At 36.6% G+C, this 72,089-nt stretch overlaps 3 protein-coding genes and 1 non-coding gene across 4 annotated transcripts; 3 read left to right on the top strand and 1 right to left on the bottom strand.

Moving 5' to 3' along the window:
• Nucleotides 1–18,735: 18,735 nt before the first annotated feature.
• Nucleotides 18,736–18,842, bottom strand: LOC118490860. Its single transcript, XR_004890085.1, has one exon. It is a non-coding gene; the product is annotated as a small nucleolar RNA R71 (small nucleolar RNA).
• Nucleotides 18,843–35,729: 16,887 nt separating this feature from the next.
• LOC110930878 (pathogen-associated molecular patterns-induced protein A70) lies at nucleotides 35,730–36,725 on the top strand. Its single transcript, XM_022174268.2, has one exon. The coding sequence runs from the start codon at nucleotides 35,823–35,825 to the stop codon at nucleotides 36,393–36,395; it is 573 nt and encodes a 190-aa protein (XP_022029960.1). The 5' UTR covers nucleotides 35,730–35,822; the 3' UTR covers nucleotides 36,396–36,725.
• Nucleotides 36,726–38,939: 2,214 nt separating this feature from the next.
• LOC110928357 (agamous-like MADS-box protein AGL104) lies at nucleotides 38,940–43,568 on the top strand. Its single transcript, XM_022171395.2, has 10 exons — nucleotides 38,940–39,162; nucleotides 39,262–39,315; nucleotides 39,434–39,452; nucleotides 40,135–40,196; nucleotides 40,792–40,819; nucleotides 40,919–40,980; nucleotides 41,306–41,405; nucleotides 41,545–41,595; nucleotides 41,993–42,129; nucleotides 43,376–43,568. Exons 1-10 carry the CDS (start codon nucleotides 38,978–38,980, stop codon nucleotides 43,566–43,568), a joined length of 891 nt encoding a protein of 296 aa, XP_022027087.2. The 5' UTR covers nucleotides 38,940–38,977.
• Nucleotides 43,569–58,228: 14,660 nt separating this feature from the next.
• LOC110930881 (putative E3 ubiquitin-protein ligase XBAT35) lies at nucleotides 58,229–66,189 on the top strand. The gene is made up of 10 exons (XM_022174272.2): nucleotides 58,229–58,513; nucleotides 59,407–59,521; nucleotides 59,620–59,700; nucleotides 59,798–59,886; nucleotides 59,997–60,088; nucleotides 60,966–61,047; nucleotides 61,422–61,521; nucleotides 62,431–62,516; nucleotides 63,347–64,007; nucleotides 65,921–66,189. The coding sequence occupies exons 1-9, from the start codon at nucleotides 58,412–58,414 to the stop codon at nucleotides 63,974–63,976; spliced, it is 1,377 nt and encodes a 458-aa protein (XP_022029964.1). The 5' UTR covers nucleotides 58,229–58,411; the 3' UTR covers nucleotides 63,977–64,007; nucleotides 65,921–66,189.
• Nucleotides 66,190–72,089: the final 5,900 nt, after the last annotated feature.

Raw genomic sequence — 72,089 nt, 5'->3', positions numbered from 1 at the left:
CACCGTGAAATGTTAAGATCTTTGAAAGATTTTAGGTTATTTATGTGGAAATCGGTTAGATCTAAGCTATTCATGGTGGAATGATGTCAAAACTTAGTGTTCTTGAAGAACACTTGATGACATCACTCAAGAACACCTAGATCTTGGTGATTTCATGGATGAAATCCAAGTTTTGAAAGATAGAAAGATGTAGAATCGATTAATGAACAAAAACGTACAAGGATTAGAGCAAAATACTTACCGGTTTGAGAGAAATCTGAGATTTAGTGAGAAGAAGAGGCTGGTCGGTCAGAGCTTTTCCAAAAGTGGAAAGTTTGACAAGGACAGCCCTATTTATAGGCTTCCAAAAGAGGAAAGGTTCAGCTGATCGAACAGCATCCCTGATCGAGCAGCTGTCCGATCGAACAGCCTGTTCGATCGGCTAGCCTGTTCGATCAGGTTGCCTTGTTCGATCGGCTAGCCTGTTCGATCAGGTTGCCCTGTTCGATCGGCTTGCCTGGTTTGAGTGTTTCGCGACGATTTTTGATATTTCGAGTTCGATGAACGATGATTTGAGAATGATAGAATTCCTAATCAAATTACTTTTAGTCTCAACTACTATATCTAACATACAAGCATCCTTACAACCATTTCGGGTTCGATTTCCATTGAGTTTGATTCACCTTTGAGTCTTGATTGATTTGATTGATTCACCACACATTTTAACATAAAAGTAAACATGCACAAGTAACACATAAGGCACACACACACGTATAAAAAGTACTAAAATCCCCACACTTGAGTTTGATGATTGATTTGGTTAGCTTGATTATTGATTGACTAGCTTTATTGCATTGTTACTTCCTATCATTCACAGTCGGTCGTTGATTCACAGTTCGATTATCGGCCGATTTGTTTGATTATACAACACTTACTCCAAATAATATGAAAATCAAAATGAAACCAAAATGAAATTAATCTTTATTAATCTTTAATTCCAATAACAGTCAACACTTGACTTTGACTTTGACTTTTGGAAAACACGGGGTGTTACAGTCTCCCCTCCTTTAGGGAATTTCGTCCCGAAATTAGGCTGAGAACCGTACATCGCCGTGTGATTTTACCAATTTGATGCTTCAGATCTATCTGAACAACTGCGGGTACTTGGCCTTCATGTCACTTTCGAGTTCCCAAGTGAACTCCGCGCCTCGTTTGCCTTCCCATCGTACTTTTACAATAGGAATGCGAGAGCGTCTGAGTTGCTTGGTCTGTCGGTCCATGATTTCGACAGGCTTTTCCACGAAGTGTAGCGTCTCATTGACCTGAAGATCGTTGAGTGGTATTATTGCGTCGTGGTCGGCTACGCATTTTCGAAGGTTTGAAATATGGAAAGTCGGGTGGACATTGCTGAGTTCCTCCGGTAATTCGAGTTTGTAGGCAACTTTACCGATCCTTTCCAGAATCTTAAAAGGTCCAACAAATCGAGGCGCAAGTTTCCCTCTTTTGCCGAATCGGACTACTCCCTTCCAAGGTGATACCTTTAGGAGCACGTAGTCGCCAACTGCAAATTCGCGGGGCCTGCGTCGTTTATCGGCGTACATCTTTTGTCTGTCCCGGGCCTTCACCAAATTTTCCCTTATCTGGTGGATCTTGTCAGTCGTTTCTTGCAGGATCTCGGGCCCAGTCAATTGGGAATGACCGACCTCGTGCCATACAATAGGCGAGCGACATCTCCTACCATACAGGGCTTCGAAAGGTGCCATTTCGATGCTGGAGTGATAGCTATTATTATACGAAAATTCGACCAACGGTAGGTGTTTGCTCCAACTACCACCAAAATCGATAACACACGCACGGAGCATGTCTTCAATAGTACGAATCGTTCTTTCCGTCTGCCCGTCGGTTTGCGGGTGGAATGCGGTACTCAAATTCAGCGTCGTACCAAGAGCTGCTTGAAAAGTTTCCCACAATCTCGATGTAAACCGAGCGTCGCGATCAGAAATGATGTCTCGAGGCGTACCATGATTCTTAATGATCTCGTCGGTGTAGATTTGGGCTAGCTTGGCCACCTTATAGTCTTCTCGTATTGGCAGAAAGTGGGCTGATTTGGTTAGACGGTCGACTATAACCCAAATACTGTCGTGACCTGATGGCGTGGTCGGAAGCTTAGTTATGAAATCCATAGCTATGCTTTCCCACTTCCATACGGGTATCGGCGGTTGTTCGAGTAAGCCTGAAGGTCTTTGGTGTTCAGCCTTGACTCTTGCACAAGTTAAACAGCTACCAACATATAGAGCAATATCCCTTTTCATCCCAGGCCACCAGTACTTGTAGCGAAGGTCCTGGTACATTTTGTCCGCACCGGGATGAATGGAATATCGGGATTTGTGGGCTTCGTTCATGATGATCTTTCGCAAATCTGTCCTCCTCGGAACCCAGATTCGGTCCAGATAATAGAATATCCCGTTGGCTTTGCTCACGAGCTGAGTACCATCGTGATAGATTCGTTCTTTCTTCAACGTACGCTCGTTAAAGCAAGCGTGTTGCGCTTCGCGGATGAGAGCTTCGAGGTTATACTGAGCCTGGATGTTTCGAACACCTATCACGTAATTCTTTCTGCTGAGGGCGTCTGCAACTACATTCGCCTTGCCTGGGTGATAACGGATCTCACAGTCGTAATCGTTGAGAAGTTCTACCCATCGGCGTTGACGCATATTGAGTTCTCTCTGGTTAAAGATATGTTGTAGGCTCTTGTGATCAGTGAAGATCGTACACTTTGTACCATACAGGTAGTATCGCCAAATCTTTAAGGCAAAGACAACTGCGCCTAGCTCGAGGTCATGGGTTGTATAGTTCTTCTCGTGGATTTTGAGCTGTCGAGATGCGTAAGCTATAACCTTGTCTCGTTGCATGAGAACACAGCCAAGTCCAAGGTTTGAAGCATCACAATAGACAACGAAGTCATCGCTTCCGTCCGGCAGTGTAAGAACTGGTGCATGGCACAGCATGTGTTTGAGGGTTTGGAAAGCAGTCTCCTGCGCGGTTCCCCATACAAAAGGCTTGTCTTTATGAGTAAGGGAGGTAAGCGGTACAGCAATCTTTGAGAATCCTTCGATGAACCGCCGGTAGTAACCAGCTAATCCGAGAAAAGAGCGAACTTCTGACGGATTCTTTGGCGTAACCCATCCCTTGACTGCCTCAATCTTTGCAGGATCAACGTGTATACCCCGACTATTCACAATGTGACCCAGAAATTGAACCTCCTCCAACCAGAATTCACACTTGGAGAATTTGGCGTAGAGTTGGTTTCCCTGAAGCAACTCGAGAACCAATCGCAAATGTTGCGCATGTTCGGCCCTCGATCTGGAATAAATCAGGACATCGTCGATAAATACAATGACGAAACGGTCTAAGAACGGTTTACACACACGATTCATCAGATCCATAAAGACCGCGGGTGCGTTGGTCAAACCAAAAGGCATGACAACAAATTCGTAGTGGCCGTATCGGGTTCGAAAAGCGGTTTTGGGTATGTCTTCCTCTTGAATCCGCAACTGATGGTAGCCTGAACGTAGATCAATCTTGGAGAAACACTGAGCACCTTGTAGTTGGTCAAACAGATCATCGATTCTTGGTAAGGGGTATCGGTTCTTGATGGTCAGTTTGTTCAATTCCCGGTAATCGATGCACATTCGGAACGACCCGTCCTTCTTTTTGACGAAAAGGACTGGTGCGCCCCATGGAGAAGTGCTCGGGCGAATGAAGCCTTTTTCAAGTAACTCTTGGAGTTGGTTTGAGAGTTCTCGCATCTCAGATGGAGCGAGTCGATACGGAGCTTTGGCCACTGGATTGGCTCCTGGAATAAGGTCGATTCGAAAGTCGATATCACGACTTGGAGGTAATCCAGGAAGATCATCAGGGAACACCTGAGGAAATTCTCGGACAACGGGAACATCCTTGACTTCAACTTTCCTTTTCTTGTCCGTCTCAGCTACAACAATGTTGGCCAAGAAGGCTCGATATTCCTTGCGGAGATATTTACGAGCTTGAAGACATGACATGAGCTTGAGATCTTTTGCAGTAGTTTCACCATAAACACATAGAATATCACCACTAGCTAGCACAAAACGAATCATCTTATCGGAACACACAACTTCAGCACGGTTTTCACGAAGAAAGTCCATGCCTACTATGACATCGAAACTTCCGAGCTGCATTGGAATGAGACTAATCGGGAATATATGATTGTTGAGCTCGAGAGTACAATCACGGAGCACAGAATTGACAGCAATGGTTCTTCCGGTAGCGACTTCTACTTCGAAGGGTGACGAAAGATAAGAGCGCTTACGTCTAAGAAGTTTCTCAAACTCAAATGACACAAAGCAGTTATCGGCTCCAGTATCAAACAAACATGATGCATATATACCATTCACAAGGAACGTACCATTGACCACGTTGTTATCAGCTTGAGCCTGGCGTGCGTTGATGTTGAAAGTTCTGGCGTGAGCGGCTTGTTGTTGAGGCTGCTGTTGTTGTTGCTGGGGTTGTTGGGCTTCTTGTTTCACCACCCTGTTCGGGCACCGGTTTGCGAAGTGGTTAGGGTCACCACATGCAAAGCAGGTCCGAACATTGTTTGCCGGGGCCTGTGCAGCTTGAGGAGCTTGAGGAGCAGGTAGCAGGGCTTGGTTAACAGCGGCTTGAGCTTGCGTTTGACGAGGACCATAGCGGCAATTCGCAGTGAAATGCCCGTAAACGTTGCAGTGGGCGCAGTAACGGCAGGCCACACCCACCGGGTTGATGATAAGAACATGTAGCACAGAGTGGGTGGGGGCCGGTGTACGCACGCTTTGCCGGCGGCGCATCGATCACTGGCGCAGTGCGTTGTGGTTGTTGCTGTTGTGGCGGTACTGACTGAAGAGGAGCAGCATTGGTTGCGGCGGCGCAATTCTTGTTCTTCTTTCTTCTTCTCGAGGACTTGGAGGCTTGAGCAGTAGGGTTGTCGGTTGATGCGGTAGTAACTTGATGCAACGACTTGGATGGCTTATCCCAGACACCAGCCTTAACTCGCTTGTCATTAATCTCGGCAGCGAGTAGGTAGGTTTCCTCGATCGTTGCGGGTTTGGCGGCGTGAACAAAATCTGCGACACAATCCGGAAGAGCACGGATGTATTTCTTGATGGTCATGTCAGAAGTCTTGACCTGGTCGGGACATATGATACTCAATTGCTTGAAACGGGCGGTGAGACCCGCATTGTCTCCCTCCTTTTGCTTGATACTCCAGAACTCATCCTCCAACTTTTGGCGTTCGTGGGGAGGACAGAACTCGTCCATCATGATCGCTTTCAATTCTTTCCACGTCAGTTCGTATGCAGCGTCGTTCCCGCGCTTGTTCCTTTCTGCGGTCCACCAGTCCAAAGCTCGCGACTGGAAGACACCGGTAGCATTGAGAGTACGGAGGTGATCTGGGCATCCGCTTTGACGAAGGGTGACTTCTACCGAGTCAAACCAATGAAACAGAGCCGTAGGGCCATCTTCACCGGTAAACTCTTTTGGCCCACATGCCTTGAATTGTTTGAAGCTAAAAGTAGCTTTGTTGGAGTCTTTGGGCGTGAGGGTTCGGGATTCCTCAGATGACTTGCTTGCGTTCTCGAACACATCACTGACGGCTTTTGCCACAGACCTTGAGATGATCGCGGCGAGACGTCGATCTCTCTTTTCCTGACGGGTAAGAGGTTGGCGAGGCCTTGATGATGACGACATGGTCTGCAATAGACATCGCCATAGGCTCAACACAACGAATTCGAATCTCGCACGTCTTAGTTTACTAAAGCTTAGAATCACGTCGCATCTCACGTCACGTAACACATATAAACACATAAGCACATAATCATAGAGGCACATAAGTACAGAAGCAATTAGAGCACATAAGCAATTAAGCAAATAGAGCACTTAATTTCCTAAACACGTACGCACTTTTATCACAGAGGCGGTCAGAAAACAGAAACCTACAGCCACAAGTCGAGTGTCGTTCGTTTTGCATATCGGATAGCATCACATCGTATCGTCTAACTTAGTCGTATAGCGTAGCATAGCACACTGGTTTCGTTTAGATCACATCAACAAGGATTTGAATCGAGATAGGATAGCAACAAAGCCACGCGGATTGATAACAAATGGAGCAATCAACGAATCTTAAAACACGTAAACAGGTAAATCATATAAAATCAACAAAGCAACACTCAAAATCGGAAAATGGATTGTCTGCGGCTACTAGACTTTGACTAACCATGGCAATTTAACTATTCACAGTTGACTTGTCGTCACTTTCGACTCTAGGGGACATGTTTCTGCCTCGATTCTTGGGCATTATGCATGCGCATTCTAGGCCATACTCGTGAGTTCAGGTCGTTGGAGTCCGTCAATTGCCTTGGCGAGATAAAATAAAGTCGGAATAACTGCCAAGGTTAGGGTTTCACCCCTAGCTCAGCAATTTCTTCCTTGTTTTAAGAAAAATTCAGAGGAAAGTTTTCATCAAATTTCGGGTTTCAGCCCTGATTTGGTATAATTCTCCTCCGTTTTGTTGATAGAAAATCGCACAAAATAATTGGCAAAATTTGTAATTTAGGCAGGAATTTGCGGGTTTCACTCCTAATCCCGTCCAAATTACAAAATTTGGCTCGGAGTTCGGATGTAATGATAGAATAGAAGGAAACAACATAAAGTAAGCACACAAAATTGGTCTCTTGGTTCCTAACTATAGTCTAGGTCTCTAAGACAGCGATCCGGACTAGATCGTGTCTAACCTAATTCCCTATAGTTATGGCTCTGATACCAATCTGTCACACCCCAACCGATGGCGGAATCATCGGGGCGCGGCACTGAGCGAAACAGATTGTTCAGAAGTTTCCACAACAACTATCATACAATTCGGTTATATAACACGTCCCATACCGTGTCCCAAATAATAACAAGTTATCATAGAAATCAACTAAACAATATGGGAACTGTTCCGACAACTCAAATTCTTAATTATTACAAACCGAATTTAAATATTGTTTTAAGACTTCTAGACGGCTAACTGTAAATCTTACTGACTACAGGTGCCAGTACAAGATCTACAGATAATTATGGCCCTGGAGCAGTTACGTGGACACCGTCCTAAGGTCACTGGCCCCTAGAAGCTTATTATTGCCTCGCTTCCCTAGCACGCTAGTAGCTTAAACACCTGTCACATACGTTAAAATAAAAGTCAATACATATAATGTAAAGGTGAGTACACAAGTTTGATATAGCATATATAGTTCGAAAAGTTTACGCATAACCAAGCACGTACACAAGGGCAAACGATGCATGTAAATTATCAACATGGGACCATCGATACCAACGACTTCGAGTTGACTGTCCGAGACAGTTCGCAATACATGATTACCACTGTAATCCATGCAGGTAATTGTCCTTAGCAACCCCCGTGTGAACGGGTGCTGAGTCCAAACTATAGTACTACGTTGCTAAAGCAGGCAGATAACACTCCACGTGTAAACATAATAAACAGCAATCATTTAGACATGTAATACATGCAAGTAGGTTAGCGTTCAAATAGTTTGTGTTGCTTGTGAATTTGATAGATTACGTATGTAACACCCAAAAGTGCTGAAAGCAAAAAGGGATCGAGTATACTCACAGTGGTTGATTGTGGATTGAAGGGAGCACAGAGAATAGGTTAGCCTGAATAGTTCGATAACACAACGATGAGCAACGCGGAAAAAGTAAACAGTGGAAACTGGATCGGATAGACCAATCGATCGGACAGCTGTTCGATCGAGTGGGCTGTTCGATTGGTTTGAAAGTCCGTTCGAACATCCATTCGATCGGCCGGCTGGTTCGATCGGCTGGTTCTTTCAAGTGGATTGTTTCTTCCTTTGATGTGAAGGATGTGTTTGTGTATGATGGTTTGTACTACCTTTCAAGTTGGTCGATTGAACAGCTGTTCGATCGGTTAGCCCAACCGATCGGCTAGCACCCCATTGTTTTCAAATATGTCACTCGATCGGTTGGCATGTTTGATCGGGTGACATTCCAATGTTTCGAAAAGTCTAAGTGTTGAAGTGTAGTATCTCATGATTCGAGTAGTAATGATTACAATCGAGTAGCGTAGTCGATCGAACAGTACCTCGTCAATACTACACTTCATGAGTTTGTGGGACTAAGTGCTAGTCGATCGGTTAGCCTAGTCGATCGGCTGGCATAGTCGTTCGGTTGGGCTGTTCGATCGAACAGCCTAGCCGTTCGGCCAGCTTCTCGATTCGGTTAACCTTTCACTTAACACTTGGTTATTCCCGTTAATTGTTGATGTTTTAGAGATATTTTGACTACGAGTTGAACCACAAAACTGAAGTCCCCATTTAGCCTACTGACTCGAGCAGGAATCACCCAAGCTCGGTCAGAGACGGTTTGGAACCCAAGTTTAACGTTTAACCCGAGATCGGTATATCTCTCGGTAGAACCCGAATCTTGAACCATGTGTTTGTTTAGATTGATTTGTAAATCGGTTCAAGTCTCGTTTTCACCTTTTTGAGTGTAAAAGAGTTGAAAGATAGATGAAAACCCATCTTCCAATCCTTTTCCACCGTGAAATGTTAAGATCTTTGAAAGATTTTAGGTTATTTATGTGGAAATCGGTTAGATCTAAGCTATTCATGGTGGAATGATGTCAAAACTTAGTGTTCTTGAAGAACACTTGATGACATCACTCAAGAACACCTAGATCTTGGTGATTTCATGGATGAAATCCAATTTTTGAAAGATAGAAAGATGTAGAATCGATTAATGAACAAAAACGTACAAGGATTAGAGCAAAATACTTACCGGTTTGAGAGAAATCTGAGATTTAGTGAGAAGAAGAGGCTGGTCGGTCAGAGCTTTTCCAAAAGTGGAAAGTTTGACAAGGACAGCCCTATTTATAGGCTTCCAAAAGAGGAAAGGTTCAGCTGATCGAACAGCATCCCTGATCGAGCAGCTGTCCGATCGAACAGCCTGTTCGATCGGCTAGCCTGTTCGATCAGGTTGCCTTGTTCGATCGGCTAGCCTGTTCGATCAGGTTGCCCTGTTCGATCGGCTTGCCTGGTTTGAGTGTTTCGCGACGATTTTTGATATTTCGAGTTCGATGAACGATGATTTGAGAATGATAGAATTCCTAATCAAATTACTTTTAGTCTCAACTACTATATCTAACATACAAGCATCCTTACAACCATTTCGGGTTCGATTTCCATTGAGTTTGATTCACCTTTGAGTCTTGATTGATTTGATTGATTCACCACACATTTTAACATAAAAGTAAACATGCACAAGTAACACATAAGGCACACACACACGTATAAAAAGTACTAAAATCCCCACACTTGAGTTTGATGATTGATTTGGTTAGCTTGATTATTGATTGACTAGCTTTATTGCATTGTTACTTCCTATCATTCACAGTCGGTCGTTGATTCACAGTTCGATTATCGGCCGATTTGTTTGATTATACAACACTTACTCCAAATAATATGAAAATCAAAATGAAACCAAAATGAAATTAATCTTTATTAATCTTTAATTCCAATAACAGTCAACACTTGACTTTGACTTTGACTTTTGGAAAACACGGGGTGTTACATGAAATGAGCTCAAATTCACAAAAGAAGCAAAAAGACAGCTAATTCTAACATAAATACAAGAAAAGGAATAAAAGTAGACTGCCCGAACCCTCAACGGCATCTTCCCAAGCAAAGAAGAGAAAACAGAAGCCTGAACACGCCCTGTGCTCAGCCAGCACGGGGCCGTGCCCAAGAAGCAGCAGAAAAGACAAACCTGTAGAAGCTTCTATTGCCCACCACGGGGCCCTGTCCAGTGAGCACGGGGGCATGGCGAAAGTACAGCAGGCTTATATACTATGCCTCTATGCACGCAATCTTATTTTTTAGAATTTATTTATACCTTAATTCATACGCAACTAGTACAAGTTATGTGGATCATGTGACGATCAACGTAATCGCGGGTGCACACGGGATTATAGTGATAGTCGTATGAGAACCATAGAGTGTACTATTGTGTATGGTAAGACACGGAACGTAACATGACACCGGATACGAAACGGACGTCACATGGTCAAAAGATGGTGGATACGCCGCTGGTACTTCCTATATATAAGTGTTTTCACCATGTTACCAAAATTTCGTAAAACGTGCTATGAGAAATTCAGTGTTTTACAGACCATTTAGACATGTTATAACCTTAGACAACTCACAAACGCATTATATCCGATTATCCATGACGAGACCTCATCTTTTCCCTACGTCTTCCTAAATTTCGGGACGAAATTTTCTAAAGGAGGGGAGACTGTAACGCCCTGCTCTTTGGTGCTTTCCATTTATAGAAAGTTTTGTTCGTATTTCTATTTTTGGAAACTTTGTGTTCTTGTAATCGATCCTTTCTTTGTAATCATTATCAAACCGAGACTTGGATCATTAATGAAGCTTGTATTTTGTTACGTTTATGTTATACGATTTGGTGAATCAATCAATGTCTAATCGTTATTCTTGGAAACTATGTGCGAGACTTGTAATTAATCTAAACTTATGCTTTGAACATCTTTTGAACGAGAACGATACTTGGTTATGACATTTATACGCTTAAACATACTTTGGTTTTGATTATTATGCTTAACTACACCTTATACTATGCTTTTATATCAAAACAAGTCCCTAAACTCTCAACTTTGCACCTAAAGGAACCAAATATAAACTTCAGGGGCCAACGTGTAAAAAAAATAAAAGTTTCGGAGACAAGGCCGCCGCGTGACGCGAGGGTCCTAGACGTCACGCGAGGGTCCCTTTTCGGCAGACTTGTGTTTTCTTTCAAATTTTGCACGAAATCCCAATAATCCAACCCACCCAATCACCTTTAATCCACCTCTAATCACCTCCAATCACCTTCTAACTCATTCATTATAAATACCCACCTTCTCCAACCCATTTGACACTTTCACAACTCTCTGATCTTCACAAATTCACTCTCAATGTGCAGTAAATCTGAGTTTTGGACAGATTCTTGTAACTTCACTAAAGTGAGTGTAACTTGCTTATTTCTTAGCCAAATCACTTGGTTCTTCTTCCTATTGCTTTGTGATGTCCTTGGGTATGAATCCTTGGTTTTTCCTTGGAAGAATCATGCTTGGATTTGCCCAAAAATGGACTAAAACTTTCTGTTTTGTTTATCATTAATCAACAACATGTTATTTCTTATCCAACTTGTGTTTAACACATCTCACACCAATGTCCTAATGCTTACAACCTCTCTTATGGTTGGTTAAGCTTAAAAACATGGTTGAGACACTTAAATCAGAGGTTAAAACCTCACAAACTTTCTGTTTTTAATTAGGGTTTTACCCACAAGTAGTGTTCAAGTGTGAAACTTGATGTATGTGTGATGGTTGGTTTAGCCTAGGCTATCCTTCATAAGAATCCACTCATTACTTGATGTTTTTCTATAGATTAGTTGTTGTTACTACCTTAATACTTGTATGTTCATGACCCTCCTTGTTGTTTATAACAACAAGTGTAGTGGTGAACAATAGAGGTGCCTAAATGGAAGCTTGTTCTTCCTACCTCATGTATGTATTCTATGACACAAAGAGGTACCTAAATGGAGACATTAATCTCCTACCTCATGCTTGAATCATAAGACTTGTAAACTATATAATATCTAAGTTATTCTATATGTATACATCTAAGTAACTAAGACTTAATGATGACTTAATAGTTATTTGTTAAGTGGACGTTACATCATCTATGACCATGCCCTTGTTACGACTCTAATGGATCTTAGAATCCATGAAATCATACCAACTCTTTTGAGTTTCAATAGTGTCAAGAACAAGAGTTATGTGTACAAGATGATTATTTTCACCTATGTTACTTTCTATATATTTTAAAAACTCCGAATCTATAATCTTCCGTTGTACGCCAAACTCACATACCTACGTTTCCTTGTGTAGAAGGACAAGGTGCTCCGAACTAATTCATCTACAAAACTTGCTCTCGGAATTTCAAGTCACCACTTGTAAACCGTGAGTATACTCGTACTTTTCCTCTTTTTACTTTTACCACTTTTGGGGTGTAACATGTTTACCTATTGAAACTTACACACGAACTTTTGTCTAAGCACATGAACATTCCTATAACATGCTTGTATATGTGATGGCTTGATACTTTAAATTTGGGTGATTCTTATGTGTTGAACTTATCATTAACTTCGTACGAGCCAAACCTTGACATATGTAGCGCTATAGGATTAACGACCCGCCTCTACTGAAACTTTGGTTATGTCATGAGCAAGTTGCGTTTTCTTGGTTTGATATGTTAGACACATGCCATATTTAATGTTTATCTTGAATCGCATGCTTGCTATGAGGGATTGTTCACACTTTTATCTTATGCTATGTATGTACCGAACTTGTATACTCGCCTTTGCTTTTGCATTGAATTGTATTTTAAACATGTTACAGGTTGATGATGATGAAATGAAAGAGGTAGCACGATGCCTAGATACACACTTTAGACGTTAGGTTTAATATGTTGTATCGAATTTTGGTTATGTTGATTTGTTATTTTGATTAAACTTGTTGTTATTTGGATCTTGTATTGATGATTACTTGAAGTTTGGAAATGAAATTTGGATTATTAAATTATTGTCACAAATAGCGTTATGATGTCTCGAGCAATCTTCACACTTCGTCTCATCCTGATGTTTCCGCCATTGGTTGGGGTGTGACAGATTGGTATCAGAGCCATAACTATAGGGAATTAGGAAAAATTGCCATGCTTTTGCCCTAGTCTATAGTTTTAGGAACTTTGTCTCTTATTTGTTGTTTAAAACATTTGTACTCTACCTTACATGCTTCCTAGCTACACTTCTTGTTATTAAACTTATGCGCCTTTCCTAAGGCTAACACGAATACACTTATGCTATTTTATACTCTTGTAACATCAACGAGACAACTTTACCAAAATAGGCGTGAAACCCACAATTTGGTAAACGACTCTCACTCTACCTTTTATCTATTTTTTTGCACGAAATTTCACCATTAAGCTAGGAGTGACATCCACAACTTAATGGTAATTTCCATTTCAACTCTAGTGGACCCTTGTCAAAGTGTCAAAATTTTATTTTGGCCGACCAGTACCAACCACATTTAGGGTACGAAATCGTCAAGTTAGGGGTGAAACCCGCATCTTGTCGATTAAGTCCCATTCCTTGATTTTTATTCTCGCCAAAGTCCCGAATGTTCCAATCATTTAGAGATGTGTAGTAACCGGAAGGGTAAGATACCGTTAATCGCTTCTCGACGAGAGTATCTTACTTATAGGCCAAAGCACAATATCTCTAAATCGAAAGGGCTTTCGACCCACTTTGGAATTGTCGACGTTTCTCTACCCGAAACAATCCTATGTTTTATTGAGCCTCTCTTTTATGTATCTCAATTTATATGTGATTTTATACTTGAACGTTCGTTCATTTCAAAATGTCGTTTTAATCATTTCGCACGTTATCGCAATCACAAACAATAATAATCCCTTGTGAACAAACTAAATTTACAATGCTTTCATTTACTCATGTTATGTTATGTGGAATTCATGATTATGCTATATGAGACGTTTAAACTTTTATACTATGCAAATCAACTTGAATCTTTACGCTATGTGACCCTTTATGCTATGTGATCAATTTCATTTTCTTAAACAAACATTATGACCAAGTCTCATCTACTCCCTTTTTTTTCGAATTCGAATTATTTTTTTTTATTTCATTTTCTACGCATATATCGTATAAATACTTTATCGTACATTTATATATTATTTACATGCGTGATTTCACATAATCTTATTTATACCCCTTGTAACAATAAATGGAGACATATCATCAAGGTGGGAATGATTTTCTTACCTTGACGACTAACTCCGTTTTTTTTTTCTCATCTTACAACGGCCTCGCCAACGTATTAGGGGTGATTCCCTTACTTAGGTGATCGTTACCAATATTTTCCTTAATAGACTATATTACGTAAACATGATCACGTTTATAACTAAATCGTTTATCATTAGGCAAATCTCTATTTATTTCAGCATGCATTGTTTATATGAACGAATTCCTTATCCTACAATATATATATATTTTTTTATATATAGCTCACACACACGAAATTCTTAACCTTTACCATAAACGCTTATTTCTCGATTTTCAAAATTTACAACCTAGTTGGTTTAATAAATCCATTGCCCACAAAATTTTGTATTCAACGTAACTATTGAAAAAGGCTCATCTTATATCCTTAAACTAGAGATCTTCTATTTTCAATTAGGAATCAAATCAATTTTTCCCGCACACCTATAAAATACTACCAATGTTATTCAATCATTTACTAAAATTTCTTTCAAAATCAGTAAAATGTTTTATTAAAAACGCTTTTTTCAACAATCACTAAAATCGTATACCAAAATCCTTTTCTTACGAATCAACGTTGTCACAAAAATGTCTAAAATTCGAATTTCTTCTTTAATGCAAGATCATTTAAAACGATGCAAACTTATTTACTTCTAGAACCTTTTCAACCATTAATCAATACGTCAATTTAAAATGTGTGGGCAAGGAAACTTCATAAGAACCAACCATCTTCAACGAATGTAAATCCCTTTTAAAACAAGAGTAGCAATCCCTTTCTTTCACAAAGTATAACACGCATAACTAATAAATATTTTATGCTCTCTTTACATTTATGAACTAGATTCTATATGTCATGTCAACTCAATCTATTTTGATTTTAATTAAACGTCACGCTTTGCTCAAAACAACTATATATGTATATCATTTTATGTGCTTAGGTTTATATCTCGTGACAATTACACTTATATTTTTACCTTCATACTCAAAACTTCTTGGCCTTTCTTTTCATGTTTAAATTCGTATATTACGATTCATATCATAAACATTACGTATTACACTCATATCCGTATTCGTATTTCTACATCTTATGTCTACACCTATATTTATATTTACACATTTATGTTAATTTTCATAATCATATCTATATTCATACGTTTTATATTATACTCGTATTCCCAAATTATACATTTACATTATACTTATGTCCAAGTTTATATTCATATTAATACGATTATACTTACACTCGCATTTATACAATTACGTCTACACTAATATTCATATTCGTGTTTATACTCATATATCCTACTTGTACCTGTACCTATACAACTATGCTTAAACTTATGTTCACATCCATATATTTTCCTCATACCAATACAATTATTCATAGTTATACTCGCATTTATACAATTTATGATAGACTCACACTTATACATATACTCTCATTTATACGATTTACGTTTATGCTCACGCTCATTCGTTTATGCTCAAAATTGTACTCACATATGTATACTCATATTTTTACTCATACTCCTGGCATGCGTTTTGTGTTTATGCTCTCATGCGTGTTCGTATTTAAACTTATCCTAGACTCATGCTTTTCACACAAAATTTATACTTTCGCACTATACGCGGGCGAAACCCGAGAGATTCGCTTACGTTGTTATACTATTTGGAACACAAGCATGCTTATATACTATGCCTCTATGCACGCAATCTTATTTTTTAGAATTTATTTATACCTTAATTCATACGCAACTAGTACAAGTTATGTGGATCATGTGACGATCAACGTAATCGCGGATGCACACGGGATTATAGTGATAGTCGTATGAGAACCATAGAGTGTACTATTGTGTATGGTAAGACACGGAACGTAACATGACACCGGATACGAAACGGACGTCACATGGTCAAAAGATGGTGGATACGCCGCTGGTACTTCTTATATATAAGTGTTTTCAGCATGTTACCAAAATTTCGTAAAACGTGCTATGAGAAATTCAGTGTTTTACAGACCATTTAGACATGTTATAACCTTAGACAACTCACAAACGCATTATATCCGATTATCCATGACGAGACCTCATCTTTTCCCTACGTCTTCCTAAATTTCGGGACGAAATTTTCTAAAGGAGGGGAGACTGTAACGCCCTGCTCTTTGGTGCTTTCCATTTATAGAAAGTTTTGTTCGTATTTCTATTTTTGGAAACTTTGTGTTCTTGTAATCGATCCTTTCTTTGTAATCATTATCAAACCGAGACTTGGATCATTAATGAAGCTTGTATTTTGTTACGTTTATGTTATACGATTTGGTGAATCAATCAATGTCTAATCGTTATTCTTGGAAACTATGTGCGAGACTTGTAATTAATCTAAACTTATGCATTGAACATCTTTTGAACGAGAACGATACTTGGTTATGACATTTATACGCTTAAACATACTTTGGTTTTGATTATTATGCTTAACTACACCTTATACTATGCTTTTATATCAAAACAAGTCCCTAAACTCTCAACTTTGCACCTAAAGGAACCAAATATAAACTTCAGGGGCCAACGTGTAAAAAAAATAAAAGTTTCGGAGACAAGGCCGCCGCGTGACGCGAGGGTCCTAGACGTCACGCGAGGGTCCCTTTTCGGCAGACTTGTGTTTTCTTTCAAATTTTGCACGAAATCCCAATAATCCAACCCACCCAATCACCTTTAATCCACATCTAATCACCTCCAATCACCTTCTAACTCATCATTATAAATACCCACCTTCTCCAACCCATTTGACACTTTCACAACTCTCTGATCTTCACAAATTCACTCTCAATGTGCAGTAAATCTGAGTTTTGGACAGATTCTTGTAACTTCACTAAAGTGAGTGTAACTTGCTTATTTCTTAGCCAAATCACTTGGTTCTTCTTCCTATTGCTTTGTGATGTCCTTGGGTTTGAATCCTTGGTTTTTCCTTGGAAGAATCATGCTTGGATTTGCCCAAAAATGGACTAAAACTTTCTGTTTTGTTTATCATTAATCAACAACATGTTATTTCTTATCCAACTTGTGTTTAACACATCTCACACCAATGTCCTAATGCTTACAACCTCTCTTATGGTTGGTTAAGCTTAAAAACATGGTTGAGACACTTAAATCAGAGGTTAAAACCTCACAAACTTTCTGTTTTTAATTAGGGTTTTACCCACAAGTAGTGTTCAAGTGTGAAACTTGATGTATGTGTGATGGTTGGTTTAGCCTAGGCTATCCTTCATAAGAATCCACTCATTACTTGATGTTTTTCTATAGATTAGTTGTTGTTACTACCTTAATACTTGTATGTTCATGACCCTCCTTGTTGTTTATAACAACAAGTGTAGTGGTGAACAATAGAGGTGCCTAAATGGAAGCTTGTTCTTCCTACCTCATGTATGTATTCTATGACACAAAGAGGTACCTAAATGGAGACATTAATCTCCTACCTCATGCTTGAATCATAAGACTTGTAAACTATATAATATCTAAGTTATTCTATATGTATACATCTAAGTAACTAAGACTTAATGATGACTTAATAGTTATTTGTTAAGTGGACGTTACATCATCTATGACCATGCCCTTGTTACGACTCTAATGGATCTTAGAATCCATGAAATCATACCAACTCTTTTGAGTTTCAATAGTGTCAAGAACAAGAGTTATGTGTACAAGATGATTATTTTCACCTATGTTACTTTCTATATATTTTAAAAACTCCGAATCTATAATCTTCCGTTGTACGCCAAACTCACATACCTACGTTTCCTTGTGTAGAAGGACAAGGTGCTCCGAACTAATTCATCTACAAAACTTGCTCTCGGAATTTCAAGTCACCACTTGTAAACCGTGAGTATACTCGTACTTTTCCTCTTTTTACTTTTACCACTTTTGGGGTGTAACATGTTTACCTATTGAAACTTACACACGAACTTTTGTCTAAGCACATGAACATTCCTATAACATGCTTGTATATGTGATGGCTTGATACTTTAAATTTGGGTGATTCTTATGTGTTGAACTTATCATTAACTTCGTACGAGCCAAACCTTGACATATGTAGCGCTATAGGATTAACGACCCGCCTCTACTGAAACTTTGGTTATGTCATGAGCAAGTTGCGTTTTCTTGGTTTGATATGTTAGACACATGCCATATTTAATGTTTATCTTGAATCGCATGCTTGCTATGAGGGATTGTTCACACTTTTATCTTATGCTATGTATGTACCGAACTTGTATACTCGCCTTTGCTTTTGCATTGAATTGTATTTTAAACATGTTACAGGTTGATGATGATGAAATGAAAGAGGTAGCACGATGCCTAGATACACACTTTAGACGTTAGGTTTAATATGTTGTATCGAATTTTGGTTATGTTGATTTGTTATTTTGATTAAACTTGTTGTTATTTGGATCTTGTATTGATGATTACTTGAAGTTTGGAAATGAAATTTGGATTATTAAATTATTGTCACAAATAGCGTTATGATGTCTCGAGCAATCTTCACACTTCGTCTCATCCCGATGTTTCCGCCATTGGTTGGGGTGTGACAACTAATTTCTTAGAAATATGTGATACCTTTCGGATCAACGGAGCATCAAATGACGCCATCCGCCTCCGAATGTTTCCTTTCTCACTAAAAGACCGAGCGAAATCTTGGCTCAACGCCCTCCCAGCTGGATCGGTAAACACCTGGGATGAACTAGCCCAAAAATTTCTATATAAGTATTTCCCTCCCACTAAAACGGCTAAATTAATGACTGAAATTAATACATATTCACAAGAGGACGGGGAATCCTTATATGAAACTTGGGAAAGGTTCAAGGAGTTATTACGCAAGTGTCCACATCACGGCCTTGCGATATGGCAACAAGTATCCACTTTCTATAATGGATTGTTGCCACATACAAGGCAGACACTTGATTCTAGCTCCGGGGGACTTTTAGGTAATCGACGCCCGCATGAAATATATAACCAAATTGAGGAAATTGCTCAAACCAATTTTCAATGGCACACCCCCCGAGGCAATAAATCTATTGCCCCGGGCACCCATAAGGTCGATGAAAGCACTTCTTTACAAGCCCAAATCGAGGCACTTTCTTCAAAAATAAAAAAAATTGGAAATGACAAAAACAGTCTCGGTTATGGCTTGTGAAGGGTGTGGTGGGTCACATGAAAATTGGAGTTGTATGAAAGAAACGGACGATCAACAAGAATTGGTAAACTACATTGATAATAGACCTAGGCCGTCGGGTCCTCCAACGGGAACTTACAACCAAGGATGGCGAAACCACCCAAACCTTGGTTGGAGAGAACCCGGCAATAGTAGTAACCAACAAACCCAACGAACAAACTTTCAACAACCAAGAAATGAGTCACAAAATTTCACTCAACAACAAAGTGGACGAGAAAGGCTTGAAGATACTGTATCTCGCCTCATCTCCGACACTAAAAAGAAAAACTCAGAAAGATTTCTACAATTAGAATCAAATTTTAGAAATCAACAAGCTAGTATTCAAAACATAGAAAAACAATTAAATCAAATAGCTCAAAATTTTGCCGAGAGACCAAAAGGCGCATTACCTAGCAATACCGAAACAAACCCAAAAGCACAAGTTCACCTCATCACGCTACGAAACCGCACCGTAGGACCTGCAGAAGCGCCGCCGCCAACAGAAGTAACGGCACCCACACCTCTGCAGGAAAAGAACTCCCCTCCGTTACCAGAGCCTACCAAAGCTCCTCGAGTTCCGTACCCCGGTAGGTTAATTCGTCAAAAGACCAATGAGCAATTCGCAAAGTTCGAAAGTCTATTAAAGCAATTGCATGTCAATATTCCTTTTATTGAGGTCCTAACCCAAATGCCCAAATACTCTAAGTTCATGAGGGACTTCCTCACTCATAAAAAGAAAATTGAAAATTTGCAATTAGTCAATTTAGGCGAAGAATGCTCCGCCCTCGTACTCAATAAACTTCCCCAAAAGAAAATCGATCCCGGAAGCTTCACGATTCCCTGCTCAATAGGGGAGTCCCCCGTTCGTAATGCCCTAGCCGACCTTGGGGCTAGCATTAACCTCATGCCCTCATCAATGTTTAAAAGACTCGGCCTGGGAACCACGAGTCCTACAAAAATGAGCATATAACTCGCTGATCGATCCGTCAAATTCCCACAAGGTGTCATTGAAAATGTCTTGGTAAAGGTAAGCAGATTCGTCTATCCAGCCGACTTTGTCATACTCGATATGGAGGAAGACACCGAGGTCCCCCTCATACTAGGGAGACCATTTCTTGCCACCGCACAAGCGGTGGTAGATATGAATGACGGAACACTCACCTTGAGGTATGGGGATGATGAAGTAAAATTCGGAGTTGGGAAGAGAATAGAGGAAGACGACCCGGTCAACTACATGAAGGTTATTGATTCAAGCTTGGATGCTGCTCTCCGACGGTGTAACATGGGACGCCAAGCATCCCACTCAGAAAATATATAACCTCACATTGGGTCTAGCCAAGGACCCTTATAAACGTGGCGCACCACGGAGGCATTCCGCGGAACTATCCTTAGTTTAGTTTAATTTTATTAGTTTTAATTTGCAGGAATAAAACACACTCGTGGTGGTAATGGATGAAAAAGGGAACGAGAAAAATGGCCCCATGCACAAAGAACGAAGCAACCCGACACAAATCTCCATTACAGAAGGCTCAACACGGGCCGTGCTCAACCAACACGGCCCCGTGCTGAGCCACTTGCAGAAAAACGCCCAGTTCAGGTAACTGGACACGGGCCGTGTTCACCAGACACGCCCCCGTGTCCAGGCTTCTGTCTCATTTCTTTAATTTCTGTTACTGGCACCTGAACACGGGGCCGTGTCCGGTCCCCACGGGGCCGTGTCCAGACTGCCAGTAACATAAATCTTTGCTTTTTAACACCACATTACACATCCAATCAACCTAAAAATTTATTTTTGGGACACATTGAGGACAATGTGTAATTTAAGTGTGGGGGGGGAGCTAACACTTTGAAATTTTGCAAGTCCTAACAACAAGCCTTACACAAAACTCTATTGGAACCGCTAAACACCCCAATTTTTTTTCAAATTTTTTTTTCTTTTTACTTGTCTGAAGTTTAAGTTAGGAATCCCAAGATTAATAAGGTTATATTTTTATAAAATTTACAATCGAGAGCATCGTGATAACAAGAACCAACATAAGAAAATTATGAAACGGCATAACAAGTCTAGTTAAAATTTGATTATATATACTTGATCACATTAAAAAACCCATTCCCACAAAAGTGAGTTTTGAGCCTTTATAGAGCATACAAATTTACATCTTTAGACTAAATGCTCATTTTTCGTTTCTTGTGTGAATAGCCGCTTGGTTCTTACAACTCTAGAACTTGCCACGACGATTCATTCCCGGTCCTTACCAACTTAAACCCAAGTAAGTAAATGATGGAGGCATTAGGACTAACCATTTTTTCTTTCTACACCATTATTTTTTATTTTTTTTACCACCTACCCAAAATCCCCCTAGTTAACCCCTTTGAGCCTAAACCTTTCGTTTCTTTACCCTAAACCCTTTTTACCCACCAAAAACCCTTTTTATTTTTCACCCTTTATTTTAGTAACAAGCTCGGTTTTTCGCAAAGCTCGTTCTTTTATGTGACTAAAAAAAAATATGATGATGAAGTTAAAAACAAACAAGGTATGCAAACAAAAGCTTGTTTGAAGAAATACTTCAAAATAAAAAGTCACTAAAAACAAAATGTGTTACGAAAACCGACGCTTTTTACGCTTTTCGCCCTTTTACTAACCACTAACCCAACCACCCACCTTTAGCCCAAGCCTAACCCTTCACCCAAAAAGTCCTCTTGATATTTACAAAGGTATAAAGTTAAAAAGGAGGAGGATTGATTGCTTGGCAAGCCTATGGAAGGCGTAAGTTCCATGCCGCTCCCGAGTGATTCACTAAAAATACACCTTCGGCCGAGTGTTGAGTGATCCCTCGTGAGGTATGTGAACTTGTATATAAATGAAATTTTAAAAAGGCATGCTATGCCCAAATAAGTAATTTATCCTATGAAACGTTCTAAATAAATCATAACGAATAGGATTGTAAATAAATAAAAATAAAACCCAAAAAGATCTTGGATTCCCGACACTCTATGACAAGCCAAAAACCTTCTCTTCTACCCATTCCATTTGGGAGTGTAAGCCACATTTAAAGAGTTTTGCTTGAGGACAAGTAAAAGTTCAAGTGTGGGGGTATTTGATGTGTGTAAAATGCAACATATAAATGACATCAATTAAGGCATAAAACTAACCCTTTTTAAGTACTAATGTTGGAAAAAGAGTGTTTTTGACTTCCTTTTGTATTTTCAGGATGAAATGAGCTCAAATTCACAAAAGAAGCAAAAAGACAGCTAATTCTAACATAAATACAAGAAAAGGAATAAAAGTAGACTGCCCGAACCCTCAATGGCATCTTCCCAAGCAAAGAAGAGAAAACAGAAGCCTGAACACGCCCCGTGCTCAGCCAGCACGGGGCTGTGCCCAAGAAGCAGCAGAAAAGACAAACTTGTAGAAGCTTCTATTGCCCACCACGGGGCCGTGTCCAGTGAGCACGGGGGCGTGGTGAAAGTACAGCAGGCGCATTAATTGTAATTGCGAATTACAATTAATGAAGAGAGAGAGTGTCAGACGGGCACGGGGGCGTGTCCAGTGGACACGGGGCCGTGCCCAGCCTTCTGTTCAGCCTATAAATAGGAGTGCTTGGTTTCATTTCAATCCATCCCTTGGCACACCACCTCTCTCACACTTCATCCACCACCCACCACCACCATAACACCATCATCCACCACCATCATCCATTGTCCATCGTAGAGTGTGTGAGTCGTCTCGGGATCCAAGATTGATAGTAAGAGTTCTTGACAATCAAGGCCATGTTTGCCTAAGTCTCTTACATCACTTGGTGAAGACAAGTGTTTAGTATAATACTTTTTATTTTTAATCTTTTACACTTTTTATTTGGTTTTGTATTAATGACTTTAATAACTAGTTGCTTATGTTGAAGGTGATCTTTCCTTATCGTTTGTCCGTGGTGTCTTGGCATTATTTTACTGTCTATATAAAATAAAAGATTTTCACCAGTCATATCTCCACGGTCTATATGGAGGTATGTTGGCTACCTGGTCGGGGGTTAAGGGAACGGTTTGGTAAGGGTCTTGCCCTTGTTTAGCGTTTAGAGGTCCTGCAAGGGACCTGGGTCAAATTTAGTAGGATCTCCTTCAATGCCCATAGGTATTGGATGGCGGGGATCCAAACTCTTTGACCCCCTCATAAGTTAACTACTATTAATACTATAACCCGGCTATTTAGGACTGTATCCCTGCTGACTCAGACTACTTAGCCGAGGGTAACGTCACCGCCAAAAGGGGGGCCTACCATAATTTGCATTAATAACTTAATTCATTATCTTTCATTAATCCAACCCTTTAGGATTGTATCCTTGCTGACTCAAACTACTGGGTTGAGGGTAACGTCGCCTTCAAAAGAGGGGCCTACTACAATAACTAAGATAATCTCTTAAACAAGTGCAAAAGTTCGAAAATAATCAAAGGTTATACTAATACACGAGTCGGATCCAAGTGATTCATCTTGTCTATCTGTTTTTATTTTATTTTTATTTTTCAGCATTTAGTTAGTTTTTATTTTCTTAGTTAAAAATATTTTTTTCTAACTTTTGATTTGATTAGACGTTGAGGATAAACCAGTATTAAAAGCTCTTGTGTCCTTGGACGACCTCGGTATCTTACCAACACTATACTACGTCCACGATGGGTGCACTTGCCCATATGTGTGTTTAGTGTTAGTAAATATCGTGTTTTATAAATTTAAAACTTGGCTAAAGGTGTAAAAAGGGCTTAAAAATATATCTAAATTATATACACACTACACACGCATCAACACGGTTGCGGTTCTCAGAATTGGAACACATAAAATCGAGAGATAGATTGTCTGGGGCTACTAGACATCGACTACCCAAGGCAACTCGACTATTCACAGTAGACTTGTCATCACTTTCGACTCTAGAGGTCGTGTTTCTGCCTCGATTCTTGGGCATTCCACACGCGTTCCCTAGGTCATACTTGTGAGTTCAGGTCGTTGGAGTCCATCGAGGCCTTGGTGAGATAAATAAAGTCCTGAACAAACTGCCAAGGTTAGGGTTTCACCCCTTGGCTTAGCAATTTCTTCCTTATTTTAAGAAAATTTAAGGAGAATTTTCATCAAAATGAGGGTTTCACTCCTGATTCGGTATAATTCTCCTTATATGTAACTGAAAATATTAGATTAAGCATGAGTAATGGATAAAATCATAAGTCAGTCAATTTAGTCGGGAGTTTGCGCTTTTCACACCTATTCCTGACTGAATCGCCTGACTTTAATTGAAAATTCGAGTGCAGTGATAGCGAAGGATTGTAGAATAAGGCACATAAACTTGGTCTGTTGGTTCCTAACTATAGTCTAGGTCTCTAAGACAGCGACCCGGACTAGGTCGTGTATAACCTAATTCCCTATAGTTATGGCTCTGATACCAATCTTTCACACCCCAACCGATGGCGGAATCATCGGGGCGCGGCACTGAGCGAAACAGATTGTCCAGAAGTTTCCACAACAACTATTAATATAAATTCAGTTTAAAATGATACGTCCCATACCGTATCCCGAATAAATAACAACTTATTACAGATAACATCCAAACAAATAATCCTGTTCCGACAACTCAAATTTAAATTAAACATAAATATAAATTGTCTTGGTTTCTAGACTCTTTCCTAGCCTCGATTTCACAGCAGATAGAACAAGTAAGCATCCTAAACACCTGTCACATACGTTAAAATAAAGTCAATACATAAAATGTAAAGGTGAGCATACAAGTTTGATAATAGCATATAGAGTTCGAATAGTTTACGCATAACCAGCACGTACACAGAGGGAAATGATGCATGTTAATTATCGACATGGACCTATCGATACCAACGACTGCGGGTTGACTGTCCGAGACAGTTCGCAATACATGATTACCACCGTAATCCATGCAAGTATTTGTCCTTAACAACCCCCGTGTGAACGGGTGCTGAGTCCAAACTATAGTACTACGTTGCTAAGGCAGGTAGACAGCATTCCACGTGTAAACATAACAACAAGCATACATTTAATCACGTAATACATGCAATCGGTTAGCGTTCAAATAGTTTGAATAGTGTGTTCGATTGTGATTTTGATAAGTAACGTATGTAACACCCAAGAGTGCTAAAGCAAAAAGGGTTCGAGTATACTCACAGTGATTGATTATGGATTGAAGGGAGCGCTGAGAGTAGGGTTAGCCTGAATAGTTCGATAGCACAACAATGAGTAACGTGGAAAAACAGACAAGTGTGAATGGATCGAATAGGCTGGTCGATCGAACGGGCTGGTCGATCGGCTGGTATGTCCGTTTGGACAGTCCTGTTCGATCGGCCGGTAGGCTCGATCGGCTGGGCCATTCGAGTGGATTGTTTATTCCTCTGGTGTGTTTGTGTTTGAGGATTTGAACTTTTGAAGTTTTCGTTGTAGTATATGAGAACACTAAAGGTGTTCTTACCTTTCAGGTCGATCGATCGAACGGTCCGTTTGATCGGCCGGCTTAACCGATCGGCTGGGAACTTTTGAAGTGGTTCTCAATAGGATGTCGCTCGATCGAACGGACTGTTCGATCGGCTGGCATTCCCTACTACGAACGAGTTGTAAAATTAATCAAGTGTTGAAGCATAGTATCTCATGATCCGAAGAGTAATGTTTACCAATCGAGTAGCATACTCGATCGAACATCACTTCGTCAATACCATACCTCAGGAAGTTTGAAAAGTGAGACGCCATGTGCTAGCCGATCGGCTGGCCTCGTCGATCGGCTGGCATGTCCGATCGGCTGGGCTGTTCGAACAGCCTAGCCGTTCGGCCAGCAAGTCTGACCTGGTCGGCCTTTCGTCTAACTCTTGTCTGTTTAATTACTTGTTGTCATTTCGAGGTAGTTTGATAACGAGTTGAACTACGATATCCTCCGTTCCCACTCGTTTCTTCGGCTCGGACAGGAATCACCCAAGTCCGGCCGGTGAACGGTTCGGAACGTCGGTTTAGAGTTTAACCCATCGTCGGTGAACCTTGTATGTAGAATCCGAATCTTGAACCTCTTAACTGTTAGAACGATTAGTTAGTCGGTTTAAGCTCCGTTTCTACCGGTTTTAAGGTTTTGAGTGTAAAAGGTTGAAGAAAGTTGGAAATTATTCATAAAAATGTTAAGATTCTTACAAATCTTAGTTTGTTTATGTGGAAACCGGTCAGATCTAAGATATTCATAGTTGAATGAGGCCAAAGTTTGGTGTTCTTCAAGAACACCATGATGACATCACCCAAGAACACTTGGAACTTGGTGTTTTCACGGTTAGAAATCGAGTTTTGAAAGATAGAAAGGTGTAGAATCATGCAATGATAAAAAACGTACAAGAATCAGAGTGAAAACTTACCGGAGTTGAGAGAAATCTGAGAAAAGGTGAAGAAGAAGGCTGGTTCGGTCAGAGCTTTCCAAAAATAGAAAGTGTGACAATGACAGCCCTATTTATAGGCTCCAAAAGAGGAAAGTGGCAGCCGATCGGCCAGGAGCTCCGATCGAATGGGCTGCTCGATCGGCTAGGAAGATGCTAGCCGATCGGCTGGCCTGTTCGACCAGGATGCCTCCTGTTCGATCCGCGACCCACTTTGAGCGTTTCGCGACGATTTTCGATGTTTCGATTTCGATGGACGATGATACGAATACGATAGAGTCTCTAGTCAAATTACTTTTAGTCCCAATCACTATATCTACATACAAGCATCTACATTTCACGTTTCGGTGTCGGTTTCGATTGAGTTTGATTGCTTTTCGAGTTTCGATTCGACTTTCGATTGATTTGCTTGAATACCACACCAAACATATAAGTAAACACGCACAAGTAACACATAAGGCACACACACACGTATAACAATACCAGAGTTCACATTATTCGAGTCTCGAGCTTGATTGATAAATCGATTAGCTTGATTATTGATTGATTAACTTTATCGCATTGTTACTTCCTACTATTCACAGTCGTAAATCGGTCGCATTGATTAAACATTCGATCATTTTATTTAGACAACACTTACTCCACATAATACAAAATGTAAAAAGGAACATTAACAGTCAAAGAAGTCAAAGTTGACTTGGACTTTGACTTTGACATTCGAAAACACGGGGTGTTACAACTGACTTTGCCAGTGGATAAGTCAAGGCACTGGTAACCACGGTGATCCGCAGGGTAGCCAAGAAAAACGCATGGTGAGGATCGTGGTGCAAGTTTGTGAGGGCGAGTATCGGACTGGTTAGGGTAACAGGCACAACCAAACACGCGAAGGTGTGCATAATCGGGGTTTTTGAGGTATAAGGCAGTAGTGGGGGTTCAAAAACCAATGGGTTTGCATGGGAGGATGTTGTGAAGGTACACGGATGTGTGTAAGGCTTCCACCCAATATTGAGGTGGTAAGGAGCATGGGTGAGGAGAGAAAGCATGATTTCGTTAAGGCGACGAATCATGCGTTCAGCCATCCCATTTTGTTGGGAGGTGTGAGGACAAGAAAAACGAAATTGTAAACCATGGTGAGAGGCGAATTGTTTAAATTGAGTATTATCAAATTCTCCGCCCATGTCACATTGAAAACTTTTTATTTGGTGGTGAAATTGTGTGGAAATGTATTTATGAAATTGGGTGAATTTGGTGTATGTTTCGGATTTAAATTTTAAAGGAAAGACCCAAGTAAAGTGGGTAAAATCATCAATCACAACCAAATAATATTTGTAACCCTGTTTGCTAAGTATAGGTGAGGTCCATAAATCACAATGGACAATATCAAAGGGACAAACAGTGCAGGAATTGGATAAATGAAATGGGAAACGTTTATGTTTAGCAATTTGGCAAGAGTCACAAAAAGTCGAACGACTTTGTTTATTACATGAAATAAACTTATTATTACTTAAAAAATCCAGGACATGTAAACCAGGATGTCCAAGATGGTTGTGTCAGGAACCTTGAGAGCTGGTGGAAAGAAAAGCAGAAGCATCAGGCAATTTGAGATCTGTGAGCAGGTAGAGATTACTAGTACTGTCGTAGCGACTCAGGATCGTCCCACTCGGATAATCCTTCACAGAAAAGCCAAAAGGATCAAAATCGACAAACACCCAATTATCTCGGGTAAATTTTCTAACAGAAATTAAGTTCTTCATGATGTTGGGTGTGTGAAGTATGTGTTTAAGTTGGAGTGGTTTAGAGGTGGAGGGAAGACTGGTGTGGCCCGATCCAACAACTGGTAAACGATGACCAATTCCAACCAACACATTTTTAATGGATGAATTACACGAGTGAGAAATCATACCTGAGTCCCGAGTGAGGTGGTCTGATGCTCCAGTGTCCATGAACCAAGTGGGGGCTTCGGGTTCCAAAGCCATGGTGTTAAAGGCTTCAGCAAGCTCGGTCGGTTCCAGGGGATTAACATCCGTTATATGAGCCTGAGATGTAGACTGATGATTAGTGGAAGAGGATTGTTGCTGCTGCGGGGCTGTCCAGGGTGAAACCCAACCCGGTTGGGTTGGGTAGGGGCATGGGGGTGGGGGTGGTGGTGTGGTCCAAAACGAGTTGGTCCAGTAAGGTGGTGGCATCAGTGGGTAAAAGGATGGGTTCCAGGAGTGTCTTGGTGCGTTGCGGTTGGATTGACTTCGGTTATTGGAACCAGACCCAGACCTGTAACGGGTCGGACCAGAGTTTCCAGATCCCGGATGTGGGCCAGCGTTCGAATAAGTTTGGCTGTGGGCTGGGTTATCACGACGTGGGCACCACGACGGTTCGGGCCATAGTTCTGACCAAACCGGGGTGGACCAGAGTTGTTACGAGCAGGTTGGGCATCTCGGGTGGGACCATCACGACGGGAATTAGGATGAACAGCAGCATGCGCCTCAGAACTGGGCGCGGTTTCATCATGAGTAGCTTGTCTTTCCAAATCGCCACGAAGCATCTCACAGGCTTCGTTCCATGAGGGAATTTCACGGTTGATGATGGAACCAATAGTATCATATTCTCGAGGGAGACCCCGAACAAGTTGTAGCACCAAAGATTGTTCATTCACGGGGCTGCCTACATCATCCAATTGGGCAGCCAAATCCCGCAGTGTCTGACAATAAGCTTCCAAAGAAGGACATGCATTTAGCTTGAGGTTCACGAATTTTGTTTGTAAGGCAGCACATCGAGGTCCTTTGTTGTTATAAAAGATTGCTTTGACTTTGTTCCAGGCTTGAAGAGTAGTGGATTCGGATTCGAGAACCCGAAGGAGATAGTCCTGAGACAAGGTGCTATAAATCCGTTGAAGGACGATAGCATCAATTTTCATCCACTGAGTATACGTGGGGTCATCTTTAAAAGGCGGTTCAGAGGTGATATGGTCCAAAACCTCGTATCCACGTGCGTGAAGCTGAAAAAGCTTGACCCACGCAGAGTACGTGACGTTGGTTCCATCGAGTACACGAACTTTCTTCTGAATGTCTGTCACGATATAGACCGGATGCAAGGGGGCAAGCTGCTTTGGTGTGTTGGCATCAGAATTTTCAGGTTTATCTCCCATGGTAACAAGGAGGGTTGTGTACAGGATCGAAGAAGAGGGTGGTGGCCGGCTGTGTACAACAGAGGGTCGAAACCCTAGGGTTTTGGATCGAGATCCAGGAGAAGAAAAAAAGCTGCATGGATTAGGGTATAGAGCAGTTTAGCTCTGATACCATGTTATTTGGTAAAACTCAATGATTCTCATTATACAAAGCTGGGTATAAATACAAGAATACAATAGCACAACTAGGAAACTATATCTCCGTAAATCAAGGAGAGATTATCTATACATTACATACAATAAATGCTATAATATATTCCGCTAATAAGAAACTGGTTACCACGAAAACTCTCTAGTGCTCACTATGACGAGACTTAACGATGTTTTGTGTAGTAGGAACATATTTATTTTGGAAGTAGAACCATGCATCTTGGTGTTACTACCATCACCATTCTATCCACATATAATGCTAACTAATCCTATTATTTTCATTCTCATTTTTCCTTACAAACCCGCAATTCAAATGCCACCTAAGTTGATCGAGTCTGCATAAAAAAGTGTGTAAACATCTTAAAAATGAGATGATGAAACAAAAAATGAATGGGTATTGGGTAGTAATGTTTCAAACGTCAAATATATTAACTTGATATCATTTATGATTAAAAAACCACTACCTAAAAAAAACAAGTGTGACAAGGAAGAAGTTGAAGGATTATATAATTTGGTATAACTGGACAACAAACCCTTGTATGTCTGTGTGTGTGAGGGGTATGTTTGTGTGTGTATGTACGTAAGTACGTGTCTTCTTAAATACGAAACACAATACAATTTTTTTGAATGAAAACTAACTCAACATGAAATAATAAAATATACTTAAAATACAACTATAATGGTAGATTTAGAGTTGTTGTGGCTACGGGTATGTTTGGCATGGAGCTTTTAAGAGCTTTTAGGAGCTTCTAGCTTTAAACTTTTAAGAAAAAGCTTCTACTCAATAAAAAAGTCTTGTTTGGTTGAAGGAGCTTTAAGCTTTTAGGTTAGGAGCTTTTGGTTGAACGCTACTACTAGTAGCGTTTAGAAGGAACTACAAGCTTTTAGGGAAAAAATTACTATTTTAACCTCTAAAAATAAGGAACTTTTTAATGCACCAACTTTCTAAATTTTTAGTTATGTCTATTTTTGTCATTTTATACATTTTATTAAAAGCTACAGCTACTCTATCAAACACCAAATATATCTAAAAAGCTATAGCTACTAGCTACCAGCTTCCAGCCTTCAGCTACCAGCCACCAGCTATTTTTGCCAAACATACCCTACGTGTTTGATACGGTTCTCTTATAGTAGATTTTGTGTCCCATCTTAGAATACGTCTGTCTCTCATGCTAAATAACAAGAAGCAGGGTGTGGTGTTGCATTGCCGATGATCACCAGACCTGAAATTCATTGAAAACGTGCATTTCTTCGCACTGACTTAATGCAAAACGTTTTGCTGTGTTTTTGTAAATTCGAGGTGTTCAAGTCTTAGAGAGCATACAAAGTCTTCGAAAAGTCTTAACTATTTCATCCCAGTCAAATAATATAGAAACATCAGTTTTATAATCATTTATAAAAATAAAACTGTCAAATCATTTAACTATATTAAATGAAATATAAAGGTCTTCAATAACAATGTAACTGGTTTATGATTAGGGGACTAGGGGTGGTTTCACTAGTGATAGAATTTATCACTCACAAGCACCAATCAAGTTTCGCCATGTCATTGACCATTTTTCCATCACTCACAACCATTTTTAGTGGGGGTGGTCATCACTCATCACCACACCCAACAATTTCCCCCCAACCAACAATTCCACTCACAAAAATAAACCATAACGCGTTGCAGGGGTGGACCTAGCATATAAGAAGGGGCAACCTCCGCTACGGCTTGGCGTTCCGGCGGTAGTGTAAAATTCGTGTAAATTTTGGAAAAATTTGACGTTTTTACGATTTCGTTACGGCTTTTTTATAAACGTTACGGCTTGGCGGATTTTCTAGATCCGCCACTGACGCGTTGTCACCATCACGAAAATGATTAACGCGTGGAAGTTTAACGCGTTGAAAGGAGAGCGGCGGCCGGGATTAACGCGTTATAGCAAGATTCCGTTATAGTATCACGTAAATAGGGAGACCGCCCCGGGTCCCCTTAGTATAAAGTTAATTAAAATGGTTGTTTTAATAACTTCTTGTTACACATTTTCAGAGACGTGCAAGTGCTTCTAAGCTTAAATTTTAAACCAATGTCGGATCTAGAAAATCCTTATAGGGGCAACGTTTCATATAAAAGGGGTAACAAAATCGACAAAACATTAAATTTTTTCAAAATTTACACTAGTGTCGGAGCGTTAAGGGGTAACGGGGGCTATCCCTGATGACATGCTAGTTCCGCCCCTGCTTTGAACATGCCTTCTTAGACCTTTGCATACTTCTGAGTCCTGATCCAACCTTTTGACCTCCTTTTTTACAAGGAGCCTATGGTCTTAGCTTATGAACATGAACTCTTATTCCGCTAGCTTTCGATTATATCGTTATAATTTTTTAAATCAGTTGGGTTATATATAATATATTTTTACTTTTTAATTCTACCTTTTTGATATAACTTTTCTTCAAAAGCGAGGTAGGTTACGGAGTTGGTACCTTGAGAAACCAAACTGACTCTGATTGAATAACACAATACCGGTATCGGGATTATCAGAACCGGCAATGACATTCATTTTTATGATTTTCTATCAATGAAAAAGACGCGCCGAATCATTTTGGGCATATCACAACTTTAGCTTGTCTGGGTTTTCTCTCTTGGTTGTTATAGCGACTGCCGATACCCTAACGAACCAAATCAATACATATCGAACTTCCGCCACGAAGCACGGAGAAATCTCACAGTTATCATAATTTTGAGCCGTTTGGACCCAAATCCAATACTTTAATTTCTACACTATTGTTTGACAATTAAACTTTGTAGTTTGTATGAGTGTGAGTTCTATACTTGACCAATTAACCTCTCTCCCACATAAATTATTAATGTCCCGGTTTCCTTTTTCTACAAGTTTTTATATTACCCGTATGTGACATTTAACCTGGTGATGTTTATATCTTGCCCATTTTTCTATTATAATGCTATTTTTTATAGCTTTTGCTTCTATACTAAACCCGGGTCCCACGTATTTCACCCGTTTCATTTTAATGCGTTTTTATGTTACCCCGTTGAAACATGGTAACCCCGGAGTTACATTTCATGTCCGTTGGGGGTGACATTTTGTTTTTAAGATCCCAATTGATTTTTTTGAGACAAGATCAATAATTTTTTATATCACGATAGAAAATTACATAAGAATGACAGGTAAACGAACAATAAGCTACGCCGCAACCCCTTTTGAATAGCAAATCCAATTCTACCGAAAATAGAACTTTGGTTTCTTGCCGTCGAGAAATTGTTGTGCACGACCCTATACACTCTGTCAAAAAAAAAAAAAAATCAATTGATTTATTTATCCTAAAAATATGTTTTTTTTTTTTTTTTTTGTGTATCAACCCTTAAGACCAAATTAAAATAGACAACTTTTGTTTGCTTTGGAAGGAAGAAAGGGCTCATTTGCCATTTGGTAAGATTCCACTTCCTTTTGTCACCAAAACTTTGGCCCTGGTTTGGGTTGTTCCACTCTAGCATGCCCTACAAATACAATACTTTTACCAAAAGCAATAGCTTTATTATGAGCAAATTTGACCATATATGATATTATAATTACTTTTTTGCCCTCATTATAAAATAGTAATATTTTATCATTATTAATCATTTAAAGTCTATTAATTGTACGGATAATATGATATTTAAGTTATTATTATGTAGTATTCCTTGTAATAAATGAGTTTTCATAGCAACAACACCACCACATGTGTTATGTGTACATGAATTGAGTTTCTTGTGAGCTAAAGAAGTACGACTCGTTAAATGTTTGAAACGAGTCAAGTTTAAATGAGTTAGACCCTAAATTGGTTTAGGTTCGCAGGCCTAAACGTCTCTATTATCTATGTCATATAAACAAAATATTGAGTATTTATTAAATAATATTTGAACCGAGCTAGAGTTTAGAAAATTGTTAACGGCCCGAGCCCGAGTTTATGCAATTTGATACTTGGTTCAACTCGTTTACACCACTAATCAACCCCGGTGCTAACTGCCAAGTGCCAAGTGTGTTTAATTAATGTTATTAATATTTAGATTACATCAAATATCTATACTATATAATAAAAGAAACCAATAAAGGGACACTTGTCATTCTCTCATTTAATTGATTAAAATTATTAATAATACTAAATATTAACTAAATAAATAATATTAAATCTTATATGAAAAGTCATCGTTTCTCTCTATACAAAATAAAAATTGTAAAGTTATCTTCTGATTTACAAAATGATAAGTCACTAAGTCATCGTTTCTATCTATGTAAAATAAAATTTGTTATAACAGTTGTAAAGTTATCTTCTGATATACAAAATGATAAGTCAAATTAATTAAAGATGCTTATACATAATTATCCATTTAAAAAATAACTGATATGATAATTTGTTTAGAGTAAATTATGTTTTTGGCCCTTGTGGTCATATGACTTTTACTATATTAGCCCAAAATAAGAAATTTTAACATATATGCCCCATGGTTTCTATAACTAACCATTTTGGCCCCTAAGTCTAGAGATCATGGGGGCCAAAATGATTAGTTATAGAGACCATGAGGGCTAAAATGGTTAGACTAGGGGCTAAAATAGTTAGTCATAGAGACCATGGGGGCAGATATGTTAAAAATTCTTATTTTGGGCTAATATAGTAAAAGTGATATAACCACAGGGGCCAAAAACGTAATTTACTCATTTGTTTATCTAATCTAAAGAAACCAACTTGTGGAAACGTGTGATTCATTAAAGATATCATCAAATCTATATTTATCTTATATTAACTAAATAAATAATAAATTAATATTAAATCTTATCAGACTTTAATAAAATATTATCCTTAAATCTAAATTGTTAATTTAATATAATTTTAAAACAAATACCTCTCTTATCTATTTATCTTATATTAAATATATAAATAATAAATTAATACTAAATGTTATCCTAATTTATTAAAAATATAACTTTTTTTTTATTATTTGGTATACAAAATTATATTTATTCAACTCGTGTAAAACGCGGGGTTTTTAAGGATATAATTTTTTTATTATTTGGTAGATTTTTCAACCCGACAATACACGGTTTTTTAAAGATACGACGTTTTTAGTATTTAATATGCAAAATTACATTTATTTAGGATATAAATTTTTTTATTATTTGGTAGATTTTTCAACCCGACTATACACAAGTTTTTTAAAGATACGACGTTTTTAGTATTTAATATACAAAATTACATTTATTTAATCTGTGTAATACACATGATTTTTAAAGATATAATTTTTTTTAGATCTATTCGACACGTGTAATATACGGGGTTTTTAAGATTGTAAGTTTTTATTATTTGGTAGATCTATTCAACCAGATTATACACGAGTATTTTAAAGATACGACGTTTTTAGTATTTAGTATACAAAATTACATTTATTTAATCTATGTAATACATATGGTTTTTAAAGATATAACTTTTTATTATTTGATATATAAAATTACAATTATTTAACCTGTACAATATAAAAGGTTCATAAAGATATAACTTTTTTATTATTTAATATATAAAATTACATTTATTCAACCCGTGTAATACACGGGGTTCTAACCTAATTTTATAATAAATATTTTATTTGTGAAATAAATCATGTTATAACCAATGGCATTATCGTTATTTAGCCCAATACTCGTGGCAATAAGCATCCAACTTACAATATAGTGACATACCAACCAAACAACGTATATCACAGCAAGGAAAGAACAAAGCATGTGCATTCCAGATTTAAATAATTTGGTACAAGCGTACAAGTTTTAGTACATGATGTACATATTAATAATTATTTTGTTTATAAACCACCCAATCTATTTAAAAATGCATTTGAGTTCATCTATCCATACCCAAAGTTGTGGAAACCATCCCATCTCTCTTCAATCGTTTCATGTCCTTCAAGTTGAAATCCATAAAGAAGCTCATACACGTTCAGAAAGCGTGTAGGAGCTTCACAGAGATCTTTCGATCAAAATTACAGATAATCAAAGTGCGCAAGGCTATAAAAAAAGTCACCACTTTTCTTCTTTCATCACGTCAGAGATTACGTTTTCGTCCAACGAGACAACGCCCTACCACAAGCCACTATTTCCACCTCCTTCAAGAGGGTTCTCCGGTCATATTCATCAACCAACGCTATGTTCAAAAGTCGGGTCAACCATCCAGGGAACCATTTTCTAGCAAATATAAGGAACCTGACGTTGGTTCCACTAGCACAACTAGTACTAATGGTATCACTCAGGAAAAAAGTGCAGCGACGAATCATGTGAAACATAATTCGTTGCTACGTGAGAGAAAGAAAGAAGAGAATAGAAACAAAAACATAGACCGGTTATACACACGTGACATCCGAGGGGTTGATGAGAGAGCGGCGGATTTTATTTCGAAGGTTCGAGAAGACATGAAGCTTCAAAGAGAACAATCCATCATCGAGTTTCAAGAAATGTTGGCTCGAAGCGTTTGATTTCTTTTTTCCATTATTATTAACTTTACGGCATCAACACATAAACTTTACTTTAAATTTTTTACTTTTTTTTCCCATATTATTTTGTTGGGAAAATGGGTAATTTTTTTTTAATAACATTGCAATATATAATATATTTGTATTTTTTTTTCAAATTTATTTTCGGGAGAAAATGGGGATTTGTTATGATAAATAATAACTATGTAATAAGGCTCACAATTGTTTTATAGTTTTCTTTTATCAATTTCTCATGTGTAAACTATTGGAAGTGACATGGAAATATAATTATATATGTGTGAGAAGTCATTGGGGTATATCGGTTTATTTGAACCATGAGTCTTTTTCCTCCAAAAACAATTGTAGAAAAAGATAAACCAGGTTATGTAAGAATGGGTGGATACTACATATATATCCATATAGATGTGATCAAAAGAAGTAAAATCCCGTATGAAGTGTTTGAAGAGTCGATGATGTGAACACGTATAATCCAAATCACCTTGATTTCGTAGCCATCCCTAGACGTTAACCACCATAGCGCGTTACCAGTATTGTAAATATTACATGCGTATATAGTTTTTAGTTAGGTTCGTGCAATATATAAGTTTTTAAGTTGCTATAAACAATAGGAAATTTAGATAATAATCAACTATATTAGTTTGATCAATGACATCTGTAATTTTCACTTTCATTGTCAAGAAAAATCCTAACAGAGAAATAAGTGTGTATGCCCTTAACGAGCAATTGATTGGTTTTTTATTCTAATCAGAATCATAATGTTGTAAACAATGATTTCAGAACCGGACCGGACGTCGAACCGGTCTCCTTACCGGTTCACTGGTCTGACCGGACCAGACGTAAAAACCAGGAGATGTCGAACATATTATAAAATATAATAGGAGAGATATGAGATAATATATAAAAAAAAACCCGGCTCAACCCTTCTAAAAACCGGTTTCCCGGTTCAACCCTCGGGTCGCCGATTCAACCTCCAGTTCAATGTAATTCCGATCCGATACCATGATCCGAACCGGCCCAACCTCCGGTTCCGATCCGACCGAGCGTTCCGATCATGGTCAGAAACATTGGTTGTAATTATTTTGAAACGAAAAAAAAATGAAAGGAAGTTACTTATTCATTAGAGTAAAGACCGAAAGTTAGAAATGTTATCGGTCAAATTTACTGGATGAACTAATATCGGCGGATTGTTATGGTATAAAAATTTTAATATCCAATTCTCCATATATTAAAAAACAAATGCTTTGAACAGTGTTTTGAAAGTTATAATAATATATATAGTTTTTTTTAATAATTTTTGTTATCTTCTTTACTTTTTAAGTTAGATAAGCTTGTGTCAACCGGTATTGGTATCGAAAATACCAGTACGGTTATCGGTACATAAAGATAAAAACGACACCAGCCTATTACAGAAAACACCAAAAGTTGGTATCGAATTGATTTTAAAAATCTTTTAGTTCGAGAAACAGTGTTTTGAAAGTTATAATAATATATATATAGTTTTTTTTAATAATTTTTGTTATCTTCTTTACTTTTTAAGTTAGATAAGCTTGTGTCAACCGGTATTGGTATCGAAAATACCAGTACGGTTATCGGTACATAAAGATAAAAACCGACACCAGCCTATTACAGAAAACACCAAAAGTCGGTATCGAATTGATTTTAAAAATCTTTTAGTTCGAGAAATTCGGTACTGCTACCTGGTACCATTTGCTCATCCCTGATCACGGGTGTCGTACGAACAACAAAGGTATCATGCAACTTTTTTGTTGATTTTCTTCAACTTTTAATGATTTCTTTTTTTAGTTTCAGGGGTAGGGATGAGCTCGGTGCCAACCAATACCGAATCGGTACTGGTACCGAAAATACCAGTTACGATATCGGTATATGAAGGTAAAAAACGGTAGCGCACCGGAACCGGGAACGCCAAAAGTCGTACCGAATTGGTACTTAAGATCTTTCGGTTCGGGAATTCGGTACCGGTACCCAATATCATTTGCTCATCTCTTACCACAGGTTTCATACGAACAACATTATTACCATACAACTTTTTTGGTTGATTTTGTTTTGTTTATCTTTTAGTGTTTTTTTTCTATATTTCCTTTTTATTCAGCAGTTTCCGTACGCAACGCGCTCATAGTGATTTCAAAACACATGTAAACACGGACTAAACAACAAAAAAAACGTTCGCCGCAACGCGGCAATAGTAAAAAACTAGTTTACCAAATAATTAAACAAAACAAAAAAAATATGAAAACTAATAAAATAAATATATATATTGTTTTCCCAAGATCAAATCTACACGTATCCGAACAATATGAGAACCATGACCTCTTCCCCTCCACCAATATTATGGCCACATTTTGTTCATCCCATTTCTCTCTCCTCCATTGCAGGTTTGACATCATCATCATCATCATCTTCTTCTTTTTCATGTTTCTAAAACTAGAGTTTTATGACACCAAATGCAAACTAATTTCTGTTTTTAGAAAACCAATACTTTCTATTGTTATATCTTTCTTGAAATAGAAAAAGATAGGTGTATGCATGCATGCATATAATTAGAAATGGGTCGGAATAAGCTTCCCATGAAAAGAATTGAGAACAACACAAGCAGATTGGTCACCTTTTGCAAACGTAGAAATGGACTCATTAAGAAAGCTTATGAGCTTTCCGTTTTATGCGATATTGATATCGCCCTTATCATGTTTTCTCCATCCGGTCGCCTCAACCATTTCTCCTGCAAAAGGAGGTGCATTTAGCCTAACCCTTATTCGTGTTTTTGAACGTTAAAAAAGAACATGCATACGTTAGAATACCACATATGTACACATTTTCTTTTGTTTTACAGAACCGAAGACGTACTCAATAGATTTGTAAATCTTTCCGATTCCGAAAGAGGAAGGTATTTATATACCATGTGTGTGTGTATATATATATATATATATATATATATATAGATTTCTTTACTATCTCTCTAAATTCATAGTGTGATGATAAAACTTTTGTTTCTTTGGTTGCAGTGTGATTCAACATAGAGAGGTGAGTTTTTAATTAACTCATCCATGCAAATGTATAACTTGCAAGTAATTATTTGTTTGTGTTCCTCCTTTTTGGCATTGAATTTATATAGTTTATATATAAGCTAGTTAGGTTGATGTAATCAAACACAAACTTGCTTATGTATGTAGAACGTAAAACGACGTAGTTTTAACTATAAGTTTAAGGGATAACATGGTGTGGTGGGGAGACACCCACTGTCCAAGAGGTGGAGTGTTCAAATCCTGCAAGATAGTTTGCTGTTCAAAACGAAATAAAAATGATGCATCAATCGTAACGTTAAGCTTCAAGAAAATTAGTGATATGATGCGAATTAACTTCGTGACAGAAGATATAATCCGATACAACCGTACAATACCTACGAGACACTTGTTTCATCTAGAAAAAAGGATATAATGCTATGATGTAACATAGAGTTAGGACTTATTTAGAACCTTACGGCTTTGTAAAAACGATAAAACATTGTCCTTTTATGTGACATGAAGTAATGTGCAACTACACATATTTGGTCACTATATCTAATATCTTGAGTATGATAAACAACACAATTAAGATCTAAAACAAAAGATGATCAAATAAATAGATTATATAATAAGATATTTATGTTAGACAAACAATTACTCTTTTTTATATGTGGGATGTTTTGATATGATAAATATTGCAGTATTTAAACAGCCTCCTAAGCAAGATCAGGAGTGAAAATGATTTAGCCATCCACGTTCCTTGGTTTGTCCTCTCTTCACAAATGCAACTTTTTTTTAAATTAGTTTTATGTGAAATTACAACATTGTTTTAGTTATAATATACCCGTTTAACCATTAACAACAATGATGAAAGATCAAATACAACTACGCTTATCGTACAAAACGTACGAATAGCGTGAAAAAGTAAAAAAATACGTGGTGACATTTTCGTAATTATTTTACTCGTAGGGTAATTATCAAAATTACTCTACAAATGATCTTGTAGGGTAATTTTGATCTTGTAGGGTAATTTTGTAGAGTATCATAATTACTCTACAAATGATCTTGTATGATAATTTGATCATGTAAGGTAATTTTGTAGTGTATCATAATTACTCTATAAAATATCTTATAGGGTAATTTTGATTTTATAAGGTAATTTTGATAGTTACCCTACGAGTAAAATAATTACGAGAATGCCTCCGTGTTTTTTTACTGTTCCACGTCATTTGTATGTTTTGTACGATAAGCCTATTTGTACGGGATCTTAACTCTAACAAGAATTAGCAATTACAACATGTTTTTGAAAGATTCTTATATCTAAACCATTTGCTAATTACTTTAGTGTCTTGAATCAGTCCCAGAGCAATCCACATGCAATCTGAGGTACCAACATACATTTCATCTATATCAGAATTATTATACCAAGATCATATATATATAAACTCATTGTCTTTAACCAACTTAAATTTGTCTTAATATTAGGAAATTCATCAAGAGATTAGCACCTTACAACAACAACTTCATATGGCCAAGGAACAATTAAGGTTGTAATCACAACTTGTTTATATTCATCTATGTAAAACACTTGCATGTGTTTGGGATGTGATAGCAGGGGTGGAACCAGAGAGGGGTCAAGAGGGTCCGCTGACCCCCGAACATAGAAATTTGTAAAATTTTTATATATACAATCTGAGATTTTTCTAGGAAAAAAGCATGTTTTACACCCTCTAGTTGTAACTCGTAGATAAGAGAGTCTTATGATGACCCTCTGACAAAGACGTTCTGGTTACACCACTGTGTGATAGAGATTCCACAACATGTTACTAACTGCATGCATCTTCTTCTGTTTATGATCCAATCATATCGTAGGATGTTTGATCCGGATCCAACAACTTTTACATCGCTTTACGACTATGAATCATACGAGAAGTTACTTTATAAAACGTTGGATCGGGTTACACAACGTAAGGTAATCGATTAACTAGGCTCGCTCTTAACATATATATATATATATATATATATATATTATATTTTTTTAAATAGTTTATAGAATTCATATAATTAGCATACAATATGAGGTTCATTTGTATTTCTTATATCTGTTGTAGGAATATATGTTGAGTAACCAAACCCCTGCATACCATCCAAGAGCATTGCAGGTAACACCCAATATTCTTATAATTGACATTTGCATCCATTGTTAATTACCAAATATTGTAAATATTTGAGGGTTTTTTATGTTTTATTTGTTATTTTTTTTTTGTCTTTTGTATATGTTTACTGTTTATTTCTTAAATTTCAGCATTTACACTTACAACGCTTTAATTTTCTAAAAACTTTGTAATCGAGTTTTACGTGTTTATTTTTATGTACGAAAAGTTGACGTACGTTTCTACCTAATTTTTTCCGGAAATGAGTCGGGTCAAATGTAATACGTTTTCATACTTATTTTCATGTATGTTTTCAGTTGGTTTATGTTTTGACGTAACATTTTTATGGAACACCGCGGCAACGCGCGTCGCAATTTACTAGTTTCTTATGACGGAAATGCAACAGGGAGAAAGTTCATCAAAGGACAATGATATCAGTTGTTGGCCAGAAAACGTGTGTTATGATACAAATCGAATCAATGAACAAAACCACCCAACAATGTTTGCCCCGTGTTCGCCAGAGAACACATTTGAAGCAACGAGGTTCGTTTAATTAGTATACTATGGACTCGTTCTTTGACTTATATTAGGTATGGGTTTTTTAGACTATCCGCATCAGTGAAAGGCTATCCTTTCTACAAACAGCCTAATCAGCATGCCACATCAGCTTTTCACTTATTCTTCCCACAAACATTTTTTACCCACAACAATAACATATATATCCTTCCCACAAACAACCTTATAAAAAAAAGAAAGGACCCACCATTAGCCCATTCTTCACCATTCTTCCCCAAGAATTGTGAAGAATGAACACCCTCCATGTCATCCTCTACAACACCCACTAATCTATCTCTCTCACAAATGCCCTCCACATAGGAATGAACACCCTCCATGTCATCTACAAACATCCTTGATGTGGATAGTCTTAGTTATAGAATCTATTTGGAGTCTTGTTCTTAGTGCTGTAAACGAGCCGAGCCAAATCGAACCAGGGTGGGCTCAGGTTCGACTTGATTAAAAATCAAATCGAGCTGAGCCGGCTCAATTTTCTTAACGAGTTGGAAAGTTGGGTTTAGGCTCGGCTCCTCAAAAGCTCGAGCCGACTCGTTTGTTTAAAAAAAAAGTTTATATTTTTGTATTTTTTAAAATGATATACATAAAACAAAAAAAAAAAAACAATAAATAAATATTATTTAGGCTAATAGAATAGTAATTTTGGGTAAACTATAAATAAAACGAACAAGAAAAGATTTTGTGTTACTTACCTTAATATATATTTTTTTTAAATCAATATTACTAATTAAGAGTATAGCTTAACAATCTATTTCTTTCGATAAAAAATAACCATATTACTAATTAAACAACATTTTTGAAATATATTAGAATGTATACGAGCCAACTAACAAGCGAGCCACAAATCGAACCTACCTTGGCTCGGGCTCGGGCTCGGGCTTGGCTCGTTCACAAACCGAGCCGAGCCAACTCATTTAAAACTGAGCTGACTTCGAACCAAGCTTTTTTCGAACTTTTTCGAGCGAGCCTCAAGCCACGGCCTTTTTGAACTGTCCTACCTGTTCTCCAAGGGTATGTTGTAGTATCAATAGGATCTTATGTGTTTGAAATATTTATAGTTTTGATTGGCAATATTAAAGAAAGTGTCATGACCCGGTTTTGGTCATAAAAATCGGTTTGTTTGTGTGTTACTCAATCCTCTAATTTTCATAACATTATTTGTGACATTAGATCATGTCCCATAATTTAATCATACACATGTTTTTTTTTTGTTCAGGAACCAATTGTCAAATGCCATATTTGACCCATTGCCAAAATCAACTATGAATGTGGAGCCACAAAACATTGAAGGGTTTCAAGGTTGCAACCAAGAGAGCCTTCAACAATGGCAACAGTCAACAGATGAGCTTCTATCCTCTCTTATGACTCATGATGTCACTTTCTCTCTCACCAAGGTTCTTCACATCTAAACTCATTGCTTCATGGTTCACATAGTCAACTTTTATATTAACTTCACTATAGAGATTTAATTGTAGTTTCGTCAAAATGGATACTTGTCCAAATTATACAATTTTATCTTTAGAAAATAACATAGATTATGGGATATTGACTTTTGAAAAGCCAATACTTTTAAAAGATAAAATTACATAATATAAAAATATGTAATTTTTATATGGTAGTTATCTTTTGAAAGAGATAAATTCATACAATTTAGTCACATTTCATGTTTTTATTAGTCATATTTTTAATAACCTCATGTTTCTTAAAAATATGCAAGTTAAGTGGTTATAAATAAATTATTTAGGTCAAAAGACTATATTGATAATTAGGTTGTTCAAAATAGTTAATTTGGCTAAATGTATTTTAATCAAATTGGTATATTACTTTATTAGAGTAGAGATGTCGTACAAAATATCTGATCGTACAAAACGTACGAATGATATGGAAAAGGGAAAAAAACATGGTGACATTTTCGTAATTATTTTAATCGTAATTACCCTGCAAGATCATTTTAAAAAATTACCCTACAAGATCAAAATTACCATACAAGATCATTTGTAGAATAATTTTGATAATTACCATACGAGTAAAATTATTACGAAAATATCACCACGTTTTTTTACTTTTCCACTCAATTCGTACGTTTTGTACGATAAGATTGTTGAAAGTTATTTCCAATAATTTATTCCTCTATTTCTTGTCTTTCTTTAGACTATAAATGTATGTGAATATTGCCTCATTTGATGTTTACCTTGTAGCAAAATGAAAAGGTGAATGCAAGTGGAGGAATGGAAATGATGCCAAATCAACGAATAGATGCCTCCTTGTTGTGTCATCAAGCTAGGAGCTAGCTAACGACCAATGCCTTCATGGACTTATGATTTTAATTATACATGTGAAATCATTTATTTGAAATAACATATAGTTATACTTTAACTCGTGTTCATTGAATATTCTTGTTTTTGTTTTACCCAACGGTTTTGCTTTCTTGTTAAATGTACACTAGACTTAGGTGATTTATGTTTATAATTGCCTGTTGGTATAAAAATTCTCCATTGATTGTTAGAAAAATTGAGAAAGACGAAACTAGAGTTTGTTAATTTCGATATATGAATACCGAATATACTTATGTTGCTTGTCAAGGGTTGTTCATGTTAGAAATAACCCGTTGATGTGGCCTTAGGGATCATTTGGTAACATTACCAATATGACATAACTAGTCCCCGACAATTACTTGATGGTAGTAATTGTAATTATTGATTAGTATTAAGGGGTAATTATGATTTCCCTTTAGGTACCATTAATAGAGAAAACATAGAGTTTTATAACGGATCACCATTCATGACCATTATTCATTGATCTTTATATATTGATAACAAGTGGTGATCAAAACTCTAGAGTAGAACACCAATAGTAAAAATTCTCTCTAAGGTGATCCATCAACCCAAGGCACCATAACGGTAATCATGGCCTTATCTTCGTCTTCAAAGATGACCACTCCCACAAGTAAGTGTCTCTAACTTGGTATCTATATTTACGTTATGATTGAATAAACATGATTAGGTTCTATATTTTGACCCATGTTTAAAGATATAATCAACATGTGGTATCAGAGCAATGTTGATTATATCAAATTCGATCATGAAATACAATATTGATGATTCGCTATTGATGATGGAGTTGAGTTCCTTAGTCGTAAAAAAAATCAACTGAAAACATTTTAATATGATAATCAATTCAAATTGTTTTTTAGCAAATGATTTTGACATCATCGTAAATTAATTTTTGTTTGCGGTGATATTTATCCAAGTTTTTCCATAAATTGTACTTACAATTTAAAGTCTTGCTCATAAGAAATTATTTTAATATTATGTTTGGTAAACTTTGATGGAAAAATCTAGTTTGCTGAATTCTTTCTATCAATTTATCCATTCATTAATATTTTATTTCAAGTATAGGTTCCATCAGTTACAAATTTGATTATGTATTCAAGTATAGGTTCCATCAGTTACAAATTTGATTATGTATTCATGAATATTTTAGAGTTGTATTTAATACAATTTGTGAATGCTATTTAGAATTTATTATGATGATTAATGGATGAATTTATAATACATGATTTTGCAGTCAGTTACAAATTTGATTATGTATTCATGAATTAATGTATTACAAAGTTTTCATGAACGAGATTGCAATTAGTGAATTAATGATAGAAATTAAAGACTGCAATCACATGAGTTCAACTGATTTTTTTTTTGTGCTTGAATGTTTCGCACACCACTGTATCTAACTTTCATGTGAGATTCTAATTTTGCATTTGGCCCTTATTTGTACATAGCCTAATTTTAGTATGGTCCTAACTTGTGAATGACTAATGACTAATTTACGTATGTAAATTTTATGGCAACTTCAATGCAAGATTGGATGACTGAATCAACAAGATATTATTTAATATTGAAGTTTAAGTTAGCCATTTTATTTAATTATGTGTATTGTTGAACAATGAAACTTTCGGCTATTCATTTGATTATACACAAAGTGAATTCCTAGCCTAATTTACATAATATAGCATTTCTTGCCCAAAGGTGTTATGTTATATTTATGTGCTTTACCTTATTGTGTATGTATGTTCATCATGATACATGAATTTTGGTCAACGCCAAAGCCAAGCCAGAGTTCATGTAGAACATTGAGACAGTCTATATTTATGTGTGTTCATAATATATGAATTTTGGTCAAAGCCAAAGCGAAGCCAGAGTTCATGTAGAACACTAAAGACGGTCTATTATTTATATCGTTCATAATGCTGAATTTTGGTCAAAGCCAAAGCGAAGCCAAAATTTAGGTAGAACATTAAGCCGAGGTTTATTATTTTTTTATCGTTCATAATGCGTGAATTTTGGTCAAAGCCAAAGCGAAGCCAAAATTCAGGCAGAACATTAAGTTGGTTTTATTTATTTATGTTCATAATACATGAAATTTGGTCAAAGCCAAAGCGAAGCCAAATTTCATGTAGAACAATAAGTCAGTTTATGATGTATGTTCATAATGCATAAATTTTGGTCAAAGCCAAAGCGAAGCCAGATTTATTATAGAACATCAAGACAATTTATTATTTATGTACGTTCTCTGAATTTTGGTCAAAGCCAAAGCGAAGCCAAAATTCAGGTAGAATCTTAAATTAGTCTGTTATTTTGGTGTTATAGTAGACTATATCTTCAATATAATAATTTGTGTATGCCTTACTTGATTACCTCATAATGTAAATCACTCCAAGCTTCTTCTTAGGTTTGTATCTCATCTATTTCATCCACTCTAATTTCAAAACCTAAAATGTTTTGCTTACTAAAGAGTTTCTACAAAATTTGCTCTTGTTGAATTGTTGATTATTTCTTAAGATATGATAATCCTACTGCTCTTTTCTGATAAAAAGTATTACAGAAGAAAACTAGAGCATGACTAGTGGGATAAGTCAGCCATTATATCTCTTATGATAATCAAGAACTCATTTCATTATTGCTATCATGGGAGCTATTCTAGATTCTAAATTTCCTAAGACTAATTTGTTTTTTTTTTTTTTTGGAAGAATCAAAATAACTCCTAAGCCACATGCATTACTCTAGATTCTTACTATAAAGTTTGTGGCATATGTGAATACATCATAGTGTACAATACCATGACCCATAATTTAAAGGTTTACACATGGAAATCATTACACTTTTCCGGTGCATTACATATAACTTTTCCATTAATACCATAAGTTTTCTTAAGAATCAACTATAACACTCAAGAGTACCAAAGGAAAATGAGTGTGTTGATTAGCAGCATATATACAGGAAAAGGAATGCATGAAACTGGAAAATTAGATGATGTTCATCTCACCGCCACTAAACCTGAAAGGAGGATACTTTTAAGATTCAGAGATAGTGTAAAACTACTACTTCCAGCTATAAGTTTCTTCAAAGGAAAGTCTCACAGCAGGTTTATGCCATTAAACTAGGCATGAGCATCGAGACTATCCATAATTCAATGAAATAGCTGGCTAAGATAAGTAGTAAGATATTTATGATATTTAAGTCTGCTGGTAATATTTTAACCAACATATGACCGGTTGATTCTAGTTCTATGTGTTTCCTTACCAGAAATCAACAAATAATTAATATGAGAGTTAGTGGCAAAATTTTATGTTAAGACTATAAGAACCATAAACTGTTTTATAATTGGGCTTAATGATACCTTATATATTCTGTAGATTATTCAGAATTTAGTATCAATATAAAAGCTGCATTATGACAGTTGTGAGGTTTACATGGTTAAAACAAAGTCACTTTTACCTTAAACTCTCATATTATTTGTTATCTCAATCTGGATAGAAACCTTATAAGATAGAACTTGATGATGCTACATTTTTCACAACCTTTGTTATCATGAAAATGAAAATTTAACAAAAGAAAAATGAGACTTACAAATTCCATCCATTAAGACCAAATTTCATGAGAAATTGTAACACCTCGTAAAATCACGTTTAACGAAGTATTGACACGTGTAATAAACTCTAGTAAAGTCAAACCTTGAATATAAGGGACTAATTTTTCGCGAAATCGAAAAAAACATTAATTATGAAAGAACTGGAAGTATTAACATACCTAAAATAAGTGTCTAAATAACCTCTTACGGTTTTATATTCACAAATGAGCCATTTGTTAATCAAGTGTAGCCGTTTGTGTAATTAATTGAAAGTTTGCGCAGACAAGGGTTAAAAGCGTCAACATGTTAATTCTTACCTCTGAGTGACCTCTTAACAAACCGAGAGCCTCATGATATTTGATTATACTCTCGGGATTGCCAATCATTGGCCACCCAAGGCTTTTGTGCCCAAAAGTGAAGTTACGCGCAACTTTGCAAGTATAAGGGACTAAAAGTGTCAATATGTTTAATTACACCTCTGAATGACCTTTTATCGAGCCCGAAGCATTCTGATATTTAATAATACTTTCAAGAATGCCTAATATGAATTAAATAAGGCTTCAATGCTATTATATGATGAGTTACGCAAGTTTGCGCATTAGAAGGACCCAAAGCGTCAAACTGCTAAAGTATACCAATTCGTATGTTATCGGACCTTCCGGAATATGACCATGAGTTAAACATACCCTATTTATCCTTTATATAGCTTAGATAAAGGCTTAGAGGTGTTTGGTGCGCAAAAATAAACTTTTAAGTCATGCAGGGACTAAAAGTGTCAAAAAACGCACAAGTTTGCGTTTACGCGCATATCTTACATCCTGAATATCCCCGGACACCCAAAAATTTATGTAAGCACTAAAATATTTTATTTTAGTGTTTGGCTTGAAAAAATTCCATTTGTCGCGTCATTTGGTTCGTTTTTCGCGTTCGTCCGTGTTTCGTCGTAATTAACCGAACGACGCAACCATACGACCAAACGAACCAACATCCGGCATATTTTTGAGCATGTTTCATGTTCCCTATGCTTAGGCCTCATTTTAGAGCCTTAAAAATGGTTTAACGGGCCTTGGATGTGTCGGAAATGGTATTTGGAGGTGCAGGGGCCAAAGCTGTCAACTAATGAAAGTTCCCATGTGCAGACCAGGTCCTTACGGACCGTATGGCTGGACCCTTACGGTCCGTAAGCCATGCCCAGATGCAGAAACTCGTTTTGTTGGCTTTTCAGCCCATGTAAACGTCATGTGCGCCCTTAAACACTTCCAAGAGACCCCTAATCAACCCCTAAACACTTAGTGACACTTGTTGATGATTTGTGGGCACTTGTAGACTTGTGTGTCAAGTTCTTATGGTGATTAAAACCACTATATAAGGACCAAGGTTGCAACCAAGTTTCCTCACACTTCATTCTTGCAATCTGATCAATTCTGGAGCTCAAACCTCCTCTCAAGTGATCACATTTCGTGCATAGGACCTTGGTAAGCTTGCTAATCCTTCTCTAATTAAGTTTTAGCTTAGTTTTAGCTTAAAAGTCAAACTGTCGTAATTAACAGTTGACTTTAAGATAAATCACTATTGATTCAGTGTTTAGCCAAATCAAAGGTAGTTATAAGTTGGTAATTATGTGGGCTTTAAACCCTTAAAAAGGGTCCCCCTGATTCCCACTCTAACTAGGTCATTTGTCGAGTCAAAGATGATTAGAAAAAGTCAACAGAAATGTAATCTTTCATTTAATGCATAACTAACGATGTAAAAGGCGTGTAACCTATCTTATCATTCATATAACTTGATAATAAGCATAAGAACTTGTCTAAGCTTGTTTGATTCGACAACTTTCTGTTTTGAACCGATTCGGAACCGAAAGTCGCAAAGCTTTGACTTTTGCCTTGACTTCAGTTCTGACCCGCTTTAGTATGATTTGGAAATGCCTTAGAGCTTCCTTAGGACCAGGCTACATGTTAACATAACCCTCTGTGGTTGGTTCATTGATTGACCCACTCGTTTACGCGTTTCCGTTAATTGCTCATATGTTGACCATTATGCCCTTATTGCCTTAAAACGTGATTTTTGGAAATGTAAAAGAGTAGAAACTTTAATTACTGATATATAAACGTGTACGCAAAGTTTGACATCAGTTTGAATTGTAGATTAAGAGTTATGCTCGTTATCGCAAAATGAATGCTTTATGTTAATAAAATGGCGTAATTAGCGTATAACCTACTTAAACATACTTTTTGATATCAAATCTCTTACCCGCTGATGTAATATATTATTTTGGGAATTTTAAAGATTTTTAATTAATTTTAGGCTGAGCATAACTCATAGTCGTAGGCTTAATCCGGTACTGGTCGATTTTGCCCTTACGGGCCATAAAATGAGTTTTACATATCAAAACGACTCCAAGCCTTTTGCTACTGATCACACATGTTAAATAAATTATTTTAAGCCTTCTGGAAATATAAAAATATCAGATTTAAGTGTCAAACCCGGAAATGGCTTTAATCGCCTTTTTAAGCGTTTTTAACGAATAGTATGTACTATAAGTATTTTAAACATACAAGGGTTGATACCTACTGATATTTGAGGCCAATTATAATATTTTAACACTAAGCAAAGGTTGTTAAACTCAGACCTCCGTTTTGAGCTTTACGACTTATGTGAAATTACCAAAATGCCCCTACGATGCATAAATTGGTTATAATTGATAAGTTTTCACATATATACTTTACCCTAATGTTATAACTTAGTAAATTGAGTATTTTTGCTGATTATATCAGACCTGTAACTCAGGTTAATACTTAAGCCCTTTTATAACCTTATAAATGACCAAACTACCCCTACGGGGCATAGTTTGTGTTTAAATTCATTTCGGGCATAATAAATGATATCTTACTGATGTCACAACATATTTGAAGCATATTAACTTAGGAAACCTGTATATGGCTCTTACGTCCACCCATTACGCTTATTACGCGTTCGGCTCGGTTTATGTAACTAGTTTGCATAAATTAGCCGAAACGGGTCAAACCTTATCGGTTTTATCTCAAAATCCAGAATGTGTATGAAATACCCATATTAAGCAAGTCTCCGAACTTGTTGGGTCTAAATCACATTCTATTCCGGTCTTCGCCTAATCGTGCGTTTGAACCATATAATTAACCAGTCTAAGCTGGGGCTTAATTAAAGACTCGTTAACATTCTAATTGGTTATTTATACCATCATTCCAGACTAGAGCCTTCTGGTAAATTGTACCTACGCTTACTTAAGTGAATACGACTGAGTTATTATAATTCTTGCTATTTAAGACAGAACCAGCTCAGGTAAATACTCTTAACTTATTTTCCCTATTACGGGCTTGGGATACGGTAATATAAATACCGCATGGTCAGGTATGGGATTCAAAGACCAATGAGTCGAGAAATCCAAATAACCTGTTTTAATTCGTATTGCTTGACTGAAACATTGGGGGTTAATGCGACCGTGTCCTGGATATCCTTGACTCATTAATTGCAATGGTCACGACCTAAGCACGGGGTGTAGGCATACACCTGACAGATGCAATATGCTTATTAATTAATTATACCCAATAAGGGAATAGTGGTGTGTCGGTTAATCATGAACCGACATAGAACCGGGCCCCGTATGTAGAGCAAGTTATGTAAAATTGATAACATGAAATATAGTTTGTCCCAAGTATAAAAGATTAATTTTGCCTCTGTGCATTTTAGTCAAAGTGTCAACATATTTTCGTGCCTTGCACACCTAAACCAATTTTCATCGACATTTTTAAATGAGTCAGTTGAGTGTATTTACCAGTGAAAACTGACGTATTTTCAAAAGTCTAAGTGACAGGTATAAGTACGTAATAGGCTGGAAGCTGCTCAGGACGTTAATAAGGAATCTTGCAAGTTCTAGGCGTCTAAAGTCTGTTGAACAATGTTTATATTTTAGGATCCGCCTGTGGATCCATTACTTTCCGTTGTAATACTTGATATTACTTTATATTCGGATTGTAATATATTTATCTTTTGCTTCCGCTGTGCATTTATATATTGTGTTGTTTGACTATGATGTTGCCAACCACGTCACGATACTCCCCTACCGGGCCCACCGGTGACACGTGGAATTCGGGGTGTGACAGAAATCATGACTAGGTTAATGAAGGATGAAATATTATCAAATCTCATTCTTAGTGACTTATGAGCATGTGTTATAAGCCTTAATATTTAAATGGCTAAGGGAATAAATTAAGTTCCATTAGAAGTTATATTTTATTGGAACTTATCCCAAAATGGAATATTCAGACATAATTTATTTATCATAATATTTACTTGTATTGTCTTATATGAATTAAGGTATTAAAGAAATTAATTCATATATACTATGATTCCTTCTAAATATGTCCCCAAAATTTTTTATAACATATGGACATTAAGGAAATCAAGTCTAACATATATGACATGTTCCCACAGCACATACATCATTGAAACTTATCTTGTAGCATTCCTACAGATCTAAAAGGTTAGTGGGAGTATTAAGTGTCTTAATCTTAATTTGCGAGAGTTGCAAGAGGTGGGGGAGTGAAAACTTGTTATTACCTCAATTTGCACCTCTTGTACAAGACATTGCTCCTTCACAACTTTTCTCTTTAAGAATATACTGCTACTCTAACAAAAGTTTCATTGTTGCTTAAACGTGGGCACACTCAGATTTCTTGCCAAAATTGTAATCCTCAAACAGAGAAACTACAACATTTGTTTCTTTATTAGAATTTATTGGTCTTTTAATGTTGACCATAAGCATGCTAAATTGTTAAAGATTTCTAAGTCAGTGGAAGCAGTAAAAGTCCTTATCAGGACTTGCCAGAAGTGCAAGAGGCGGGGGGAAGAGACCTATTAAATTTTACTCCGATTACACCTCTTCCACACTATACTGCACCAACTCTTACACACTTAGAATCTTGAAAGTGATAGCAACTTAATCAAGAGTTAATCCATGAATCTTGAAAGTGATAGCAACTTAATCAAGAGTTAATCCATAAAACTGAAACTCATAATACAACCCAATAATCAACTACGGAGGTCATCTAGGTTTAACTTTGATGATTATGTATCCTCCTTGACTTAAGTTGAAATGGATATTGGAAAGTTTATTGGTCCTACTTCATCTAATTAAGCCATTAGCATCAATCAATTTTCTAAATGGAATAAGAATTGTTATTAGCAAATTTGATTTTAACGTTTAGGATTTGGTTGAATTACCTAAGGGTGTTCATCACTAAACAAAATCTGAATGCATTACCTTTCTTACAAAATGTTTCTTTGAGAATCATTGTTGTTCTAGTGGCTTATAATCATTTAGAGCTACATTATATGAACATTAAAACAACTTTCCTTAAACAAAGACTTACATGTTCATAAAACAACCTGAAAGTTCTAAAATGAAGGCCAAGAACACTTACCTTGTAAGTCAATTAATTCCATGTATGGGTTTAAGGCAAACATCAAAAATGTGATGAAATCTTAATGCATTTTTTCATCAAGAATTAAGTGGATTTATGTACCTACCTCAAGATGAGTGGGAGCAACTAATGTAAACTTGTCCTTATATAGATAGCACTTTTTGGATAAGTATATGTTGCACAAGTCAAATAATTTCTCACACATATTTTGATATAATGAATCTCGGAGATATTACTTACGCGAGAGATATCAAAATATACCGAGATAGACTCAACGGGACATTAGTTTCGTCCCATAAGATTTACTCTAAAGCGGGCTCTTACATGTGTAACAAACAATATAGCTCTCCTTTGGAAGATAAAATGATAAAAAATATTACTTCCTTATGCTTCGTTAATTAGAAGCCTTACGAAGGTTCAAGTCTATACTCGTTTAAATATTGCTCACATTGATGAACATTAAACCACTCTAGATTATTGTGAAGCATCTTACGATATCTTTAAGAAACGAGAAAGACTATAAAGAAGAGGTTGATTATTCTTACCTTGATTTTGTAATATTCACAAGAACCTAAAAGTCAATTTGGGGTAATCCTTATGTTTGCAGACAAATTTATCTTATGGAGGAGTCATAAGAAACTGTTAACAACAACCTAAATTATAATGACATAATATGTTGTTAATTAACAACGCAGTTGTCACTAAATGTTGTTGAAATTTTATCAGTAGACTCATAAACTTATTAACTCCATATAAATATTATATTGAAGACTTACTGTGAAAAGTCAGCTACCTTATTTCCTCGAACAGTAACAGTTCGAGAGGTGCTGCATTAAACTTCGATACAAAATTATTGTTCGTTTATGAACAAAAAGAGGAAACTAATTATTTGTATCGAATACATTACATTCATGATATGCTTGCGGATCCGATAACTAAGGTCTACACCAAAGTCTTTTTAAGAGCTCATAATAAAGACGGGTTTTACTAAAGGCCTTACATAATAGCATATCGTACATATGAATGATTAGTTATTATTTTCCTCAATTACACAATTTGTTTGTCTATAAATACGTATGTGCACCTGATGACGTATAGACAAGAATTATACAAATTAATTCCAAAGGGCTTACCTCAGTCATTTTGGTCTTAAATTTACGTATGTTTTGATTTGGGGTTGTAACATGATTAATGGGGGTCTTGAGTTGACAGTAACTCAATGACTGTATTTTTCTGTTGCAATTTCAATTTGAAACATTGATTAATGTTTTAACTTGGCCAAACTTACTTATACTTATCACAAATGATCACTCGGCCAAGTGGGAGAATGTTAGAAATAACCCGTTGATGTGGCCTTAGGGATCATTTGGTAACATTAACAATATGACATAACTAGTCCCCGACAATTACTTGATGGTAGTAATTGTAATTATTAATTAGTATTAAGGGACAATTATGATTTCCCTCTAGGTACCATTAATAGAGAAAACATAGAGTTTTATAACGGATCACCATTTATGACCATTATTCATTGATCTTTATATATTGATAACAAGTGGTGATCAAAACTCTAGAGTAGAACACCAATAGTAAAAATTCTCTCTAAGGTGATCCATCAACCCAAGGCACCATAACGGGAATCATGGCCTTATCTTCGTCTTCAAAGATGACCACTCCCACAAGTAAGTGTCTCTAACTTGGTATCTATATTTACGTTATGATTGAATAAACATGATTAGGTTCTATATTTTGACCCATGTTTAAAGATATAATCAACAGTTCATCCAAAGCTCCTTGGTCACTTTCTCCATCTTCATCCAAAATTTTTTTTTCTCGCATTTGGATCCCCGTGGTTTCAAAATCTTATTGTTCTCGTCTATTTTGATAACCCGATCCTTTCTTTAATGTTAAATGAGGGGCAAACCACTTTGATGAAAATGTCAAGATTTTGAAACCACAGGGACACAAATTTGAGAAATAGAATATTTTTCGATGAAAGTGGCGAACGTGACCAACCCACATGGACGAAAATGACAGTTTACTCTTTATTATATATATATATATATATATATATATATATATATATATATCTAAATTGGATTAGTCGAATAGACTTGAATTTGATTCGAGTTCAAATAGTCTTATTTGAATTAGGTTGCGCAAATATTATTCGAATTCGAATTCAAATTCATTTTAAAAATCTTCAAATGCTAATAACCCGAATTCAATTCGATTGAAAATTCGACCTTATCAACACATCTTGATGTTACTAGGCTACAAACCTTTTTGGTATGCAACAACTAAATATTTAGGTTTCAAGGTTACATACTATGGAGCTCGGTAAGGAATTAAGTGTGGGCGGCCCCGATCGGGAACACCACCCGTCCTTAGCGGCCTCGATTTTTGGCTTCAAGATTATGCTAGCTACCCTTACCATGCAACATATCTTAATTTTGTTTTCGAATAGTTCACTTATCATGATCATAATAAAGTTATGAACACTACCTTTTTTATAATAGACAATAAATCACAATTTCCTTATAGTTTTGGAAATCTAACATGTTTTTTTTTATCCAAAGTAAATTGTTTGTCTTGATATCATTTATAAGTATGTCCGGTGAAGAAAAGAACTGTTGAAGATCTTCTCGTTTCTTGCTTTTCACATTGCCCATCAGGTAGTCAATACAATTGTGTGCGTCGAATTTTGTAAGAAATTGCGTTCTTGCAGTCCTTTTGCAAAACGGTGACACTTAAGTAGTTTTGTAGTTGGAATTCTTATACACGCTTAATTGTTTGTTGTAATATTGTTTTGAGTATGAAGCCTATCCATCACCTTGCAATCTTTCTTTGATTCTAGTACTTTGTTTTATAGCAGTCCATACCCTCTCCCACATAAACCAATTGATCTTTCCCGTTCGGTTATTTTAAACTGTTCGACGCTCGTCTCTGACTACACCATTACGATGTGCCTTTTTATCTACGATTAAACGACCTGTTGTAAATGCACCCGTCATATTCATCTTTATACACGTTTTGGTGTAAATTTTGTTGAAATAATTTGGCTTTCCGCTTTCGTATACAACGACGTATCTTTTCCGTCACTTTCAAATATACCATCACGACATAATTTTTTTTATCGGCACATTCATCATTCGCTTATTTTATCTACCTTTTAAACCGGACATGAATCAGAATGATAAGTTGATAACCCACTAGTTGTAACAAAGCTCGAGTGTTGCAACAATTTTATAAGGGCCAAACTATCCACACACCAATTTTGCCTATCTACACACCTAAAATGTGATTTTTGTCTTTACATGCACACCCTGAAGTGTCGAACTGTGGTCAAAACGGGGCGTTTTAGTCCGATTAACCAGACAAAGACTGACGGGTGTCTGACGGGTCTGTCGTCCGGACCAAAACGCCGAGCTTTGGCCGCGTTTTGGTTTTGGTCCGGTCAACAGACCCGTCAGACACCCGTCAGTCTTTGTCTGGTTAATCGGACCAAAACGCCTCGTTTTGGCCACAGTTCGACACTGCAGGGTGTGCATGTAAAGACAAAAATCACTTTTTTGAATGTGTAAATAGTGAGATGAGTGTGTGGATAGGTACACTCTTTTAGGTTCTGTTTGTTTTCTTGGCAGAAGCTCTTCTAGCCACTTATGTCTGCGTCGCGCAGACACGCGCAGACCTTTGGGTCCTGCAGCTTGTTTGTTTTCCAGAAGCACTTCTCACCTTTTACCTCTTCCTCACTCTTCCTGGAACAGACATAAACCCACCTCTTCTCACCTCTTCTCACATCTTCTTTCTTTCAAACCCTTTTTCTTCCACAATCCCTACTCTGCAAATTCACATCAAACACACATCAAACACAGAGACAAATCTCATCTCCTCCAAACAAAGAACCCATATGCTCTCTTCCTCGGCTCCGGCGACGGGTCTACCGTTCTCCGGTCAACAACACACACCCAAACCATTTTCCACCCTATACCAAACCCCCTACTCGCAGAACGGAGATGGAGGTTCACGGCGACGGTGGTGGCGGTGCTTCGGGTTGTTCGAGCAGGAGAGAGAGTTCAGAGACGGAGATGGAGGTTCACGGCGTACGGCGGCGGTGGTGCTTGAACCGAAAATGATGGCGGTGGAGGTGGTGGTGCTTGAACCGAAGATGATGGCGGTGGAGGTGGTGGTGCTTGAACCGAAGATGATGGCGGTGGTGGTGCTTGAACCGACGAAGATGATGGCGGTGGCGGTGGTTGAAAGACGAAGGCGGTGGTGGTGGTTGAACGACGAAGATGATGGCTGTGGTGTGATGGCGGAGGTGGTGGTGCTATGGGCGGAGGTGGTGTGATGGCAGATTGTAGAGAGAGAGTAGAGAGAGAGAGTTGAGGCAGAGACAAGAGAAGTGTGTGGTTGTGTTTGTGAGAAGTGATTTTGTAAAAGAAGGGAAAAAAAAACAAACCCTCTTCTTCTTGCAGACTGCAGACATTTGGTCCACCTCTTCTCCTGCGGATGGCTGCAGATGTGGTCCGCAGACTGCAGACCTTTTCTCGCAGAAAAAACAAACACCACCTTATAATCTAAACTCTATAATCAATTATTTAACAATTTAACCCGACATAGTCAACGGGTCAGCAATTTTATAATATATTATTAAATTAAAGGGTAAACAAAAAATAAATAAATTCACAAAATTGTCATGGCTGACTAACGCAGTTACGCGGAACAGGCATACTCTTAACCACGAAGATAACGCTATTCATATATAATAATTTCCCCCAATCAAATGCATTTTTGCATACATAACCTCCAAAATCAATCATCTCGTCGGTGGATCGCTATCAATTAACCCTCAAAAACCCTAATTTCATCAATTTCCCAATCAAATGGGGGTACAGCAATCCAAAGACGAGCTTTTGTATCAACAAGTCAGTTATGGCAACTCTGAAGGCATCAAAAAGCTTCGCAGCGAAGGTGCTGGCCTTGAGGTATCCATAATAATTCATTCATTTCATATAATTCCAGTTTTTTAGTTAGAATTGTTTGTTTATCGTAATATTAGGTTTTTGTTGTTGAAGTTTTGATTTCTATGGATTTGTTTTAAGATTTGTGTGAATTATGATACCGGTTTTGTTGAAAATTGAGATTCAGATTGTTATACATAGTGGTTGTAGTACCTACCTACCTGTTTTGAGTTTTAATTTAGTTAAATAAATTGTGTTGAAAAGCATATAAGGGGCTGTTTGTTTATAGCTCTTAATGATGCGCTTACTGGTTCAGCACTTAATGGTTCAGACTGTTTGTTTCGCAAGTAGATGCCTGAATGGTTTAGACATTAGCCTCTGGATGGTTAAACATTATACTAAGTGGCTGTTTGGCAACATCTGAATGGTTAAGTGATGAACCATTAAGTGCCCCCAGTAAGAGGTCTGAACTATTAAGAGCCTGTATAATGTTTAACCATTCAGAGGCAAATGTCTGACCAATTCAGATTAGAGGTCTTAACCATTCAGACTATGTATAAAACTTAACCATTCATAGGCAAATGTCTGAACCATTCAGACATTTGCTCGTGAAACAAACAGTCTGAACCATTAAGTGTTGAACCAGTAAGAGGTCTGAACCATTAAGAGCCTCATTAAGAGGTAAAAAAACAACCCCTAAGTCTGAATGGTTAAGACGTATAATCTGAATTGGTCAGACATTTGCCTCTAAACGGTTAAGCATTATACCGGCTTTTAATGGTTCAGACCTCTTACTGGTTCAGCACTTAACCATTCAGACGTTGTCAAACAACCCCCAAGTAGTTTTAATTTTTATAAGCAAGTGAAATATCGTTAGTGGTGTGATTGTGTTTTTAACCATGTTGTTTGTGGTGCAGTGGATGGATAATGAAGGAAAGACTCCTTTGATATTGGCTTCTATGAATCCACAGTTATATGATGTTGCGAAAACGTTGATAGAATTGGGTGCCAATGTAAACACCTATCGTCCAGGTAGCTTCCGTGTGTCTGTAAATAGTTCTTCGTGTAGTTATGGACGTATGATGTTATGAAAGTTTCTCCTTTTTATGCTTTTGGTGACGATTTTACAGGTCGTCATGCCGGATCTCCTCTGCATCATGCTGCAAAAAGAGGCCTTGAGCCGATGGTTAAGCTACTCCTTGCTCATGGTGGTATGTGATTCTTTCTTAGTCAAAGTCAACAGGGCCACGATGACATTGATTACTTGATTGTGGGCCAACTTGCTTGTTTTTTTATTTTACTTTTCAGCTAACGCGTTGGTGATGAATGATGACTGTCAAACTGCACTTGATGTTGCAAGATTTAAGGGATTTAGCAATGTTGTCCGTGTACTTGAGGTACATACGCAGTTCATTCATTTTACACATGATTTCGGTCATTACATTAATACATTTTATTTCTCATTTTTTTATGGCATCATCTTATGTTCGGTATGCAATTCTTGTAGAACCATTTATGCTTATTCTCTGGTTGGCTGCAAGAGCTTTACGGGCCAGGATTTCTTGAACTACTTGCTCCTCAGTTACTTTCTAGAAAAGTGTAAGCATTGCATATTATCCGTGCTAATGTAATATTATATAATGAATGATGATATTTTACGATTTATTTGTGAATAGATTTTAGTGAATAAAAGCCAGAAAAGTGTTTGCGGGTGTGGCTCTACCTGGGGCTGCAAACGAACCAAACGTTCGGCAAACAGTTCTTGAACCGTTCGGCGGGAAGTTCGTTTGTGTTCGTTCATTTATTAAACAAACGAACACGAACAAGAAATTTTGTTCGTTTAGTTAAATGAACAAACATGAACAGAGGTCGTGTTCGTTCATTTATGTTCGTGAATGTTCGGTAACGTGTTCTTTTGTGTTCGATAGTTCATTTGTGTTTTTAGTTTTTATATATATATAAATACTTCAAAAATCCGACAAATTAAATATCTAATAAGTGTTAGTGTATTATATTTTCTGTTCATGAACGATTGTTTGTGTTCATTTGTTTCCATTTATGTTCATGAACATTAGTTTGTGCTCATTTGTGTTTGTCGACGTTCATTGCCTAAAATTAACAAACAAACACAACGAACACGAACAAGTTCATTTCCTTAACAAACGAACACGAACATAAAATCTCGTTCGATAAGTGTTCGTGAACGGTTCGCGAACACATATATTTCTTAACAAACGAAGACGAACTAGGTCTTGTTCGTGTTCGTTCGGTTCGTTTGCAGCCGTCCTGACCCATTTCAATTTTCAACCCATACCAATAGTTTACCTATTCTGACCCGAATCTGTTTTGACCCGTTTATCAACCTGTCCGGCCCGCTCATGTTTGCCATCTCTAATTAGAATATGTTTGGAATATTATTGTACCTGTTTGATAGGTCTCACTTTCTTTATATTAAATTTAAGTGCCCTGCTTGCAGGTGGGTAGTTGTACTACCATGTGGAGCTCGTAAACTTACAACGCCTTTCAAGTTAGAACTTGCCATGTATTCCAGCATACAGGTATGTTTCTTTGCCATTGCCGCTATCAGTTGTTTTATCTTCTATATAAAGAGTAAAGTACACGGATGGTCCCTGTGGTTTGCATTTTGCAATTTGTAGCACATTTAGTCCCCATTTTTTTCCAAAAGTACATGGACGGTCCCTGTGGTTTGTATTTTGTAACGCATTTAGTTCCTAACTAGACCTGCTAAAACCTTTAGATTTGTTGGCTGGGGACTAAATGTGTTACACGTGCACACCATAGGGACCGTCCATGTACTTTTGGAAAGCTAGGGATCAAATCCAAAATTTTGGTAAACCACAGGGACCATTCGTGTACTTTACTCTTATATAAATGAATTGACGCCTAATATTTTCTTTTTATTAATAAGCAGGATGCTAAACCTCGGGCACTGGTTGCTCTGTGGAAGGCGAACATGGATGAACCGAACTTTAACCAGCCTGATCCTACGGTGGTCATTACGTGTTCCAACAGTAATTTCTCTACACATTTAAATTACATATACGTGATGTGTAGTTGAAAGTCAAATTAATTTATCCGCATATTATATGATTAGCTTCTTTTCAAGTTTCTATTTTACACTTCTTTGATTGTTGAAGATTTTTCTATAGGTTTAAGTTTGAATTTCGTGGTTATAACTTATAAGTATCATTTTGTCTTTATATGTTTATTAATTAGATTATTGATGTATGCGACGGTTTTATCTGCAAAATAAGAGTAAATTACAAAAATCGTCCTTTATGTATGTCACTTATTGCAAACTGTGTCCTTTGTCTTCAATAATTACAGAAAATGTACTTGATGTTTGCAAATCCTTGCAAGTTATGTCCTTTAGCTCTAACTCAGTTATTTTTTGTGGCTAAATCTGACCAAATGGACCCCACATGAGGGTATTTTTGTGGTTAAATCTGAACAAATGGACCTCACATGAGAGTAAAATGACCAAAATACCCTCATGTGGGGTCCATTTGGTCAGATTTAACCACAAATAAATTAACTGAGTTAGGGCTAAAGGACATAACTTGCAAGGGTTTGCAAACATCGAGTACACTCTCATGTGAGGTCCATTTGTTCAGATTTAACCACAAAAATACTCTCATGTGGGGTCCATTTGGTCAGATTTAACCACAAAAAATTAACTGAGTTAGAGCTAAAGGACATAACTTGCAAGGGTTTGCAAACATCGAGTACGTTTTCTGTAATTATTGAAGATAAATGATACATTTTGTAATAAGTGACATACATAAAGGACGATTTTTGTAATTTACTCGCAAAATAATGGTAGTATGAAATTATGAATACACATTTTATTTACCTTTATGGCTTTATTGTGCAAGGAGTAGACTTTTACGTTCCCTAACCTGAGTTAATTTCAACTACAGAAACACGCATCAAACTTACACCAGTTAGCGAAAGTGAAAAGCCACAATTGCAACGGTTTTGCAATGCATGCAAAGGAATTCCTCAGGTATAATCATCTTCTTGATTTATTCTTAACCATTTTTCGTTTTCTTTTCTAATAGTGTACAATTTTACTTTGTGACTCTATGATGCATTTATAATGGGTGTTTCGTAGGGCTGCAAACGAACCAAACGTTCGGCGAACAGTTCGTGAACCGTTCGGCGGGAAGTTTGTTTGTGTTCGTTCGTTTATTAAACAAACGAACACGAACAAGAAATTTCGTTTGTTTAGTTAAATGAACAATCATGAACAGAGGTCGTGTTCGTTCGTTTATGTTCGTGAACGTTCGGTAACGTGTTCGTTTGTGTTCGATAGTTCATTAGTGTTTTTAGTTTTTTATATTTATTTAAATACTTCAAAATTCCGACAAATTAAATATCTAATAAGCGTCAGTGTATTATATATTCTGTTCATGAACGATTGTTTGTGTTCGTTTGTGTTCATGAACATTAGTTTGTACTCATTTGTGTTCGCCAATGTTCGTTTTTGTTCGTTGCCTAAAATTAACAAACGAACACGAACAAGTTTATTTCCTTAACAAATGAACACGAACAAAAAATCCCGTTCGATAAGTGTTCATGAACGGTTCGCGAACACATATATTTCTTAACAAACGAACACGAACTAGGTCTTGTCCGTGTTCGTTCGGTTCGTTTGCAGCCCTAGGTGTTTGGATTTATTTTTTGAAACTGATTCTAACTATTACGACTTAAAAGGCGCAATAATTAATTTTCAATGCCTGGATAAACAGATTTTGCTTTTGAATTATATGATATATATATTATATATATACACACACAATGCTGAAATATACATGCATATTTTACATATCTCAGGTTACGCATTCTGCATTTCCATTCAACAACCAAGGCTCTGTTGTTGGACCACCTCAAACAACACCAGAGGACCCCGAGTTAGCTCTCGCTATTACCGCCTCCCTACAATCCAGCTCAGCAGTGGGACCCACGGCTCCCAACACCTACCACGGTTCTAGCTCAAGTACCCCTTCTGGTTCGACCAACCCCACCACCCATAACATCGACAATAATAAAAAAACGCAATGTGCGATCGAGGATGTTGGAACAAGCAGCGCTCCAATCAGTTATCATCCCCACTCAGATACCAACACGTATTCTCAAATTGTCCCAACCGCACCTATGAACATCGATGCACCGTCAGCACCACCGTTGCCAGACATAGTGGATGACGGTCCGGTTCACTACCCGTCAATTGATTCCACCGATATCGATCTTTCCGAGAAGGAAAATAATAATAATAATAATAACAATAATAATGATTCCTCATCATGTGTTATATGTCTGGATGCACCGGTTGAGGGGGCGTGCATCCCATGTGGTCACATGGCTGGATGCATGACATGTTTGAATGAAATCAAAAGCAAAAATTGGGGTTGCCCTGTTTGTCGAACCAAGATTGACCAAGTTATACGGCTTTACGCTGTGTAAGGTTCTGAAGCTGGATCAGATCAACTGGACTGTAAGTTCTCTTTTTGATTTAACCCCATCAGTACGAGTTGAAACTTTAAACATGTCATTTTTTTGAGTACGGATGAATAATCTCGCCTATGCAGTTAATATCGGTGAGATATCAGTTATATCGGTCATATCGGTACCTCAGTCAAATATCGGTGTCAAATATCGGTCAAAATATCAGTACCGATATTATCGGCGATATTGACCGATATTTGACCGAGATAACCGAAATATCACCGATATATCACCAATATTTGACCGTATAACCGATATATCACTGAATTATTGCTATATATATAAATTCTGCATTATATTAAAATTATCAATATCCCACCGATATCTCACCGAGATAACCTATATTTCAAATATCGGTCCTTTACCGATATCCGATATCCGATATTTTACCGCATTAACTGCATATCTCGCACTCCAAAAGTTGTAGGTTGTAACCATAGTTGTCAATAGCGGTCACTATAGCGAATGGCGTAGCGTATAAGTCCAAGGTTGCTATAGGGTATGTGGCCATAAATAGCGGGATTTCAGTTTATTTTTAAAAAAATATAAATAGAGATTAAATATAGCTATAAAATAGCTGGATTTTATGTTTTTGTTAAATATACAACTAAAATAGCGTATATACCAGGGTTTTTGATATAATATACATATAAATTTTTAATTTTTTTTTTCTAGTGTATCGTTATTTATAAAATAGCGCCCGCTATTTATCGCTATTCGCTATGTAGCATATAGTTACCTTATCGCTATTCGCCATTAACAACTATGGTTGTAATAATAAAAAAGTCACATTAAAAATACTTGAACCGGGTACGCATGGAAACCGGGTACGGGTAGGAACCGGGTACAAGGTATGGAACTTATTTTTTTTTTTAAACTAGAAATACAACCCGCCGCAATGCGGCGGGGATTCTTTAGTTATAACTAAGTCGATTTAGGACGCGCACGTTATGTTGAACCTATCAAACGGGAAAAAAATAGACGATGTAAAAACGTTTACCCACACACGCACGCACGTTGCGTCATGTTAACTCGCAAAATTTAGAACGAAACGTAAAAACGTTAAACCAAAGACGCATGTTGCGATGTGTTAAGTCACAAAATTTAGAACGAAGCATAAAGCGAAAATTTTGCGGAAAATGAAAACTATAAAGGACCAAAGTTGAAAGTAAAAAAAGTTGTGAGGATAGATTAAAAAGTTTTGTGTTAAAGTAAAAAAACAAATAGTTTTGGGTTAAAAGTGATTTATGAAATACTTTTGGGTGAAAAGTAAAAAATCAATTTAAAAAAAAAAACCCAAAGCCAAGGTTACAAAAACCATATGCATAACCAATTTTTTCGTTGAAAAACCCTCAAAGCCAAGATTACAACACATAAGTAAAAAAAAAAAACAAAATGGTTAAATCGCAAAAGATGGAAACTTTTGAATAGAAGTGAAAAATCAAATTAATCAAAGTGGTTAAATTGTATAAGATGAAAACTTTTGAATTAGAAGTGAAAAATCAAATTAATCAAAAGGGGTTAAATTACCAAAATTGAAACTTTAAACTTAAATTGTCAAATATTAAAACTTTAGGGTTAAAAAGGAAACAAATATTAAAACTTTAAACTTAAATTGTCAAAGATTAAAACTTTAGGGTTAAAAAGGAAAATTTCAATTTTTTTTTGAAAAACACCCTAAACCAATGTTACAAGTCATATATGCATAAACATGTTGGTTCTTTATAATGTTTAAATATGGAACCGGGTAGGAACTGTCGGGTTTTTTAAACCCGGAACCGGGTATGCTTTATACCGGGTTGGGACTGGAACCGGTTACGGGTCGGGTTTGGAACCGGTTATTATGCCCATCTCTAGTTGTAACCCTTGAATTTTTTTTTTTTTTTCTGTTTGGTTATGCAGTGTGTAGATATCTTAAGAGCTGGTAAAAATAATCAATGGCTGCTGTGGAAGGAGTGGAAAATTTTGAAGCTTATTACAAATATTTCTGCAACTCCAAATGTTATGAATACATTGTGATTTCACTGATTTGAATTGTTTGGAGCAAATCTTTTTTTGCCCCTCCTGTCTTTAAATGAAGTAAATATTGTAAATTTGGTATGCGGATATGACGAATTCGGTATTAATACCTAAATTGTGTTGTGTTTATGTCTATATTGTCTTTGGAGTTGTGCTACATGCTTAGAGAGATATATTGTAGTTTCCTAACAGGTCGTGTTCGTGTTTTAATAGGTCATATGATACACTGATAAATTTTCCGTGTCTTAACAGGTCGTATGATAATGCTGGTATTTTTTTCGTGTCTTAACAGGTCGTATGATACGCTGGTAATTTTTTTTCGTGTCTTAACAGGTCATTTCGTGTAACCTGTTTATTATCAGGTTCGTGTTCGTGTTTGGAAAATCTGACACAATAAGATTTCGTGTCGTGTTTGTATTTACGTGTTTCGGGTTCGTGTCTTAACAGGTTGGGTTGACACGATATGATCATACACATTGGTACACAACTCAATAGTAACAATCATACAAGCACACTACTCCATATACAACCTGTATTCTTACTTAGGTCAACCCAATTATTAATCATTGATATTTATTTCAAATATAGTGTCACTATAATTTGTAAAATGGTGAAAAAAGATAAAACAACAATCATATCCAATAAAATCCCACTCGTAGCCAAGCTACATGTAGAGATTTGATTCAGTGTACTCCAACTAGGCAACTATAACTTTATTACACCTAGAGATGAGTTATATTACACCAGAGATGCACAAACCGGTTTGGGAGCCGAAATCGGCCGAACCGACCCAAACTGGATCAGTTCTATTTCCAAACCGGCAGTTCCATACCGGGTCCCCTTCCTGGCATCCTAAATTGAACCGAACCGGCCCTTAGAGGAGCCGTTTTGAACCATTTGAGCCATTTTGCTGTTTGGACCGTTTTCTAGTTGTTTTTTGCCCACTTCTAATTCACCATTTTGCCATTACATGTTAGTATAATTATTAGCTAGTGGGTGTATTTGGTATAAAATTTGTTTAATGCCATTACATTTACATGTTAGTATAAGTTTGGTTACAAGATTATGTAGAATGATATTAAATTCGAAAATTTTCAGAAATGAAAATCAAATTGATAATATATTAAAGTAGAATATTGTATATTAGTCTTTTACATAAGTTTAGATTATTAAAGTAGAATATTGTATTTTAGTCTTTTATTGCATAAGTTTAGATTGTATGGGTAAGTGAGAATTGTGAATTTGTGTGAAAGGTAAAGTACAAGTATAGACAAAAATGAGGTGAAATGATTGATGAGGCAGAGAAGTGTCAAGTCATGAGGTAAAATTAAAATTCTTTCCTGTGTGTTTGAACATATTTATACAACAATCCCCAACTATCTTGCTTTCTTTTCTTGGAGACATGACCATTCTCTGCAAACACCAATCACCATACTCTTTCTCCATCTTTCAACATTATATTTTTAAAATCATATTACTTAGGCCACACGGGGTGGTTCACTAGTGATGGGTTCTAGTGATGGGAGCACCCAATCAAATCATGTCATGTCAGCACCCAATATTCTAGTGATAGTGATAGAAATGTAGTGGGGGTGGTATCACTAGTGATGGGGATTCCAATGTACAAGTATTAATGCACAATGTACAAGTCATACCCTATCAAAACTCAAAGTTCAACGCGTGACCACCATAACTCGTTATACTTCCACGAGTGATAGAAAGCACCGGCGGCGGTGTTCCGTGGCCATTCAACGCGTGATGAACGCCCATCACGTTACCGCCCCGAGTCCTCTTACTACTTTATACTTTAGAACCCATCTTTTTAATTAAAAGTAGGCATGCATTTTAAGTTCTAGACTAGTGATTAGACTCACGAGCGTTGCTGCACGTATGCATTGTAAACATCGAACTAAATTAGTTCAAATATTATGTGATGCATTAACTATATTAAAAAGTATGTTTTGACGTATCCTATTTAACTAAATAGCATTGCGGTTGGATGACTTGGATCAAACTGTAAAGTAATTGAATTATATTGTGCGATTATCACGTATTTACGTGTGACCCGACTCATACATAGGAAACTCACAAAAAAAGCACAATCAAGGGTTGAAAATTTACCCCTAGTGCGTTGCGGTGAGATCGAAACGTATAGTAACTTGAATTTATACTGTCGAACGAGAACGTGTTATATTTGACCCATTCGATTCAGAACTAACTTTACGGCGAAACATTGACGAACTAAAAAAGTACATAAAATAAGCACGACTTGACACGCTATGAGGCAATGATTTTTATTTTTAGTACTTTTATTATTATTATTATTATCACCTAAAGATGTAACTTGCATTTATTTCGTTAGTAGAAATATCAACATCCTATACAATATCATTTTAGTCGATATTCATTTCACATGTTAGAGTAGAAAAGGGGCCATTTGTGTAAAAGTTGGAAAAAAGAAGGGAACATTATGTAGAACACACTGACATTTAGGGGCTGTTTGTTTAGCTCTTAATGAGCCTCTTAATGGTTTAGAACTCTTACCGGTTCAATACTTAGTGGTTTAGACTATTTGTTTCATGAGCAGATGTCTGAATGGTTCAGACAGTTGCCTATGAATGGTTATGTATTATACTGAGTCTGAAAGGTTAAGACCTATAATCTGAATTGGTCAGACATTTGTCTCTGAACGGTTAAGCATTATACTGGCTCTTAATAGTTCAGATCTCTTACTGGTTCAACACATAATGGTTCAAACTTATTACCGGTTCAACACTTAACCATTCAGAAGTTGTCAAACAGCCCCTTAATTTAAGACGTATAAAAGTGTGGTTGACCCATTCAATTCACCTAACATACTTAAAAGAGTGTTTTTATTAGGGATGAGACATGAGGAATGCAAACCATGAGGGTTTTAGTTTTAGTGTGTGGGTTTTTAACTATAGTGATGATGGCTTCGTAATTCGTAAACTATATCTACAATGACTAACAAAAAGAACAACCCACGTTAAGATAAAGATAGGTTTCTTTTTTTTTCTTTTTTTTTTTTGAAGTCACGAACATTTAAAATTATAAAATATAATTTTGTTTTTAGTAAAATATAAAAATGAATTAACAAGAAGTGAAAAAAATAATAATAAGAGTATTTGTAGTGAGCCACAGACACTACCTCAGCACCTTCTAGCAAAATTTCTGACGTACCCAAAAGAACCCATGAAATGGACCCACCCTCTCTCTTCTCTCCAAAATTGGTTTGTAGAGTAGAGAACTTTCATTTCGAGAACATAGTTTTTCATGATTTGGAGTTGTGATGCCACCTAAGAGCCAGCTAGGCGATAGACGAGGCCCCATATCGCAGGTGCTTTAAGACTGGTTTTTGTGGGTTAACTAAGGCTCCATTAATGATGCCACATAAACCCTTAACGGCCGCTATAATGCCACTAACTTTTTAGTTTTGACAAAATTAGTCCCAATAAATTAGAATGATCAATTAATCAAACACTTATAGTTTTATCTAAACAATAAGCACTTATTGAACCTAAAGATCAATTAATCAAACACTTATGATTTATCTAAACAGTAAACACTTATTGAACCCAAATTTATTTTTTTTTAAAGACTAAGCAAATTTTGTTCAAAGCCACTGGTTAACCATCTCTTAAACAGAAACCCTCATGTAAATTTTGTAACAATATGGAGAGATGCTCCCATGTAAATTTCATGTAGTGCATCTATGAAAACCTTCTTTTTTAAAAGAGTTAATTATACCGTTAGTCCCCTTGGTTTATGAAAAGTAACAATTTAAGGTTTTAACTTTTGATTTTATAAAATCCTAGGGCCTTAAGACTAATGATTGTTAAATACTTAACTAAAAAGTTAGTGTATTTTTGTCAATTAAGAACTTAGTACCCATCATTGTTACTTTGGAGAAACCACAGGGACTAACCTCGCAACTAACTCTGATAGTATTTAAAACACAAATTTTATTTTTTTCTCATTTTCTTTAACTAAGTTTTTTTTTTTTATTATTTAACTAAAAAATATAAAAAATGAGGATAAACCAAAGCACGCTAACTTATAAAATCCAAAATGGTCAATATGAGTTATAAAAAACTTCTCAAAACCATGGAATAAGTCACTTTTAATTCTAAGCCTTTTTATACATAATTCAAATTTAGTAAAAAAAATAAAGTTTATATCCATTAAGAACTAAATTTAACTTTATTAAAAATGTTGCACGTAGTTGATCAATATAAAGTTTAGTTTGAAGGTGGTCATCAAACAATAAAGCAATATGAAGTTTATATCCATCATATAGCCATCCATTCATCACAATTTAGTTTGAATTAAATTTCTATAAAGTTTAGCATATCTTTATTCTTATCCATTCATCACATTATATCCATCAAGAACTAAATTCTCATATGCATGATGGTCACCAAAAAATGGTTGGATGGTTCCACGATACGGTGCTGGTACGACATGATGATGCGACGATGTTGGGTGGTGCAACAATTCGGTGGTGCGACGGTTGGATGCTACGTTGGGTGACGATTGGGTGGTGTGATGGTTCGATGGCACGGTGGTGGTCCAACGGTTAGGTGGTGGTGCGACCGTACTGAATGATCAGAATGTGTATCTATTTTTTATTTAATTAACTTTATTTTTCTCTTTTATTAAATAAATTATATCAGCATATTTAATAAGAATAAAAAATAAATGTCACCTAAGATGGTTTATCTCCCGTTCAGGTTAATTATATAGGATTAGCAAATAAAATAAACTTTAATGAGTTAACTAGAACAATTTTTTTATAAGTGACCTAATTGAAACACTCCTAAAACTTGGTTATCATTTTGTAAAATATTCCCATTAATTTACTTGTAAGCTAATTACTGAAGTGGCTTCAAATTAGCTTTAATACATCAATTACGTATAATTATTTAAAAAATGATTTACCTACATAAATTAAAAAGGTTTAAATAAATAATAAGAGAAAAAAAGAAAATTTTTGTTTTATATACAAGAGTTAATTTTGTGGTGTCTTCAAAGTTCAAGGTTGGGTACCAAGTTCTCAGTTAGTTTTTAACGGCCGTTAGCCTTAAGGCCCTAGGATTTTACAAAATCAAAAGTTAAAATCTTATATTGTTACTTTGAGCTATTAGTACCTGAGGTTATTACTTTCCGTAAATCACAAGAACTAACGGTGTGATTAACTCTTCTTAAAAAAAGCTTTTTCCCCCGATATTTTTTTCTTATTTTAATTTCAAAACTGTTTTAACTAGGGTTTTAGTGAAAAAGAGAAAATGTTATAAACCACCAAAGGTTAGAAGTTTGATAATCTACTAATAAAAAATTTAAAATCTTCTAACTAATCAAGATTCAATATTATTCTATTATTAAAAAAGTTTTTTTTCTTCTTCTAGAAATTGTTTAAATTCGATGACCTAAATAGAATTTGTTATTTAACTTATTTATTTTAACAGCGTTATTTAACTTATTGTGTGTAATTTTATAAACTTCACTATAACTGGTCTTGTATAGTACTCGTTGGACGTTCAAATTTTTTTTTACCGATCAATGTGCCCTAAAAAATTAAATATGTATTTGGTTATTACTTAATGATTCTTTAAAATAAAAAATGATGAGTAACTATTAAATATAAAAAAATAACTATCAAATAATAAATCAATTCCATATTTATTCCATGTAGTTAACTTAATTAAACATTATAAAAAGTTTACAACCATCAAATAATATAAAAACTCGAGTTGTTTTTTAATTACAAAAAGTTTAAATAATTTTAGTTAAATAAAAAACATTCAAAAATAATTAAAACCTTCCACAAATATTCCTAGCTAGTTTTTTTTATAACATTTTTTTTCGGCTAGATAACATTGCATTTGCAAAATGCGTGTCTATACAGTATTCTTTTAACTTGCTAATCACAGAAAGAAATGACTTTAACTTGAATAGTTGAAATGAATGACTAGTTATGCAATCCACTTTCATGTAGCTCTTTGCTACTTGTTTTAATACAATTTTGGCGTAA

This window comes from Helianthus annuus, chromosome 3, assembly GCF_002127325.2.
Source record: "Helianthus annuus cultivar XRQ/B chromosome 3, HanXRQr2.0-SUNRISE, whole genome shotgun sequence".
Classification (NCBI taxonomy): Eukaryota; Viridiplantae; Streptophyta; class Magnoliopsida; order Asterales; family Asteraceae; genus Helianthus; species Helianthus annuus.
The sequence above is the reverse complement of the archived record's forward strand: the minus strand, read 5'-3'. Positions and strand labels throughout refer to the sequence as shown.

What these genes read in the sequence shown, in the direction of transcription:
- LOC110930878 (XM_022174268.2), top strand. Translation starts at nt 35,823, where the DNA reads ATGTCCTTCAAGTTGAAATCCATAAAGAAGCTCATACACGTTCAGAAA.
- LOC110928357 (XM_022171395.2), top strand. Translation starts at nt 38,978, where the DNA reads ATGGGTCGGAATAAGCTTCCCATGAAAAGAATTGAGAACAACACAAGC. An exon ending in CAATCCACATGCAATCTGAG is followed by an intron (nt 40,820 to 40,918) that starts GTACCAACATAC and finishes TCTTAATATTAG; the next exon opens with GAAATTCATCAAGAGATTAG. An exon ending in ATCGGGTTACACAACGTAAG is followed by an intron (nt 41,406 to 41,544) that starts GTAATCGATTAA and finishes TATCTGTTGTAG; the next exon opens with GAATATATGTTGAGTAACCA.
- LOC110930881 (XM_022174272.2), top strand. Translation starts at nt 58,412, where the DNA reads ATGGGGGTACAGCAATCCAAAGACGAGCTTTTGTATCAACAAGTCAGT. An exon ending in TGTAAACACCTATCGTCCAG is followed by an intron (nt 59,522 to 59,619) that starts GTAGCTTCCGTG and finishes ACGATTTTACAG; the next exon opens with GTCGTCATGCCGGATCTCCT. An exon ending in ATGTTGTCCGTGTACTTGAG is followed by an intron (nt 59,887 to 59,996) that starts GTACATACGCAG and finishes CAATTCTTGTAG; the next exon opens with AACCATTTATGCTTATTCTC.